This window comes from Triticum urartu, chromosome 4, assembly GCF_003073215.2.
Source record: "Triticum urartu cultivar G1812 chromosome 4, Tu2.1, whole genome shotgun sequence".
NCBI classification, from domain to species: domain Eukaryota; kingdom Viridiplantae; phylum Streptophyta; class Magnoliopsida; order Poales; family Poaceae; genus Triticum; species Triticum urartu.
The window spans coordinates 496,344,332-496,416,420 of record NC_053025.1 but is presented as its reverse complement, the minus strand read 5'-3'; the positions used below and the strand labels follow the sequence as shown (position 1 = coordinate 496,416,420).

General features: G+C 48.6%; 1 protein-coding gene and 1 pseudogene across 1 annotated transcript; one reads left to right on the top strand and one right to left on the bottom strand.

Moving 5' to 3' along the window:
* Nucleotides 1-14,022: 14,022 nt before the first annotated feature.
* On the top strand, nt 14,023-18,366 carry LOC125554826 (annotated as a pseudogene).
* Nucleotides 18,367-19,155: 789 nt separating this feature from the next.
* On the bottom strand, nt 19,156-31,259 carry LOC125552253 (type II inositol polyphosphate 5-phosphatase 15-like). Its single transcript, XM_048715747.1, has 11 exons — nt 30,346-31,259; nt 26,081-26,333; nt 25,169-25,976; nt 24,297-24,418; nt 24,121-24,205; nt 22,049-22,214; nt 21,860-21,894; nt 21,509-21,758; nt 20,716-20,839; nt 19,777-20,107; nt 19,156-19,627 (listed from the first exon to the last, which is right to left on the bottom strand). Exons 1-11 carry the CDS (start codon nt 31,175-31,177, stop codon nt 19,400-19,402), a joined length of 3,234 nt encoding a protein of 1,077 aa, XP_048571704.1. The 5' UTR covers nt 31,178-31,259; the 3' UTR covers nt 19,156-19,399.
* Nucleotides 31,260-72,089: the final 40,830 nt, after the last annotated feature.

The following is a 72,089-nucleotide window of genomic DNA, read 5'->3' as shown; positions in this document are numbered from 1 at the left end:
TCTTTGTTTTTGGCTCTTAACTTGCCTGCCTGCTTGAACACCCAACAATCCCTGTTGGTGTGATTGGCTGGCTTTTCGGGGGTGCCATGTATCTGGCACAAGCGGTCGAGTATTCGGTCCAAACTAGACGGGCCCTGAGTATTTCTTTTGAATGGCTTTTTCCGTTGACCGGATTTGTAGCCTCGGAATCCGGCATTAACTGTCGTATCCTCGTTGCTATCGCTGTTAACGCGGCGCTTTTGTTTGTTCCAACGCGACCTGTCACTTTTGTCCTTGGTATTCGAATTACTAGGGTTCTTGGTTAAATTGTTGTTGCGAGCTAGCCAGCTGTCTTCTCCCGCACAAAAGTGGGTCATGAGTGTCGTGAGGGCTGCCATAGATTTTGGCTTTTCCTGTCCCAGGTGCCGGGCGAGCCACTCGTCATGGATATTATGCTTGAAGGCCGCTAAGGCCTCTGCGTCCGGACAGTCGACTATCTGGTTTTTCTTTGTTAGGAACCGTGTCCAGAATTGCCTGGCCGATTCCTCTGGCTGCTGAATTATGTGGCTTAGGTCATCGGCGTCCGGTGGTCGCACATAAGTGCCCTGGAAGTTGTCAAGGAATGCGGCTTCCAGGTCCTCCCAAGAACCGATTGAGTCTGCTGGCAAGCTGTTAAGCCAATGCCGGGCCGGGCCCTTAAGTTTGAGTGGGAGGTATTTGATGGCGTGTAGATCATCACCGCGGGCCATGTGGGTATGAAGGAGATAATCCTCGATCCATACCGCAGGATCTGTTGTGCCATCGTACGATTTGATGTTTACGGGTTTGAAGCCCTCAGGGATTTTATGATCCATTACTTCATCTGTGAAGCATAGTGGGTGTGCGGCGCCTCTGTATTGGGCTATATCACGACGCAGCTCGAAGGAGCTTTGTCTGTTGAGTTCGGCCCGGCCGGATTTATTGCATCCGGAGTGACGATCACCGTCACGTGCCGTGGGGCGCCTGCGCGATCCGTAGATCGATCTTGTTTGCCTTGCCTTGTCCTCCAGTATGTCGCGCAGGTCGGGCGCATTTTCCCGTGCCTTAGTATGCTTGACGCGGCGTCGGGGCATGGCTTGAGTGGAGGGCCAAGAGGCCTCTCTGTCGTGGCCATGAGGTGGCCGGTCGGCCATGTCATGCGCTGGTGATGCAGGTGCTTCCTCCTCTAGTCGGGGTAGCAGCCTGCGCTTTGGGTAACTCTTGGAGGGGCGTTCGAGTTCATACTCTTCGGCCGCAAGGACTTCAGTCCATCTATCAGCTAGCAGATCTTGATCAGCTTGATGCTGCTGCTGCTTTTTCTTGAGGTTGCTTGCCGTGGCCATAAGCCTGCGTTTAAAACGCTCTTGTTCGGCGAGATCCTCTGGCATGACGAACTCGTCGTCGTCGAGGCTTGCCTCGTCTTCGGAGGGAGGCGTATAATTATCGTCCTCAACCTCTTGGTCCGCCACCCTCTCGTGAGGGCTGGCTTCTCTGTCCTCCTGTGCTGAATCTTGCTGGAGGGGGTGTTCTTCGGCGCTATCCAGAGTGGTATTATCTCCCATGCCGGAATCACCGTTTTTGCTTTGGCGGAATTTAGAGCGGCGCCGCTGACGCCGGCGCTTGGGCTGTTTCTTAGAGGTGTCGTCCCCCGCTGTTCCATCGCCATCTCCATCCTTTGGAGTGTCCACCATATATATGTCATATGACGAGGTGGCCTTCCAGTGCCCTACAGGTGCTGGTTCTTGTTCGTCTCCTGCATCGTCGTCCATGTCGTCGATGTCTTCGGAGTCGAAGTCAAGCATGTCGGTTAAGTCGTCGACAGTGGCTACGAAGTGGGTGGTGGGTGGGTTTTGAATTTCTTCATCGTCCGTATCCCAACCTTGCTGACCGTAGTCCGGCCAGGGCTCTCCTGATAAAGAGAGAGACTTTAGAGAATTCAGGATGTCACCAAAGGGCGAGTGCTGAAAGATGTCCGCGGCGGTGAACTCCATTATCGGCGCCCAATCGGATTCGATCGGCAGGGGCGCGGGGGGCTCGGAGTTCGGAGAGGAATCTGGCTCCTCGGAGTCACGGGCCATGCGGCTGGAGTTCGGCTCGATCGCCTCTGAGATCGTAGCCCCTGAGGCAGCGTCCAACCGCTGATCCTCAATCGGCGCAGCAGGCTCCGAATCAATGGTCGGAACCGATGCGTGTGCGGCCTCCAAGGCACTGTTCGGCGGCAAAGCTATATCATGCCCATCGAGACAGTGCGGCGCGCTTGGCTGTGGCTCGAATCCGTCGAAGATCAAGTCCCCGCGGATGTCAGTCGTGTAGTTTAGGCTTCCAAACCTGACCTGATGGCCAGGGGTGTAGCTTTCGATCTGCTCAAGGTGGCCAAGCGAATTGGCCCACAGTGCGAAGCCGCCGAAGACGAAGATCTGTCTGGGGAGAAAAGTCTCACCCTGGACTGCATCATTGTTGATGATCGAAGGAGCCATCGGGCCTAAAAGCGACGACACAGAGGAACTCTTAATGAAAGCACCAATGTCGGTGTCAAAACCGGCGGATCTCGGGTAGGGGGTCCCGAACTGTGCGTCTAGGCGGATGGTAACAGGAGACAAGGGACACAATGTTTTACCCAGGTTCGAGCCCTCTTGATGGAGGTAAAACCCTACGTCCTGCTTGATTAATATTAATGATATGGGTAGTACAAGAGTAGATCTACCACGAGATCAAGGAGGCTAAACCCTAGAAGCTAGCCTATGGTATGATTGTTGTATGATGAAGTTGTCCTACGGACTAAAACCCTCCGGTTTATATAGACACCAGAGAGGGTTAGGGTTACACAAAGTCGGTTACAATGGTAGGAGATCTTGAATATCCGCATCGCCAAGCTTGCCTTCCACGCCAAGGAAAGTCCCATCCGGACACGGGACGAAGTCTTCAATCTTATATCTTCATAGTCCTGGAGTCCGGCTGAAGGTATAGTCCGGCTACCCGAACACCCCCTAATCCAGGACTGCCTCACCAGACATGTAGGATATCCCAACACTTAGAAACCAGAAAACTCATCTTGGATTGCACCGAGTGTCGGTGTCAAAACCGGCGGATCTCGGGTAGGGGGTCCCGAACTGTGCGTCTAGGATCGATGGTAACAGGAGACGGGGGACACGATGTTTACCCAGGTTCGGGCCCTCTCTATGGAGGTAATACCCTACTTCCTTCTTGATTGATCTTGATGAATATGAATATTACAAGAGTTGATCTACCACGAGATCGTAATGGCTAAACCCTAGAAGCCTAGCATGTATGACTATGGTAATGAGTATATGCTTTCCGAACTAACCCCTCCGGTTTATATAGACACCGGAGGGTCTAGGGTTTACATAGAGTCGGTTACATAAGAAGGGATCTTCATCTTCGGTCGCCAAGCTTGCCTTCCACGCCAAGGAGAGTCCAATATGGACACGGGTACAGTCTTCAGCCTTCATGTCTTCACAACCCATCAGTCCGGCCCATGGATAACAGGCCGGACGCCCGAGGACCCCTTAGTCCAGGACTCCCTCAGTAGCCCCTAACCTGGCTTCAATGACGAGGAGTCCGGCGCGCAGATTGTCTTCGGCATTGCAAGGCGGGTTCCCTTCTATCCGAACTTCAAGATAGTCTTCGGATGCGATGATAGTATCCGGATCTGTCACACACACCATACACAACCGCAGAGAGAATATATTCTTACACGAGTTCTGTCCACTGACAACTTTTTCGCAGCACGATATTACGTCTGACCGGCCATAATTCCAAACCGCTTTCATGTTTCGACGCCCCACATCCCGAGACACGGTTGCAGAGATCGTGTCCCCTTATCGTGGGATTCTCATCAATGCGGGCATGGGTAACCCAACCGTGCCATTTATACAACCCTTGGGAATAGGCAAATCTTAAGGCGAGTGTGGAGGCGTTTAATATTTGTTCCCTTTATAAGGGGATAAGGATTCCCTCTTCCTCTCTCACGCCCTCTCTCTGTCTCCGCCTTTCCAATCTCGAGATCCAGCGCCCAAGTTCTCATCTCCTTTCCACTCAAGCAACCATGTCCAAATCCGGAGGTCAAGGCAAGTGGATGGTCTCCTCCGTCAAGGAGGAGGACATTACTGAGCTTCGAGCGGCCGGATACTTGGCGAAGGAGATCACTCACCGCCTGCCGACCGAGGGACAAGTCGTCCCCACACCGAAGCCCACCGAGAGGGTAGTGTTCATCTCCCATTTCTTTCGCGGGCTAGGGTTTCCACTCCACCCTTTCGTCTGCGGGCTGATGTATTATTACGGGATAGATTTCCATGACCTGTCCCCGAATTCCTTCCTCAACATCTCGGCGTTTATTGTCGTGTGTGAGGCCTTCCTCCGCATCAAACCCCATTTCAGGCTATGGCTCAAAGTCTTTAATGTGAAGCCGAAGGTGGTGGATGGACAGCATGCGGAGTGCGGAGGAGCCATGGTGAGCAAGCTGTCCACTGTCTCCTGGCCCAAAGGTACTTTTGTGGACACGGTAAAGGAGTGGCAGAAGCAGTGGTTCTACATCACAGAACCTCATGGCACCACCTGGGCCGCAGCTGCCGAATTCCGCTCCGGCGCTCCCATGCGACTCACCTCCTGGTTCACCTGACGAGCTGATAGCGCTGCAGACGCGCGTTCAAAGCATGGTAACCAAGAACGTCAAGCTCGTTGATGTGATCCAGGTGATGCTAGTTCGCCGGATCCTTCCGTGCCAGCGCCGAAGCCACCCTCTGTGGGAGTTCAACCCGAAGAAGCACCAGACCCTGGTGAGGCTCTTTGAGACTACTCATGAAGGTGCGTGGAAGTTTCTCTTTAAGGGCAACGAGAAACCGCCGGCCGCAGATTCAGATCGCGGGCACAACGCTAAACACCTCGCTAGTGAGGTATGTCTTTTTTGATGCATTCTCCACTTGTTTTTTTTAAGGATGATGCCTGAGCTTTTATTGTTGCTTTTTCAGGACTGGATGGAGAGGGCGAAGCGGATCCAGTGTCCGGCTCCGCTGCCTGAAGAACTGGTCATCCTGTGTCTAGCGAAGATGCTGGTGCCGGCGCCTTATAAGGCGCCGGAGAAGAAGGCCAAGAAGAAGGCCAAGGGGGCCAAGAGTAGTCCCAATCGCAAGGGCACTTCGGACGTGACGTCCGAAGACGACGAAGCTCATTCCTCTGTCCCTGAGGACAATGGCGAGGAAGAGGAGGGGGAGGAGGAGGAAAACAACCCTCCCCCTGAGGAGAGGAAGAAGAAGAGGGCGGCTTCGGCGCATCCGGAGGCGGAAATGCCCAAGAAGGGGAAGGGCGTCCCAGCGGTCAACACCGTGTGGGACATCGACAGCAGTCCGGAATGACGCCCCGCACTAAGCCCCAGGCCGCATCGTAAGTGACATGGCTCGCTCATGCGTGCATCCAGCCCTTTCTCTTCATTATCTTGACATAGTTAATGGTACTATTGCAGTCCGGCCTGCGACCTTATCCAGCGATCCTCATCTGGAGGTTCGTTGGCTCCGTCGAAGATGGCGAGCATGTCGCCACTGCCTGCTTATTCCCCCGGGGCCAGGGACGACACCGAAGTGTTATCCCGGAGGACCGCTCCGAACCGGGAAGGAACCCACGACGCTGTCCGGGAGGCGCCACAAGGCGAGACCTCCACTGTCGGACACATGAGGGAGCCGATCCCCATGGAGACTGGAGAAGAGGGCCGCATCCAGTTCGGCCCTCGGCCGAATACGATTCCGAAGACTCATATGGCTCCGGAGTCGGGCGAGTAGCCCCTTTTGAAGGAGGGGGGTGCGCCGCTTCCACCGGTGGCCCCTGTTCATCCAGGGGCGCCGGATAACCTGATGGAGGTGCTACGAGGCGCCTCCGTCGTGGACGAGCACTGTGTCCTTATGGGTGCGGTGATCGAGAAGGTTCAGTCCGCCAAGAGTGGACTGAATGAAGCCTGTAGCAGCCTGTTGACGGGTTTCGAGGTAAGAAAGAGAAAAAAAACCATGTAGACAGTAGCCCCTGAGACACTGTCCGATGTTTGGCAAGAAGAACCGAACAGAGGATCAATCTTTTGTTATAGGAGACTAACGTAATATGTATGAATAAGTAGGCGTCGTTGTTGGCCGCAACCTCGCATGCTGCCTAAGTCTCTGAACTGAGGCAGAGGCTGGAGCGGACCGAGAACGAGCTCGGCAAGGTTAAGGTTCGGCTCCAGGAGAAGCAAGGTGAGTGACGACTTGTTGTGTGTTCAGAAAGGATAGGCGCTGCATATTGACCGCGGTGTCGTGATATGTGCAGGAGCCGCGGCCGAGGTTGAGGCCCTAAGGAAGGCCCTGGGCGAGGCCGAGGAGAAGGCTGTCCAGCAGCAAGCCGCCCATAAGAAGCTCAAGGCCCGGGTCAAAGAAGTCCAGCAGGAGCTCCAGGATGCGGTCAAGAAATGCGAAGCCTTGGAGCATGATGCGTCGGTTCAAGGGATCGAACTCGCCAAGGCTCGTCAGAGCATGGAGACCGCACGGAATGAGGCCCAGGCCGCCCTCCAGGAGATCCAGGAGGCCAAGAAGATCACGGTGGGTAAGGCATTTAAGATGCAAAGCAAGTATGCGAAGAAGCAGTACCTTTTACTAACCCGGGTTCGGAGTTCCCCAGGGGCTTTTGTGGATTTACCACGCAGTGTATCATACGTCGTGGAGTTCTATCGAGCCGAAGGAGGGGGTTCTACGGAGAAGCTATTCTGGTCGCAGTATGCAGTGCCAGAGCATCCTGTGTCCTTCACCGATCAGCTGAAACAGTTGGTGGAGCTGCATAGGGTGGTCGAACTAGCCATTAAGGATTTGATAATCCGGCTATGGCCAGCCGAAGCTATGCCAGGCAGCTACTTCGGACTCATGAGGCGGATGGTGAACGCATGTCCTCGGCTGGATGTCGTCAAGTGCTCGGCCTGCATTGAAGGTGCGTGCATGGCCTTCACCCGTTGCAAGATGTGGTGAGCGAAGATGGACGCCGTCGAGGTGAATAGAGGGCCACCGGAGGGCAAGGAGCACCGCACACCTGAACGGTATTTTGCGGATGTCCTGGAGGGGGCTCGCCTTGCGGCAGCACAATGTTCGCAGGACATTGTATTTGAATAAATGTATTCATGTTGCCTTTGCCTTGTATTATGAAAACAAAGCCTGTTTTGTAATGTAAGTTTGTTATGCTTTTAATTGTTTCCTCCTGTGCGGCCATGTTGTATCTTGTATGTAATCTGAGGGTTGGCCAGTCGTCCGCTTCTGCCCTCACGTAGGTAGTACGGAGGTGTTCGGGATGGAATCTAAACAATCTTGATCCAATTATATGGTCCTTGAAAGAGTTGTTTAGCACAACGAACAAGGCAATCAGACTGTATGGATTAAACGCCCTCACTTAGCCATAGGAATTTTATAATAAAGCGTGGGTGCAGCCCCTGGTTCGAACCAGAGTGCTGTCAGCATCTGATCGGGAAGTGCCGATCTTTCACATAATGCGGAAAAAATCTCCAACGATTTGTAACCCTCGAACAGCTAACCGGCTCTCGTCGTATCATGACAGTCAGTTTTCGGCTTTCTCTACTGAGGTGCTCATCTGGTCAAGGCAGGGCACAATCGCAGTAGTTCTCCCTTTACTACCCTAGCCGATTTAGCGGAACGTAGTGTAGCAAGCACAGGAGCCGGGCAACCCAACTATTGACCAAAGACATGATTCGGAGCCAATGCATATAATGCTAAGTTCGGGGTGCCGAACTTATCTTTAAGGATTGTTCGGACTTTGTTGCCATATCGTTGGGCGATGGGGAGCCCCTGGCAAATATGAAACGTACCAGAGTGTACGGTTGCTAGGAAATAAGTAATTTTAAAGGAAAATAGAGGGAGAACAGATATAGGATCTGGGGCCCTTAAACTTGGATCATGAATTGTTTTCATTATAGTTGGGTTAATGCGTCCAAGCACATTGGTACAAAATAATGCAATAAGAAACCGGCTATTTGACATGCCGTGACCAAAGGCGAGCTGCGTGTGGGTCCTGAAAACGGATAGAGTAATCATTTAGTTAGCCTCTAGGGCTTCCCATGTACGCCTGTGCTCTGTGTCAATCCGGTGTGTTTATCCTTTGACAGGACCATTAATCAGGCCGTCGAAGGAGGCCCGCATAAGAGAAACCTGAAAAAAGGGACAAGGAGATAGTAAAGTTATATGTGTGTCCGGGATTGGTCTAACCGAACTGTAGATCCCGGGCTGGCTTGTGCCTCCGTCGATGCCCATGGAATTTTGAGTGCGTAATTATGTACGTGTGATACGAATGCCACTACTTCATCTGGAATGGGATGGAGGCCGAACTGCTAATCAAGCTCTTGACAAGCCACGCTATCCTGTTGCAGTGTTGTCCGGAACCTCTTAATGATGTCCAGGGGCTCGGCAGCCGTACTATGGTGCTGCTTGAGAAGGCCGCTCTGTACCTCTGCTGCTAGGGCGGTGGTGTGCTCCTCTGTTCGGAGGGAGCGTTCAGTATTGCCATTGACTGTTATGACACCGCGTGGACCGGGCATCTTGAGCTTGAGATAAGCATAGCGTGGTACTGCGTTGAATCTAGCAAACGCGGTTCGTCCGAGCAGTGCGTGGTAACCGCTGTGGAAGGGGACGATATCGAAGATTAACTCTCCTCTTTGGAAGTTGTCCGGAGAACCGAAGACCACCTCCAGCGTGATTGAGCCCGTACAGCGGGCCTCTACGCCTGGTATGACTCCTTTAAAGGTAGTCTTTGTTGGTTTGATTCGTGAGGGGTTAATTCCCATCTTCCGCACTGTGTCCTGATAAAGCAGGTTGAGACTGCTACCACCGTCCATCGGGACACGTGTTAGGTGAAACCCGTCGATAATTGGGTCGAGGACTAGTGCGGCTGAACCGCCATGGCGGATACTAGTTGGGTGATCTCGGTGATTGAAGGTGATCGGGAATGACGACCACGGATTGAATTTTTGGGTGACTGGCTCTACCGCGTAGACGTCCCTAAGTGCTCACTTGCGCTCCCTTTTGGGGATGTGTGTAGCGTATATCATGTTCACCATTTTGACTTGAAGGGGAAATTTCTTCTGCCCCCCCAGTGTTCGGCTGCCGGGGCTCTTCGTCCTCGTCCTCACTTTGTGATCCCTTTTCTTTATTTTCAGCATTTAACTTGCCAGCTTGTTTGAAAACCCAGCAGTCTCTGTTGGTGTGATTGGCTTGTTTATCTGGGGTACCATGTATCTGGCACGGACGATCGAGTATGCGATCCAGGCTGGATGGTCCCTCACTGTTCCTTTTGTAGGGCTTCTTTCGCTGGCCGGACTTGGAGTCACTGAATCCGGCGTTAACGGTGGTGTCATCGGTGTTGTCGCCATTGCTTCGGCATTTGTGTCTGTTGCGCCGGAGCTTGCCGGAGCTGTTCTTGGCCTCAAAGGGGCCTGTCTTGCTGGCTGTGTTTTTTCTACGAGCCAGCCAGCTGTCCTCAGCCACGCAAAAGCGGGTCATGAGTGCCGTAAGGGCTGCCATGGACTTTGGCTTTTCTTGGCCAAGGTGGCGTGCTGGCCATTCGTCATGGATGCTGTGTTTAAAGGCCGCTAGGGCTTCGGCATCCGGACAGTCAACGATCTGGTTCTTTCTGGTTAGGAACCTAGTCCAGAATTTTCTAGCTGATTCTCCAGGTTGTTGAACTATGTGGCTTAAGTCATCGGCATCGGGTGGCCGGACATATGTACCTTGGAAGTTGTCAAGGAAGGCCTCTTCCAAGTCCTCCCAGCTACCGATGGAATTCTCGGGCAGGCTATTTAGCCAGTGTCGAGCTGGCCCTTTGAGTTTCAGTGAGAGGTATTTGATGGCGTGGAGGTCGCCTCCACGGGCCATGTGGATGTGGAGAATAAAGTCCTCAATCCATACTGCGGGATCGGTTTTTCCATCGTATGATTCAATATTGATGGGCTTGAACCCCTCGGGGAATTCGTGATCTAGCACCTCATCTGTGAAGCAGAGAGGGTGTGTGGCGCCTCTATATCGGGCCGCGTCACGGTGCACCTCCGATGAAGTCCGTCTGCGGTTATCGGCTCGGGTGTGACTAGGTTTGTCATGTCCGAATAGGTAGCCGTCATCCCGAGTCGGGAAGCGTCCTCACGATCCGTAGATTGATCTGGTGTGTCATGCTCTACTGTCCAGATCCTGCCGAAGGTCATATGTATGGTCCCGAGCTGTTCTGTCCCTGTTTTTGCAAGGCAGTGGGGCAGGCTGTTGTTCAGCCTGAGTTGCCGTTTTATCCCGACCGCGGGGTGGTCCGTCTGCCGCACTATCCCGACCACGTGGTGGTCGGTCCGCATTGCGTGAGGGAGGTATGAGATCTGGTGCTTCCTCATTGGACTGAGGTAGCAGTCTGCGCTTTGGGTAACTCTTGGCTGGGCGCTCGAGGCCGTATTCTTCGGTTGCCAGGACATCAGACCACCTGCCAATGAGCAGGTCTTGATCAGATTGGAGTTGCTGTTGCTTTTTCTTCAGGCTTCTTGCAGTGACTATTAGCTGGCGCTTGAAGAGCTCCTGCTCGAGGGGTGCCTCAGGCACGATGAAGTCCTCATTGCCGAGGCTCTCATCATCCTCGGAGACTGGACGATAACTATCATCATCTGGATCATTGGGCATGGCATGTTTATCAGGGTTATCTTGCCCGTTGTCTTATTCCTCCTGTTCGGATGCAGCCCCGACAGGGTCTTCATTGTTTTCGGCGTCGCCCGGAGTACTATTTTCTCCGGTGCCAGTGTCGTCATCTTTTGAGCGACGAGGCTTATAGCGGTGTTTAGGGCACCGGCGCTTGGACTATGTCTCAGAAGGTTTATTCGCAACTGGATCTCCTTTGTCATCGTCGCTAGCTTTTTTAGGTGTGTCGACCATGTACACATCGTACGAAGAGGTGGCCGTCCAACGTCCAGTAAATGGCGGGTCTTGGCTTTGCTCCTGGTCGGCATCGTCGTCCATACCGTCGATGTCTTCGGAGCCGTAATCAAGCACGTCGGTTAAGTCATCAATGGTGGCTATGAAGTGGGTGGCGGGTGGGAAGCGAAATTTCCCATCATCAGCCTCTGGCTCGAACCGAACATAGTTCGGCTGTGAGTCCTTCTCCAAGGACAAGTTCTTTAAAGAGTTTAGCACATCACCCAAAGGTGGGTGCTAGAAGATGTCTGCGGCACTAAATTCGAAAATCGATAACCGATCCATCTCGGTGTCCGCATGCGTACCCGGTCCGGGACTTATAGCCGGAGACGAGTCCGGAGTTCCATTGACGCAAATATTGTGGGGTGCCGAGTCCGTGTGCGGCTCCAACGCCGCGGACTCGGTGGCCCCGGATGGCACGGTCTGCTCCGGTTCTAAGGCCGTTGCAGCAACAGGGACCATCTCCTGGATGTGGTCCGATGACAGATTTAAGTCATGTTCATCGGGGTGAGGGGGGGCGATCGCTGCGGTCCCAAATCCATTGAAGATCAAGTCTCCACGAATATCCATGATGTAGTTCAAGCTTCCGAATCTGACCTGGTGGCCAGAGGCGTAACTATCGATCTGCTCCAGATGGCCAAGCGAGTTGGCCCACAGTGCGAAGCCGCCGAACACGAAAATCTATCCGGGGAGGACGGTTTCTCCTTGGACAGCGTCACTATAAACGATTGAAGGGGCCATCGAACCTTTCGTTGACAGCACAGTGAAACTCTTAATGAAAGCACCAATGTTGGTGTCAAAACCGACGAATCTCGGGTAGGGAGTCCCGAACTGTGCGTTTAGGATCGATGGTAACAGGAGACGGGGGACACGATGTTTACCCAGGTTCGGGCCATCTCTATGAAGATAATACCCTACTTCCTACTTGATTGATCTTGATGAATATGAGTATTATAAGAGTTGATCTACCATGAGATCGTAATGGCTAAACCCTAGAAGCCTAGCATGTATGACTATAGTAATGAGTATATGCTTTACAGAGTAACCCCTCCGGTTTATATAGACATCGGGGGATCTAGGGTTTACATAGAGTCGGTTACATAAGAAGGGATCTTCATCTTCGGTCGCCAAGTTTGCCTTCCACGCAAGGAGGGTCCAATCCGGACACATGTACAGTCTTCGGCCTTTATGTCTTCACAGCTCATCAGTCCGGCCCATGAATAACAGACCGGACGTCCGAAGACCACTTAATCCAAGACTCCCTCACCGAGTACATGTGTTTCAAGATGAAATCAGGAGTGCTACTTTCTCTAAATAAATTTTCATCTCAGTCGGCAGTTGGATCATCTTCACTTACGGTCGATATCACTGCACTGTGGATGCAGCGAGTACACATTTTGACTCGTCGTTTTCATACTAGACTCTTCGTATTTGGATCTTCACGTTGCTGGTCGACGCCCTAAAATATAAGGCTACATGGTATTAATACAGAACAAGAGAAAATGGGATTGGGAAACGATCGTAGCCTCGTCAATTTCCCAACCAACGAACCATCAGTTTCTCAATCCTTGAATCACCCTCCATTCTTCTTCTTCTTCCCGCACGGTGGCCCTGCTTTCACCGGTGCCCACTCGGAGTTGATACAATCGACGCCAGCGATCGAACGAAGAGAAAAATGTGTGAACGCGATGAGTGGTTATCGCACGCCACTTGTATGCTTCCTGTCCCTAACCCTAACCCAACCCCTAGCCAGGCGACCCCTCCCTACAAGAGACAGCAAAATCAATGGGCGCGCCCCCCGTTTGTCTTCCCTCACTGATGAGAGCAGCTGAGCGGGCAGCGGATATGCGGCCATGGCGCCGTGAATGCCATGTGGAGGGTGCAACGCGGCTGCATGGCCAGCGTGGGCGTGGAGACCTTTTCCGTGACCGAGTCCAACCGGCGAAACGAAGCTGCAGCACAGCTCTTCCAACCGATTTCTCTCACGCCTTCATTGCGCCATTAACTACGCCTCACCACCTCAACTACTCACTCGCTCACTCACTCCCCGCTCCCCCACTTAAACCCCCCTCCGGCCTCCCCTCATCCCCGTCCCTCCCACCGCGCACCGGTGCCGTTGCCAGCCTAGCCAGCAGCCTTCCACGACCTTCTTACCTAGATCCGCAACGTGCCGGAGAAGATCGACCGGACCGCGCTCGCGCTTGGCCTTTGCTGATCGGCGATGGAGATGCAGCTCGCGGCCGTGCTCGCCACGCTCGCTGACAGGGGGTTGGGGGGGGGGGACAGGGGAGGGGGGGGCACACGCTGCGTGGCTCGTTGGATATTGGGCGAGCGCGCTCTATCGTAGGCACATGAGTCGTTAAAGTGCAGCTCTTGCTTACGGACAAGTGGTGGGCGAATGGCAGGCTTGGCCGAAGCCTGAGAACAGGCGACACAAGCGCGTCATTAGGGAGCTTCGGACGGAACGCCGTCGAGGGAGCCTGCTCGGCAAGCTATAGTTTTTTCTGCGGGCGTGAACGCTGCTGTAGGACAGACTGCGAGCAGCGGCAGGTCGGTGTGTGTTGGAGCATCTCGGTCCGTGTGAGGGCCGTGCAGCAGCCGCGCAGCGTTTAGGTCTGGCGGCGTCTGGTGCAGGAAGATACGCGCCAGTGAGACGAAGGTGGCGGTCCGTGGCAAGCGATGCGCGGCATAATGACGAAGTCGCGGTGGTAAGCAGGAGCTGCTGAAGTTATACAGTCGGTCGTCCGCGAGCTAGACCTGCAACCGTAACTTTCGCTAAGGTGTGACACCGGTATCGTGGTGCGAAACCCAGGAAGTCGCCCGGGCTGGTGCCGAGACCGATGTAAAGGACAGTTGTTACCTCAATGATCCTCAGTGGCGCGCCACGTGCTAGCGGCATGGAGCGAAAGGCGCGGCGCGCTGCTGGATACCCACGTCCTCAGCGCAAATGTGGCCGCCGCCGCCAGTTGCGCCCGCCCCGATACTGACCTAGCGTCGCGATATGCCGTGTACTTACGCCTGGTTGGGCTCACCGTATCAACGATAGCCAACAATGCCCACGCTCGGAGAGCTGGTAATTGAATAAATGGTAATAGGCCTGACCAAGCAATTAATCACTAATAGGAGCAGATTTCTATCCCACCCGGGCACGTGATCCAGGGCGGATAGACGGGTGCCTGAAGGCCGCAGAGGCCTTAGAAGGAAGCGGGGTGCGCCACGCTAAGGTGAGGGTCGTGTGGCAGTGCCGCATCAATATCGAGGAGGACGACGGGTGCTCACCGGGGCGAAGCTCTGACTTTGCTTCTCCCCCTCCGGGCGGGATTGTTTGCGTCGACTGCGACGGCGGCGCTCGCGTTCTGGGGGCGCCGGCGGCGTGGGCAAGTACGCAGGGTGCTGAGAGCGGGTGCGCGACGTGTGCGGTCCGCGTCGGCGCCATTCTTCGTACCACGTCCTGCCTGCTGCGGCCATCCAGGGACTGCACGGTGGCGAAACTCCAGAAGGAGGTCGCGGCCGTGCTCTGCCTCCGGCGACGCGCCTAACCGAGCATGGGGCGCAGGCCGCCGGGATGCCTGAGCTTCCTGAGGGACAAGAGTTCCTGCTCCTGCTGGACGGGTGTGGGAGCGGATGGACTGGAGAGGGTCGGCATGCTGCCGCAAGTGAGCGCGCATGGGGTGGTGGCGCCGGCCGGGTGAGGAAGGTGGTCGTGGCGTCCAGGAGCGAGGCGGTGTGCGCGGACATGGGCTGCCGCAAGAAGATCAAGATGGAGAGCTTGAACGAAGACGATGCGTGGAGCCTGTTCGAAGCGAACGCCGGCGAGGAGGCCATCCGCGGCGACGCCCAAATTTCCACACTTGCAAGACAGGTAATCAGTCACTCGATCCATCTTTGCCTACTTTGGAAAACTCGGATTTGCTCTCTTTTTTTTCTGTCTGTTAGCGGCTTTCTCCTGAAACAGCAGTGCAGATTTTGTGGTCATGGACGTGGGGCACGCACACTCGTTTGATTTGAGAAATTCAAAAAGGCAGTTTAAAATGTCCTGAAATTTTCAAACAAAATTTCGATGAAAAATTGTCAGATGAAGAGTTAGTTGTGAATTTTGACCAAAATGTACAGATCCATACTTTATACACCAATTTATCGATGTGCGTCATGCTTTCCCTCCACTTTATCAACCAATAGTGATGCTGGTTCTAAGTTAGAAATTCACCCCAAAAGGAATAACATGAACAGACCTTATCCAACGGATTTCGGTGTTGTTAGCTAGCTTTATTACTTTGAAATATTAGTTATATGAATCCATTTTGATAATACCTTGAGAATTACTTGGTGGCGAACGAGCTTATTCCCGATAGGGATTACTCAAGGATTAGTATACAAATTCCCCAACAATCAACATGAAAATATGTAGAAGCTTGATAAGGGCGCGTGCACACATTTTATTTTCCAACAAAGTAATAATGCTCCAAAACACATTGCCATCTTCATTGCAAAGTCTTGGCTCCAAAAGACCTCCAAAGAAACACATCCAAAAGTCAAGAACTCCCAAGGAAGGAACAAAGGAATTCATCACCCGACCCTTGTGTGTTAGGCAGAGGGGAACTGGCTGAAGTTATGGAGGTTGTTTAGATTGCGTCTGCACCAGCCCTACCAAACATGGCCGCGCATTAGTGACAGAGGAATTTCCTCCGTCACCAAGGGATCAACAGCATGCCAACACAAAATTGGTTGTTGTCCAAATGTATCTCCAACCTATCGGTAGCAGAAAACCAACTTGTGGTTGGATGGTTAGGACGGCACCAAGGATCAAACCCCAGGTTAGCCAATAATTTGGTAGGGCGGCTCCTGGGCTATCATGTTAGCAAATAATTTGGTAGGGCGGCTCCTGGGCTATCGTTGAATGTACCAAGCACTAGTGTACGATGAATATGATTACAAGATAATCAGATAGCACGAACAAAAATATCAGATACAAATGGAATCCATATCTGAGCTGGAGTGACTGTATGACTTAGCTCTTATCATAAGCTCTGAATTTGCATCAAGAATGGCGATTGCACCTCTAGCTGCGAGGTTATGCCAAGGAACGGCATGGGCCGAGGTTTCGGATTTGCCTTTGGTGTTTAAGAAGTTCTCAGAACATATATGATATTTCATGGATATTGCTGGTGCGAGTAGAAAAAGATGATGTGTGGGTGGCTAAGATAAAACTATTCTATGACTCCCGAATGACAATTGTAGTGACACAATCTACAAAATCGTGACCTTGTCAATCGTTCTGCACCTTGCTAAATACTACATGTAATTTCTTGCGTCTGAGATGTTCAGATGAGCATTTGATTTCTTCATAAACATTTTTACTTAAATCTCTAATAGCTTTGCTCTACTGCTAAACAGGTGGCTGCAGAATGCAAGGGCCTGCCTCTCTTCCTCGCCACTGTCGGCCGTGCCATGTCCAACAAACGTACAGCAGAGGAGTGGGGCGATGCACTCGACAAGCTCAAGACGCCGCAGCTCACGAGCACCGCGCCCGGCCAGGACAAGCACGCGCACGCTCTCGTCAAGTTCTGCTTCGACAGCCTCGAGAGCGACACGGTGAGGGAGTGCCTCCTGACCTGCGCGCTCTGGCCGGAGGACCACAACATCTCCAGGGACGAGCTCGTGCAGTGCTGGGTCGGCCTGGGCCTCCTCCCCAAGTACGACGACGTCGACGAGTCGCTCCGGTTCGGGCACACGGTAGTCACCATCCTGGAGGCCGCGCGCCTCCTGGAGCAGGGCGACAACCACCGGCACAACATGTGCCCGTCCGACACGCACGTCCGGCTCCACGACGCCGTCCGCGACGCGGCGCTCCAGCTCGCGCCCGGCAAGTGGCTGGTCCGCGCGGGCGTCGGGCTCCGGGAGCCGCCCCGCGACGAGGCGCTGTGGCGCGACGCGGAGCGCGTCTCGCTGATGCACAACGCCATCGAGGAGGCCCCCGCCAAGGCCGGCGGCGCGCTCTCGGACGCGCAGCCGGCGTCGCTGATGCTGCAGTGCAACCGCGCCCTGCCGCGGAGGATGCTGCAGGCGATCCAGCAGTTCACCAGGCTGACGTACCTGGACCTGGAGGACACCGGCATACTGGACGCGTTCCCGATGGAGATCTGCTGCCTCGTCAACCTGGAGTTCCTCAACCTGTCCAGGAACAGGATCCTGTCGCTGCCCATGGAGCTGGGCAACCTGAGCCGGCTCAAGTACCTCCACCTGCGCGACAACTACTACATCCAGATCACGGTGCCTCCGGGCCTGATCTCGCGGCTCGCGAGGCTGCAGGTGCTGGACCTGTTCACCGCGAGCATCGTCTCCGTCGCGGACGACTACGTGGCGCCGGTCATCGACGACCTCGAGAGCAGCGGCGCGCGCATGCCGTGGCTCGGCATCTGGATGGACAACACCGGCGACGCGCGGAGGCTGGCGCGCCTGGCGCCGGGCGTGCGCGCCCGGTCGATCCACCTGCGGAAGCTGGACGGGGCGCGGACCCTGGAGCTGCTGTCGGCGCAGCACGCGGCGGAGCTGGGGGGCGTGCAGGAGGGCCTGCGGGAGCTGGCGGTGTACTCGTCCGACATCGAGGAGATCGTGGCGGACGCGCACGCGCCGAGGCTGGAGGTGGTCAAGTTCGGGTTCCTCGCGAGGCTCCGCGTCATGGAGTGGTCCCACGGCGCGGCGTCCAACCTCCGGGAGGTGGCCATCGGCGCGTGCCACGCGCTGACGCACATGACCTGGGTGCAGCACCTCCCGTGCCTCGAGTCGCTCAACCTCAGCGGCTGCAACGGGATGACGAGGCTGGTCGGCGGCGCCGCGGAGGGGGGCAGCGAGGCGGAGGAGGTGGTGACGTTCCCGCGGCTGAGGCTGCTGGCGCTGCTGGGGCTGCCGAGGCTGGAGGACATCCGCGGCGGCGGCGGGGAGTGCGCGTTCCCGGAGCTGCGGAGGCTGCAGACCAGGGGGTGCTCGCGGCTGAGGCGCATACCGATGCGGCCGGTGGCCGGCGGGCAGGGCAGGGTGAGGGTGGAGGGCGACAAGCACTGGTGGAACGGGCTGCAGTGGGCGAGCGACGACGTCAAGGCCTGCTTCGTCCCGGTGCTGCTCTGAGCCTCTCGCGCGCGCTCACCGAATTGGAGTTTTGGCGCGTCCTTGGCCTGTTTGATGGTGGGTGATAAATAAGTCTGGGTGGTACCCCGGTAGCCGGTAGGATGGCCAGGAACAACGAACAAAGCATACATGTAATTTTTTGGAGTTTATTTTGAGAAGACAAGGAGATTGGTTGGGGCTTTCTTTTCTTAGTTTTGGTTTTCTTGTATTCCGCTATCAATCAATTGAAGTAAAGAATCAATACTACTGTATGTTGGCAGTAGTAGCCTCACGGCTGATGTGTATGCATTTTCTTTTCTTCTAAAACCTGTCCTGGCATGTCTTTCTTTTCTTTTCAAAAAGCTAGCACAATGGCCTTTGGCAAATGAGAGGGATAATGTCATATTTGAGTGAAACTTGCTCCTAGTTGCACAATAATATATTTAATTTTCCAGAGGTATTAGGACTGGAATATCATAAAAAAAAAACTAGCGATGGACAGGGAGGTGTGGAAGTTAGATGTCCACGTGTTAGAGCAATAAGTTAGTTTTGAGATCTTGTGGTTTTCAAGTATATCCTACCCTAACTTATTTGAAACAGTTGTTATTGTTGTTGTTGTTGTTGTTGAAAATGTGTAGAACTGGTTCCTATCTTACAATGGAAATCAATTCCAACGAACCAAAGGGGTTCAGAGATTTTTTTTTTTCTTACCTTATACAATTCCTATAAATATCCTACAAACCGAAGGAGGCTAGGTGGTGGCCTAACTCCTTGTTTTTTTTCTCCTTGGCTTCGTGACAATGCACGGGACTTGTGCCAATGACCCTAACATCCAGTTTACGAAGAACTTAAGATGCTTTAAGAAAACGAGAGTACCACATTGGAAACTGCCAAAATGCTAACTATATGAAACCTTATGTAAAACATTATTACATCCAATATGTGAGTATATGGGATATACTAACTTCTTATATGAGACGGAGGGAGTATATCACTTCAGATTCCAAACAAAGAATGTCACGCACACACATATTTCCCTACTTAGAATCAAAATCATGCATACAGTAAACACGCAACTTCGTAACCGCATGCCCGCATCACAACCCCGGGGTAAAAAATTAGATCTCCTCTCAGTGGTATTACATGATTTCAATAATTTCCTGTACAAAATGTCCTGGAATATCGAGAGTACAAAAGCCTTGGTTTTGTACTTCGGTACCACAAATAAGAACATTTGCCACAACATTTTCTATGCACACTTTAATCAAACTAAAAGCTAACCTCACAACTCACGACCGCACAACAAAAAAGAACAATCAACAAATTTAGAACCTTTTGAAAGGAAATGTGCTCCGGCCCTTCTGGCATTGCACACGTACTCCGTAACATTTGGCAACGGTAGAACACGCCCCAGTTATTTTCACCGATAACTGTGCTGCCTTTTCTTGGTTAGCCCCAGACAAATTATTCCACGATGTTCCACGCAGGTCTCCATGCTGCAAAGTGACCTCTACCGTCTGTCCAGGGCAGATTATACCAGCTGCTGGAGAAACCTGTGTTGAAGACATGTTTCACTCAGTGCTCAAGCATTAAGCTCGGTGTTGAATAAGCATCAATAAGCAGAACCATCTTACAGTAATTAGACTGTTCTAAAATGAAGTGAACCGATACAAGGAGAGTCAGAACAAGGCATTAACCCAACCTTGAGCCAAGTAGGGAAACCAGCAGAATCTGAGCCAGAGGAACTTGGTGCTTGGCCAGTTATCTCAAAACAAGCCCTGTCTTCTGGACTTCTGTTTTGTAGCTTCAAAACATAGGGAGTTTGGTCTTGCAGAATGATGTCATTGGTGCTCACATTTGCTTCAGGGAATGCTTTTAGCCCCTGAAGCAAGTGCAAACCTTTCTTATTCGAACTCATTATCTCCCCATATTTCTGCCTCATTGTCTGTTTGTCGACACGTGCAACATCCAAATTGAACAGGCATTTTACAGGTTTGTGATCACTGTCCGTTGCTTCCATGCAAGAGTCATACCTTGAAATATAGAACAATACAGTTCCATAAGGTTTCTATCTACTAACAGAAAAATGGATGCTAGGTACACAGGACAAAAAGACTACTACAAATAAAACCTGATTTCGGAAATAAAAAATATTGTATAGTTCAAACCATCTGTCTGATTGGACATCTGTTTTCACCACTGATTTCGTAAAGACAAGTGCTTTAAAATAAGATCTCAGTTGACTATGTTTCGAGAAACCTATTTGGACTCTTTTGTTGCCAGGCAGTAATGCATTAGTTGCCACCCTATTTTGTAACAAGTCACCACATGGCAACTTTAGACTAATCCAGTGGCAACTTTATAAATTGTCAGGTGGTAACATCGAAACATACCAACATGGGGTCTGGTTTTTGAGCTCTCGTCAAAACAAAGCCAACGGTGAAGACAGATCATAAACCGGCTTTATATTTAAAAGTTAGAATGTTTTAACTTTCAAGTTACATGCATGCAAATAGCAAAATGAGAGATGGACTGGTGGAGGAAACATCGTGCTCTAGGACAATCGAGCACATGTTCGCGCGTTATTTGTGCCCTACTAATATCTTTATCCAGTGAGATAATCAAACAACAAATGACTTACAGTGATACTGAACAAACCACAGGACAATCCAAAGAACACTCAGTTCCTGAACTAGCTCGGCTGTCACGGTATAGAACTCGGTCACACCAGGCAGGAATGCGTTTCTTCTCACTACAATCATACCCTACAATAAGAGAAAAGTTTGTTCAAACGAAGTGTTCAGAAATCAGGAGTTCAGGAGTATTATCAACTCATAAGGATCAAATTGGTACCATATGAAACATTATTGCTGTGATAAGCACACACTAATATAACTAGAGGTTTGCCATGGTACACCCCCCAAAGAGTGTACTACTTTTGATGCAGATCAATGATACACCAGTGGCTTGGTTATACATTCACTCCCTAACCAAGTGAGCTAGCCTCACTTCTTATCTTTACATCAACTTCCTCCGGTTGTTACCAGATTACAGTCTCATACCCTTCTAGAAATTTTACTTTAGCATTCTCATTCATCTACATTTAGTTCTAGATACATCTCTTTTTATCCATTTTGATGACAAGTATTTAGTTCTAGATACATCTCTTTTTATCCATTTTGATGACAAGTATTTTCAGACGGAGGGAGTACATGTTATATAAAGTTAGTACATAAAGTTGTCTACAACGTCGCAAAAGGAAATCCTCTCCATGCAAATCAGCACCTCTAACCATGAAGACTGGATGCACAAAAAAATAAGGATACCATGTAATCTTCTATTGAACGAAAATGCATTTTCAAAGTTTTTTAGAGAAGGGCAGGGTGGGGGTTACTGAAGCAGGCCTCACGCAACTATCATCAGAATAACTATACCTGATAAGCCAGCTTTGTGTTTCTCAAATTTGTAAGTAGGTGGGAATTGGAAGTCTCCTTCACGTAATCCCTGGAAGACTCTCCCGGATCTCATTTCTGCTCGCAGCTGGTCATTCTTCCTCAGCCAGTCAAAGCGTCTCCGGGAAACCAGCCCCATCGCCTCTTCATACGAAATATCGTAAAGCCGGTAATTGAAGTCACCAAGAAAGACAATCATGTCCGTATCTGACAACTCAGGCATTCTTGATCCCTATCATAGCAACATTTTGGTAATGTTTACAATCTCAGATAATGGATCTAGAAACAACTCTATCCACTGCAAAATTAAAATGAAGGGAAGCAACAACATACATTTGCTTGAAAAAGCTGACCGGCAGAACCAGAAACTGCAACATGAAAAGAAGTTGAGTAACAGTGTGTAAGATTAAGAAGTTCTGAATTCTTGGCACGATTCTTCATTGTGATTAGCAAGGTTGGCCAGACATTTACAAATTTGAACGCCATCATGCAGAAAAATTAACAAGAAGATTGAACAATTACTTGATGTTGTCAATAATCCACTTGAAGGGGTGGCAAAGGTCATTGTTCTAAAGACATGGTCAAAGTCTTCATTTCGCCGGCTCACAGCTTCCATATGTGCAGCGAAATGACAATTTACAAAGCAAATGCTTCTATCATGTATTCTCATCCTCAATCCGACTGCTCCCTGAGACAGTGAAGTACATTACAAAATGTTAGTAAACTAAGCTGAACTAAAATGAAGCCATAATGCTGCTTCTATACTCCCCCACAACTAAATGACGCGAATATTTAAGCAAAATTGTGCCATGCCTACTCAGCATCCCGTAATAACTGCCCAAAGGCAGCCATGCCCAACCAGGAAGCATGAGCAATGTGCACAGTCCTGTCCAGGAGGGATACATCACAGTAGGAGGATATATGACTCGCTTTGGTTACAGTTAAGTTTACATCAGGTATCGCAAGATTATATCCCTAGTTTTAGTTAATTGCATCTGTTAGAAGTAGAGATGAAATCAGTGTGCTAATAGGGCTGCCTCATCTCTATATAAGGTGCCTATAAGTACTCTCCATACCCCTATCATCTCTTCTACACAGATCTTGTTACACCTGCATGTAGAGGACCTCGGCCTCGGCCTTCTTCCATCACTGAAAAGCTATGCTCATGACAATTTGGTAACAGGCGCAGCCCCTGATACAGCCGTGGCAGCTCCTTGTCAGATCAAGGTATGGATGGCAGCGACAATCTCGCTAGCCAGATGGCTGCTATCGGAGAGGCTGAATCAGACTAACAGATCAATACCAAGATCAGCAGGGTGGATCAGCAGCAGTCCACACAGCTGCTATTAACTGAATAGAAGGCACATGCCGAGATCACCGTAGTGGTGTCCTCTCACTCAAAACTTGTTCCCCTGGGGGCATCCTGGCAGATCCGAAAGCTGTGCATGGCTTCTCTCTGATAACAGCCACTGCTGCCACCTCCATAGAACACACTGCAGACTGGACACCGCATCTACAAGTACTTCTCAACGTTTGATGGCAAGGAAGATTGTTACCCTAGCTGAACTGCTACAAACAACCTTTAGGAGATGATGGACAGGAAGGTATGGCTAGTGTCCTATCACGTGACAGGGGCTGCACAAACATGGTAGCACCACATGGATTGACATGACAGTGTCCAAACTGGAAGCACTTCACCTAGCTTTTCAACACCAGTTTCAGGCCGTCCCTACTAGCAATTCCCTCATGGCATTGGTGTCTCTATGACGAAGTGGCTCGCTGTGTCAGTTCCAGGAGCAATTTCTGACACTGCTACACAGCAGATCCTCTGACAGAAAAGAAGCAGATCCAACTCTTCATCAGATCACAGGAGCCGCTGTGAACAGATATCGAGGTACAAGCACCAGAACTTTAGAAATGGTCATAAGGCTGCCGTACATGTCAACCTGATTGCCAAGCCTGCTGCAGCGGGCTCCCGTCTGGTAAGCAATAGTCATCGAAAAACAACCCGCTGCCAAGCTGGGCAATTCGCCTGTCATGGGAGGTGCAGAAACTACAATCACTGCACCACATGCTATGGTCCACAACTGCACCGTGAATTTCGTGCCAGCACGCGGCGGGGGCCAATCCAGCGCAAAGGCTTAAGCGTCCCAATGGTCAACAGCAAGTAAATGGCTTGCACCAGCCTTTATATTAGCACCCTAATCTCTTCATCATCGTGAAGCAATCGCCACGATCTCTATGTGATCCCATTAGGCGGGTTTGACATGGTATAGGGAACACATAGTTCACAGCAAGATTTTGGGGCTTCACGCCTAATATCTAGATCAAGTTGTATTTACACAACAAAGGAGTTGGGCATATATAACAACCAGCAGAGAACGTTCACTTAAATCAAACACTACTTAAAAATAAATGGCTGATGAAGTATGATGGCAAAATGGTGAGCTGAAATAAAAACTATATTGACATTTGACATCAAGTCACAAACAACATGTCTAAGTTACCTGCTATGAATAAGAAATAATATATTAATAGGACAACAAAAGTACCTTGTTGCCAAAAAGAATACATTAACAAGACAACAAAAGTACCTTGTTGCCAATAGCGCGTCCTAATCCACATGCTACTGCAGCATTGTCGATATCACTGACAAAATGCTTCAGATTTGTTCTTACCCTGAGGAAAGAAAAAACTCAATAACTTCTACAATTACGAAGAAAAAAAAAACAGAAGGATAAATACCGAAAAATAGTCCTAGACAGATTACCATACAGCAGTAAGTAACCCAGCCATCTGCCTTGAACCAACACGCTCAAAAGAGTGGCCTTTCAAGATTTGCCCAATTGCATCCAACCACCACTCCCCGTTTGGGCTTCCCTCTAGCCCTACCTAAAGCCAGTGGAAAATATATCAGGATTACAGCTAGCAAAAAATAGCATATATTTTTTCTATATTTATGTTTATTAATATTCTAAAAAATTAACATGAGAATTAACTCTTAACAGGTACTCCCTCCGTTCCAAAATATACGGCATATAGATTTTCAGAAGTCAAGCTTTGCAAAGTTTATAGAGAAAAATATCTACATCTACAATACCAAACAAATATTATCAGATACATCATGAAATATATTTGTATACTGTATTTATTTGGTATTATTGACGTTGATATTTTTCTCTATAAACTTGGTAAATCTTGATGGAAGTTACTTTTTGGCACACACAAAACACTATATTTTGGAACAGATGGAGTGGTAAACAAGCCACCTTGTCCCAGTGGCTTTGTGGCACAGGGCTTGCATGCCTCCAATTGAAAGCAAGTCATTTGATATAGAATAGCAGCTCATAAAATAGGATTGCGAGTAAATTTTTATTCAAGCTCAAAAGATTGCACAACAAGGCAATATATTCAACTATTCATGCCACAGTTACCCGCAAAGAAAAAAAACTATTCATGCCACAGAAATTGCCAACTAACCAGTTGATCACAAAATGCTCCAACATTCTGGTTTTGTGCACGTTACAACAATCTGACTAGCCCTCAGTAACACAGCACATATCATGATAATAGATAATTATGTGTAACAACAATGATGTAATAAACGACGAAAACCTAAATTTTTTAACTCATCGTTTTTACCGTTTCTTTAGCTGCCGACATTGCAAGAAAACCAGCGCCCATCTCCACCTCTTGCAGTCCAACTACTACTACCCCAACCTCTTGAGTTGGGAATTTCAGCCAAGCTCTTAGTGACTCATAAGATGCTTTTTCTTGCCCAACATTCCAAGAACATACTAACACCTTCATGTATTCAATGTTTTTGTATGATGTCTCTTTCTCCGTCAATTCAGAACGCAAAATGCTGTCAGCAGGCCCTGGAGATGATAAATTCCATCCACGGACTCCCCCATGACCAGCTAATGTAAATATATATGAACTTCCGACAGCCATACTCAGAATTGGACTACTATGTGCAATCCAGCCCCCCAGCAAGTTGCCATCCAGGTCCAAGAGCTGGATGTTGCCATCCATGTACCCCACCCACAATCTTGTGCCAAAGTTGAAAATACTTTGAACAGAAGATGAATGATGCTGAAACTCTTGCAAACGATTACCACTACCATCCCATTGAGCAACTGAGCCATTTGCAGATCCTGTCCAGATCATCCCATCCATTGACATTACTAATGCTTCTGTTCTTCGAGTATCATCTCCAAATCCTGCTTTAGCAGCAACTCGCCGAACTGCATCAGCTGCTCCCATCAAAGCATTCCGTGATCTCTGGAAAAAATTAACAGGACTACGAGCTTTCTCTTTCTTCGGAGAGGAGAAAAGGTTTTGTTTTGTTTCATAGCCATATGGATCCTGAGCAGATAAGACGTCAAAACGAGTATCAACTTGGCCATCCACATTTACCACTTTCAGGAGCTCCTTGGTGCGAGAATCCCTATACGGCAAAATAGGGAACAAGAATAAACACAAATATACGAACAGCTGGACTAGTGTAAGCAAAATGCAACAGTAACAGGTGAATGGACACATGAAGTGTACCAGAGTGCAAATGAGAGGTAACCAGCACTCCATACTTTCGATCTGGAATTGTCAGACAATAGAAGTTTTACATCTACGGAAGGTAAGGGGCAGGCCCCTCCGTCGCTGACCATGGTCCAAAGGTCAATGAATGATCTTTCAACTAAAAGGGAGGCCTTACACTTTTCTTCTCGTTCTAAAGCAAGAGATTTCTCAATTGCTTCTCCATTCCATACTTTAATTATTCCACCTTCAGATCCAGACCATAAATCACCTATGATTGATGCAAACAAGATCAGAATTGAACTAGTCCAACTGCAGTTAGCTTGTTCAACAATATGAATTCTAACTGCTGAAAATAGTATAGCTATGAAGAAGAATCATAAAGTTGCAAGCAGCAAGCCACCATCTTAAACATATAGGGTGTGTTCAGTTGCTGTCATCAGGTGGAACGTCATGGGTCCGTCCGGTTCCTATAGCCCATTTCCATGTTTAGTTACTCGAACGGACCGGAACCCACCAATCCCAAAAAACGGAATATTCGCACTATATGCGGAACCGAGGGATACCTCCGATTCGGGCGGACGACAAGGAACGAGCCCCTCGCACGCACCCAGCCCTATCCTCTCGCGACTCCCTCTCTCAGCGCCGCCAACCCTCCCGCGTCGCCCCCACATCTCGATCTGCCCCCTCTCCGGCGCCGCAATCCCTCTCGTCCCCATCGTCTCTCCTCCGTCATGGCGCGCATCAGGATCTTGGCGGCGACCTTCAGCGGGGCGGCAACTGGCGGCGGGGCGGAGGACTGGCAGGGGCGGCCACCTTCAGCGGGGCGGCAACTGGCGGCGCGGCGGCGAACTAGCAGGAGTGGCGACTTGCAGCGGCGAGGCGACTTGCAGCGGGATGGCCGGAGTGCAAGGAACGACCGGTGCGGCTGCTGCGTCTGGTTCTGCTGCTAGCAGTGAAGGGATGGTACGTCTGGTTTTCCTGCTAGCAGCGAATGAGGAGTGAAGGCAGCAATTGGCTGCTAGCAGTGAACTTGGCATGTACAGATGCACTTGTTGCTGGATGATTTGGTATTGTGAACTCATGTATGGCAGTGAACTTGGCATGTATGCATGTATGGATATATTGTTATGTTGTTTGTCTTCGAAATACAAATGAAATACTGCCAAAATTTCAGATTTTATGGGGTTCCATTTTTCATTCCATCTATCCAACCGAACACAAGAACGGAACCAACCCGTTTCGTATTTTTGTTGGTACCAAACACAGGAATGGAACGGACCCGTTCCCATGGAATGGAACCATTCCATTCCGTTCCACTTGGTTCCTCAACTAAACACACCCATAGGCTACCTGAACAACAAATTTCAGCAGCTCATGCTGCGGATCTAATAGTTGCATGCCTTATCTGCCTTGTAGATTTCACTATCAATATTTGGTTGTGTTAAGATGGATGGCAGAGTTTTATTAGCATAGCACAATAAGTATAGGACTTGTTGTTAATCTTCTAGCAATATAGTTCAGGACTTGTTGTTAATCTTCTAGCAATTCGGAAAAAGAAGAATGGAAGCATGTCAGGACAAGTACTGGTACTTCGTTGACCAAAATTAAAATCTCTCCAGAACAGATTGTCCTGGGGATGTTGATACTAGAGGGTGAACTCTGGGAGTTGGTTTGCATGAGTAGTTGCATGCCCACTGCTGCCAATATGCTGCCAGGCCCCTTTTAACAAAAAAGAAACTTCTCGTAAGCTGTTAGCAAGCTAGTCTGCTGTAACTGTGTGAAAACAATTCTGTGAATCTAGTGCAGAAACTAGTGCACTGAACAATGTGTGAAACTGTCTTTGGCAGGTGTACTGTTTGCATGTCTTCGCGAGAAATGAAATATCCCATTTTACAGCAAGCGTAATACAAGTCCATTTGGATCAGACTGACAGGTAATATTTCAGTTGTTGTGAAAATATAATCCCAAGTAAGTCAAATCATAACAAATTTCGTGAATTAACCTACCCCCTCCCAAAGAAAAGTTCAAGGTCGTGGACTCTTGAGTTGCCCTCCACGACCTTGAACTTCTCTGTTTGCATGTCTTATTGGACTCTCGAGTTGCCCTCAACGACCTTGATCACAACGGTGGAGCCATTGCCGAACTTGAAGGTGCCGGGCACCGTCTGGTTCGGCTCCGCACGTCGCCATGTCGCTGTTCATGTGATCCGCCACCCCAGTGTCGAGGTACAAGGCGACGTCAGCATCCTCAGGTGATTGCATCAGGACCACCCACGCGTGCTCCTCGTTAAGGTAGACGCCCTCCTCCCAGTTGCCATGGCAGCGTATTCTGTTGGCGTGGAAGGGGCTGCCGTGACAGCATTTTCTGTTGCCGTGGCAACGATCTGGCCCAAAACCCCTGCCATGGCAGGGATTTCGGACGGCTCAGTGATAAACGTAAGCGACATCTCCTCGATCATCAGCAGCGCAAGACCTTCGTCGTCCACCTGCACGATGTGAGCCTCTTCACATTTCTTCTCTCGACAGTCGCGGGCCCACTAGCCCGCCTTGCCGCAGTAGCGGCATTTGTCATGGTCCGTGTCAGCAGAGTTGCCACCGGCGTTGCTGCTGCCTAGAGGCGCTCTTCCCCTTCAAGTTCCGGCCGCCGCATCCACAGGCATTCCAAATACTATAGGCCATTTTCAGTGCTGGCGGAAGTGGGCTCTGTTTCCTACAAGTTGGTACTTCCTGAGGGCTGCCAGTTGCATCCAACATTTCATGTTAGCTAGCTGAGGAAACACCTAGGTCCCAAAGCAATTCCAAACCCAACTTTACTTTTACTGAATGTTGATGGCCCGATATTGGTGGAACACTGGAACCAGAAGAACTACTGGAGAGCAAGCTCATCCCGCATGTCCATGGCCCGATATTGGTGGAACCAGAAGAACTACTGGAGAGCAGACTCATCCCGCATGTCCAGGGCAACATCGTTATTCCCGTGATTCAGTGGCGCGTCAAAAGGAGGAACATACTGCTGGAAATGGCAACCTGGGAGCACTCCACATTTATCCGGAAGCATTTCAGACTTAAGGGACAGGTCTGAACTTCAGTAGGGGGAATTAGTCATGCGCAAAGCGTTCCCTTTGAATACCTCATCTAACGCCAGCTACTTTATCTGCAACTCACTTACTGTTTCGCGCCCATCTTGATCAACACTATCTTTGATCCAACGTCTCCCGTCAAAAATACTACTTCTGGGATGAACGTGCTGTCAGACAAGCTGCTTTACCATCCCTTGCATTTACCGACTTTTCACTTTACCTACTTTCCAGACTATATAAACAAGGAAGGAAAACCCTAGAAACCATCTTGTTCACTTTGCGTTAAACCCTAGCCGCCTCTGTTCGACGTCCGGCCCCTATTTGCTCTTGTTAAGCTTATCTTAATTAACAATGGAGCAAAGTAGCTACATCTCTGCATATTCTTGTCTCGACCTTGCTTCCATGTTGAATCTCGTAATCAGACCATGATACCTCATGGGAATACAAGTTGCATATTCCTAACAGAAGTGATGTGTTGGAGGCTGCTTGCAGTGGCGTGCAGCACACAGATCCATGGGGCTGGTGATAAAAGTATGTTGTGAAGTCAGAGCTCGAGGCAGATCATGTTGAAGTGGTGGTTGGTCGTGATGTGGGTCAGAGGATAACGGCATCAACACAGGGAGGGCATGGGTTTGGACTTGGATCCATGGGTCTTAGTAGTCTGCTCTCACAGATTAGTAACACTGGGTACTTCTTGATTCATGCAAATTTTAAGTGGGAGAGCATAGAAACAATTCTCTAAACCAATTAGGTGGATAACTTTATTACAGTATACCACATGGAGAGGTCTGCAGTCCTTGTGGCTAGATAGCTGGATGTAGATAACTGATTTCACAGGATACATTGCATTGCTCGGACAGGGCTTTAAGTCGGATAGCTATTTGCTTCAACATTTCTAGATTTAACTGCAATATTTCAGGTAAAAGATAAACTACAGCAGTGTTGGGCATCATAGACCCTACTATATTCTACAATAAACTAAGCTATTCAGAGTCCCTTCTATGTTGATAAATTAATAAACTGTGTGTTCCTGCTCATATTTTCGACTACCTTGAATAGATATGTTTCAGCCACTGGTTTACAGATGGTGATAGTGTAAGCACGAATGTCATTAACCACGGTGATCAATTGCAATGTACAATGTCAGAAAGTTGCATGAAAATCATACTGATTGACATGAAACTGAGCCAAGGGGAATTACCATAGGGAGAGATGGCCATCGCAAATACTGGTCCACGGTGTGCATCCCACCCAATGCGCTCCCCGGCCTCCGGACCTGGGTCAGCACCCCAACCCATGATCCGCCCGTTGGTGTGCCCGCTCCACACCAAACCGCGGCCGGGATCAGCCACGAGGCAGATTGCAGGCGGTGTCTTGCGCGACTCCCGAAAGGGCGCGCTCGCCTCGTCTCCCCACCGCCGCGGAGGCGTGGGTGATCGGAAGGCATCCGCGAGGTCCCAAACCCTGACGCCAGCCTCGCCCGCCGCCCAGAGGTGAGTGGAGGTCCCGGCACCAGGAGCAGCACAGCAGGCGAGAGCACAGAGGGCGATGCCAGACTGTGACTCCCTCGATGGCCTCGGGCGCAGCTCCAGCGGGGGCGGGCGGTCCGCGCGCACCGCGGCGCGAGGGGGAGGGCGGTGGACGCGGGATTGGGATGCGGAAGCGGCGAACTCCGAGAGCGAGTTGGAATGGTGGGGGCCCGTGGGCGGAGGGCAGACGTCGGCTGCCGCGGGGAGAGAAGCGGCCGAGAAGGCCGGGAGGGAGTGGCTGGGGTGGATGGGCTGAGGGGCAATAGCGCGGTGGAGGGAACCGGAGAAGGAAGCGGAGGCGGATGCAGGAGGGATGGAGGTGACCGGGAGGGATGCTGAGCGGAGAGCCGATGCAGCGGGAGGGGAGGTGGAAGGGATGGGAGCAGGGGCTGGTGGAGGGGTAGGGGGCGAGATGGAGGCGGAGAGGAAGAAGTCGTCGGGGACGTCGTCCCACGGGGATGAGACGGCGGCGGCGGGTGTCGCGGTATCGCCGGGATCCGCCATTGCGGAGATCGGGGGCGACAGCCTGACAAGTAGGTGAGGGAGAAAGGACTTGCGCGGACGCGGCTTGACTCCCCTGGACGTGCTCCCATGTCCCATCCGTGCTCCCGCCCGCTCATTCTTCATCCCACGGTTCTCCTCCCACGTCTTTTTTTTCCAGCCAAAAGAAACACACACACACACACAAATCCTTGCTAGCATAGCACGCTTTGAGTTTATTATGACCGCATAGCCCACAATTTTCAACGTTGACATCAAAAGTCAGGTCACACGATCATCGTTGTCATTCAATCTGATGTGCAACTTTGTCGACGTGGTTCATTGGAAACCCTAGTCTTCTGCGTGTACTCGTCTGCTCTGAGCTCTCCTTCTGTCGTCGGCTGCCTCCGAGTCCGTTGCGAACTATGCCATATCATGGCCTTATCTGGTTGAATCACTGCCGCCGCGTGAGATTATTATTATGTTTTCGCTGGAATCTCGCGTACACCGAATCGATCTGTGCAGGCAAGATTCTGCTGCAACTCATGTACCCACGTCAGCCCACTATCTGCAAAATTTACTTTGATTATCAGTAAGTTTAGCCAATGCAGAATATAAATATGAGACGAATCATCGTGAGATACACAAGCTATATGGTGCCTGCTAGGTTAACGATCAAAATAGACCACAGATAAAGAAGCAGGGTTCGGGATAAATGAATACACAAGTGACGAGAATGTATTTCGATGTTCACTTCCTTGGAGAGAACCAAGTTACTGTTGGAGAGATGAATGTTACCACAAAGTCACACCAACACCACAAAAGATCAACATGTTCTCTTTAAGGTATCATCACCAAGGCGATTCCCAGAAACCTGGAGGCGGCCTTCAAACCTTCACAGACGATGAGGAAATCACAACTCAATTTCTCACTGAGGACTCCTACTGCCTAAGAGTCTCCAACCTCAAAAAATAACAAGATTCGCCAAGGAAACAACATGGGGAATCAATGTTTTCTTAGGTTGAAGTGTGGATCGGGAACTTCCCTCTCACTTCCCAAAATATTAAGAAGTTTGAGTGGAAGCGGAGGGAGATCTTCAAGAAAGTCAAGCTAGAACAATGGAGAAGATAGAATGGAGTCGTCACCTTTCTTCGCGCGGAAGGAGGCTATTTATAGCCAACCCCCAAATCCAATCGTCATCATACATTTTCTGCGTGGCCCTGAAGTTCCACCCCCCCCCTAAAGTTTCGGCAAAGTTCCTAGTAGGTTTCGAGTTCTACATAAGGTTAGCAATTCCCCGAAGCTGCCCGGACTCTACACTGCAAGTTTTGGAACAGTTTTGAGGAAGGTTTTGGGGTTTGCCAGAAGGTTTGCAACAAATTGCAAACCTTTTGAGTTTCATGGAACCACGCGCGGACCCTACCCCTGGAGTATCGGGGGCCAGAAGTTTTGGGTATGTTTGTCAGGGCATTTTTTATGTTTACGTGCAGTTGATTCCCGCGGTATCTCAAGGTGCATCCCCGCGGTATCTTAACGATTAACCGTTTGTGATGAGCTGCCCATCATACACGTTCTATAATAGTGAAATGTTTGTGATGGGTCGCGCATCGTTAACGTAGCACCACAGAATACCGACTACGATGGCAATGCGAGCAGAAACGAGTAGGAGTACTGTAGGGGCCCTGTCCCCGACGGTTTCTGGGTCATGTGGGAAGGACCCCCTATCACCCACACTCACTTGGCGACGGTTCCAAATGTCGTCGCAAAAAGGGGTTAAAAACATTTGTTTGGGACCGACGCGCACCAGTGATAATATCATCTGGTATATGTGAACTGATCCTTTGCAATCGTGGTTCCGACCATATTTTCTCCCTGATTCCATTTTTCAGGCAAGTGAAAACACTTGTCTTCTGCAGATTAATACATCTCCGCAACCCCTATGTCGATCTTCCTTCGTGTAATACCCTCCAGTATCTCGAGAATATCAAAGAACTGTGTTGCTTCCTATGAGTCTTCATCTAGTATTGCTTCTCACCGATTCCAGATTTCCCCCGGGTTCTGAGTTATTTCACTCGAGAACACCGATAAGTGAATCGATTCCGCACTCCGATTAAATAACTCTAAGTATTTTTTGTTGCTTGTGAGTTTAATAATCCTTCAAGTCATTCCTAGCCTGATCAGTTATATCAATATCGTGCAACTTTTTAGCTGTGTGCTACCTGTTCCTTCTTCCCGGAGCACAAATTTCGACGGTGTTCGTGTTTTGTGTTATACCTGGAGATCCTTGCTATCCAGCAATTGTTCTTCTTTACCTTGGAGTATTACCATCTTTTATGTCAAGAATGTCGTGAGAATTTCACCACCTCTTATGAATTCTTGGTACAAGTGATACTTCTTGCCATTTCCGTTCATTCCTTGGTCCTCGTGTTGTTTCTAACCAGAAAACCGACGATTGAACTATGATGTGCGAATTCAAAAGTTCTAGCAACCCTATTGCTTTGAAGTTAATGGTCAACATTACATTCTTAGGCCATTGGTTATCGAATCACCATTCTAACATTGATCGTACTACCTAAGCCCATATTTCGGGTGCCCTTTTTAACCAATGTTTAATTGTGTATGTTTTCCTCGAGCATACCTCATTATATCATTTGATCCGACAAATGTTATCTCCTTGTTCACATAATTGTGGAAATCCATCTTTTGGAAATCCCAATGAATTGTCGCTGAGATCATCAGCCACCTCCTCATCCTCTCATTTGTTTAATGATGAACTCTTGTTTAGAAACTCACTTCCACAGTTCATCTTCCGAGAATCTTACAATGTCATCTCGTCAATTTGTGTCGCACCTTTTTCTTCTCAGGCATCCTGAGTCCGAGGTATCTTGACACCAATTAGAACCGAATCTCGGTCAAATATGATGGTTGGAACATTTTCCAAAAGCCATAACATTGGTCTTTGTATAGCCTAGTAAGGTGATGTCATGCCTAGCACCCCTGGCCGGAGAACCTATTGATATAGTTCTCCCCTTTTAGCAAAGTTAACCATTCTTCCATGAGGAAATTGTAAGAATTATTCTGTAAGTTGTTCCTGATGAATCCTTTGAGTATCCAAAGTCTGACCTTGCTTGAAGACCATGTCAATGCTGTCTCGAAGCATGTCTGTGGTTCTCCGATTTTCAACAAGAACATTTTAAGCCCAATGCTAAATGTTTCTTGGTCAATTATCCAAACACCGTTGTATGGGTAATGTCATGAAATTTCTATCCCCTTACCTAAAGGGTTTTCTACATTATATCATAGAGGTTTGTACACTTTACCCGCAAGATTCGATCCCTCTCTTTACATTCTCGCACTTCAGGGTGTTTGAGAACAAGATGACCGAAACATGGTCTTCCAAAGAGTTCCTTTGACCACTGTCCGATGCTCATCCAGTCCTACCGTAGTTCTACATCTGCTAGCACCGTCCCAGCCAGAGTCACCACTAAGGTCAACCAAGCCAGAGCCCATAGTGACTTGCGGTTGCATAGGTAAGCTTCCGGGCATGAAGTATTCTTCCGTCTCTTTGAGCCTGGGTGAAGCTTTTTCCGCAAGATGTCATGGCGCTTCTCCATGCATCCCGGCCATTGATAACCCACAAGTATAGGGGATCGCACAGTTTTCGAGGGTAGAGTATTCAACCCAAATTTATTGATTCGACACAAGGGGAGCCAAAGAATATTCTCAAGTATTAGCAGCTGAGTTGTCAATTCAACCACACCTAGAAACTTAATATCTGCAGCAAAGTGTTTAGTAGCAAAGTAATATGATAGTAGTGGTAACGGTAACAAAAGGTAACAGTGGCAAAAGTAGTGTTTTTGGTATTTTGTAGTGATGATAGCAATAGCAACGGAAAAGTAAATAAGCGAAGAACAATATATGGAAAGCTCGTAGGCAATGGATCGATGATAGAGAATTATGCCGGATGCGGTTCATCATGTAACAATCATAACCTAGGGTGACACAGAACTAGCTCCAATTCATCAATGTAATGTAGGCATGTATTCCGAATATAGTCATACGTGCTTATGGAAAAGAACTTGCATGACATCTTTTGTCCTACCCTCCCGTGGCAGCGGGGTCCTAGCGGAAACTAAGAGATATTAAGGCCTCCTTTTAATAGAGTACCGGACCAAAGCATTAACACATAGGGAATACATGAACTCCTCAAACTACGGTCATCACCGGTAAGTATCCCGATTATTGTCACTTCGGGGTTAACGGATCATAACACATAATAGGTGACTATAGACTTGCAAGATATGATCAAGAACTCTCATATATTGATGAAAACATAATAGGTTCAGATCTGAAATCATGGCACTCGGGCCCTAGTGACAAGCATTAAGCATAGCAAAGTCATAGCAAAATCAATCTCAGAACATAGTGGGTACTAGGGATCAAACCCTAACAAAACTAATTCGATTACATGATAAATCTCATCCAACCCATCACCGTCCAGCAAGCCTACGATGGAATTACTCACGCACGGCGGTGAGCATCATGAAATTGGTGATGGAGGATGGTTGATGATGACGATGGCAACGGATTCCCCTCTCCGGAGCCCCGAACGGACTCCAGATCAGCCCTCCCGAGAGGTTTTAGGTCTTGGCGGTGGCTCTATATCATAAAACACGATGAATCCTTCTCCTTTATTTTTTCTCCCTGAAAGAAAATATATAGAGTTGGAGTCGAGGTCGGAGAAGCTCTAGGGGGCCCACGAGGTAGGGGGCGCGCCCCCACCCTCATGGCTAGGGTGTGCCCCCCTGGTCTTCATCTTTTGCAAGGATTTTTTATTATTTCCGAAAAGACGTTCCGTGAAGTTTCAGGTCATTCCGAGAACTTTTGTTTCTGCACATAAATAACACCATGGTAATTCTGCTAAAAACAACGTCAGTCCGAGTTAGTTCCATTCAAATCATGCAAGTTAGAGTCCAAAACAAGGGCAAAAGTGTTTGGAAAAGTAGATACGACGGAGACGTATCAACTCCCCCAAGCTTATACATTTGCTTGTCCTCAAGCAATTCAGTTGATAAACTGAAAGTGATAAAGAAAACTTTTACAAACTATGTTTGCTCTTGTTGTTGTAAATATGTAAAGCCAGCATTCAAGTTTTCAGCAAAGATTATGAACTAACCATATTCACAATAACGCATAGGTCTCATGTTTACTCATATCAATGGCATAATCAACTAGCGAGCAATAATAATAAATCTCGGATGACAACACTTTCTCAAAACAATCATAATATGATATAACAAGATGGTATCTCGCTAGCCCTTTCTGAGACCGCAAAACATAAATGCAAAGCACCTTTAATGATCAAGGACTGACTAGACATTGTAATTCATGGTAAAAGAGATCCAGTCAAGTCATACTCAATGTAAACTAACAGTAATGAATGCAAATGACAGCGGTGCTCTCCAACTGGTGCTTTTTAATAAGAGGATGATGACTCAACATAAAAGTAAATAGATAGGCCCTTCGTAGAGGGAAGCAGGGATTTGTAGAGGTGCCAGAGCTCGGTTTTGAAATAGAGGTGAATAATATTTTGAGCGGTATACTTTCATTGTCAACATAACAACCAAGAGATGGCGATATCTTCCATGCTACATATATTATAGGCGGTTCCCAAACAGAGTGGTAAAGTTTATACTCCCCCTCCACCAACAAGCATCAATCCATGGCTTGCTCGAAACAATGAGAGTCCCAGGGGGAGTTTTGTTTGCAATTATTTTGTTTTAGTTTGCATAAAGCATGGGACTGGGCATCCCGGTGACCAGCCACTTTCTCATGAGTGAGGAGCGGAGTCCACTCCTCTTGAGAATAACCCACCTAACATGGAAGATATAGACAACCCTAGTTGATACATGAGCTATTCGAGCATACAAAACAGGATATTTATTTGAAGGTTTGGAGTTTGGCACATACAAATTTACTTGGAACGGCAGGTAGATACCGTATATAGGTAGGTATGGTGGACTCATATGGAATAACTTTGGGGTTTATGGAGTTGGATGCACAAGCAGTATTCCCGCTTAGTACAAGTGAAGGATAGCAAAAGACTGGGAAGCGACCAACTAGAGAGCGACAACAGTCATGAACATGCATTGAAGTTAATCAACGCCGAATGCAAGCATGAGTAGGATATAATCAACCGTGAACATAAATATCGTGAAGGCTATGTTGATTTTGTTTCAACTACATGCGTGAACATGCACCAAGTCAAGTCACTTAAACCATTCAGAGGAGGATACCACCCTATCACACCACATCACAACCATTTTAATAGCATGTTGGCATGCAAGGTAAACCATTATAAGCTCCTAGCTAATTAAGCATGGCACAATAAACTATGATCTCTAGTTGTCATTGCAAACATGTTTATTCATAATAGGCTGAATCAGGAACGATGAACTAATCATATTTACAAAACACAAGAGAGGTCGAGTTCATACCAGCTTTCTCATCTCAATCAGTCCATCATATAATCATCATTATTGCCTTTCACTTGCACGACCGAATGATGTGGATAATAATAAGAGCGCACGTGCATTGGACTAAGCTGGAATCTGCAAGCATTCAATAAACAGGAGAAGACAAGGCAATATGGGCTCTTTTGTTAGATCAACAATAATGCATATAAGAGCCGCTTCAACAATTTAATTATGGTCTTCTCCTATCGACCCCCAAAGAAAAGAAAAGAAATAAAATTATTTACACGGGAAAGCTCCCAACAAGCAAAATAAGAATAGGAAATCTTTTTGGGTTTTCTTTTTAATTACTACTACAAGCATGGAAGGTAAACTAATTAAAAGCTACAACTATTTTTTGTTTTTTCTTAAGGTTTATTAAACACACAAGAAGAAAGCATAAAAAGGAAATAAACTAGCATGGATGATATAATGAAAAAGTATGAGCACCGACATATAGCAATGAGTGTGTGAACATGAATGTAATGTCAGTGAGAAATACGTACTCCCCCAAGTTTAGGCTTTTGGCCTAAGGCCACGGTTGGCCTGGCGGATATCCATAATAATAGTTGGGGTCGTACTGCGATGAAGAAGACTCTGATTGCCACTGGTTGGCAATCATCTCCGGATCCCAATGGTAATTAGACTGTCGTGGAGGATCAACTTGTGGTTCCGACTCTGGCTCTGTGGCTGATGTAGGGTTCCGGTAGGCGTGAATAGCCTCTAACGGAACAAGGTACTGGCCTAAAGATAAATCAAACAAGGAAGGAGCAGGCATGGTAATAGTCTCAGGATGATGTTTATGAAAGAACAATTTGTATTTAAGCTCCCCTTCCCTATTCTTAACAATAAAATCGTGTGCCACCATACTCTTATAATCTAAATAAACAGTGGGTAGCAATTTTTCTTCCTTCTCATAATGCCTAATAGGTATGTTAAAATGTGCAGCTAGGCGTGAAGCATAGATGCCTCCAAAGATGGGGCCCTTTGTACGGTTCAGACTTAACCGTTTAGCAATAATACCGCCCATACTAACAGAGTTATCACTGAATAAATCGTGGAACAAAATAATAATATCAGGAACGCTAAGGTTTCCATAGTTTCCACGACCAATTAAGCAACGACTAGCAAATATTGCAAAGTAGCGTAAAATAGGAAAATGTATGCTAGTGATTCGTGCGTCGGAAACCTTCCTCGTTTCCCCTACAGTAATGGTATCAATAAACCCATCCACATCGCCGTGATGTGGTTCCTCTATTGTGCCCTCGAAAGGGATCAAACAAACCCGACAAAAATCATAGAGTGACATCTCCTTATGCTTATCATATAAATAAAACTCCACCGTAGGTGGTGAGCTCCTAGCATGGAAATAAAAGTTTTGCGCAAAGATATTGGTGAGTAAGAGATACTGTTCGCGTCGGTCGTGGAGGAAGGCGGTGAGGCCTGCATTCTCAGCCAATTCATAAAAATCATCATAAATCTCGGCTGCTCTCAAGAAATCATCGGAAGGCCATTCACACGGCCGAACCTCCGCGGTGCGAGGCATATTATATTTGGGCCTCTCTGCCTTTTCATTTTGCTTTTCCTTCGAGCTTCGGCTCGAAGAGCCCCTCAAAAATCTCTTCATTATTTTCTGAAAAATTCTGAAATTTTTAGTAACTTCAAACAAAAGTGAACCAAGCTCAACAAAATTGATAGCAACAACTCCTACAAGTGCCTAGAGCCTATATCATGCATTAGAACTACTTTTGACCATATAAATTTGACATGCAAGCTCAAGAACATGGTCACCTAGGTAGCACAAATTTGCAATGAATAAAACACTAGAACAAAAACTAATTGGACCAATGGAGGAGTCACATACCAAGGAACAATCTCCCCAAGCAGTTTTGTGAGAGGTGCTTTGAGCAAGGAGATCGAAAATGGCAGCAAAATGAGTTTGAACTCGTGCTTGAGCTGGATATTCGTGTTTGTGGGAGGAAGAAGAAGTGTGTGGGTGCAGGAATAAGTGGAGGAGGGCCACCGTGGGCCCACGAGGTAGGGGGCACGCCTAGGGGGTAGGGCGCGCCCTCCACCCTCGTGGCCAGGTGGATGCCCCCCGTGCTGTGTTCTTGGTGCCAAATATTCTCAAATATTCCAGAAAAAATCATATTTAAATTTCAGGGCATTTGGAGAACTTTTATTTTCGAGGTATTTTTATATTGCACGGATAATTCAGATAACAAACGGAAAATACTTATTTTTATTTTATTTAATATAAATAACAGAAAGTAAAAGGAGGGTACAGAGAGTTGTGGCTTCTAGTTTCATCCATCTCATGATCATCAAAAGGAATCCTCTAACAAGGTTGATCAAGTCTTGTTAACGAACTCATTCCGAATAACATGAAACCGGAGAAATTTTGAATAACACTATGTTACCTCAACGGGGATATGCACATCCCCAACAATAAGAATATCATATTTCTTCTTGATAGTAGGAAGAGGAAATTCAAAACCTCCAAATATAATCGATGGAATTTTTCCAATAGAGTTGTTACTATGAACTTGAGGTTGTTTCCTCGGAAAGTGTACCGTATGCTCATTAGCATTAACATGAAAAGTGACATTGCCTTTAGTGCAATCAATAACAGCCCCTGCAGTATTCAAAAAGGGTCTTCCAAGAATAATAGACATACTATCGTCCTCGGGAATATCAAGAATAACAAAGTCGGTTAAAATAGTAACATTTGCAACTACAACAGGCACATCCTCACAAATACCGACAGGTATAGCAGTTAATTTATCAGCCATTTGCAAAGATATTTCAGTGGGTGTCAACTTATTCAAATCGAGTCTACGATATAAAGAGAGAGGCATAACACTAACACCGGCTCCAAGATCACATAAAGCAGTTTTAACATAGTTTCTTTTAATGGAGCATGGTATAGTTGGTACTCCGGGATCTCATAGTTTCTTTTGTATTCCACCTTTAAAAGTATAATTAGCAAGCATGGTGGAAATTTCAGCTTCCGGTATCTTTCTCTTATTTGTAATAATTTCTTTCATATACTTAGCATAAGGATTCATTTTAAGCATATCAGTTAATCGCATACGCAAAAAGATAGGTCTAATCATTTCAGTGAAGCGCTCAAAATCCTCATCATGCTTTTTCTTGGATGGTTTGGGAGGAAAAGGCATGGGTTTCTGAACCCATGGTTCTCTTTCTTTACCGTGTTTCCTAGCAACAAAGTCTTTCTTATCATAACGTTGATTCTTTGATTGTGGGTTATCAAGATCAACAACAGGTTCAATTTCTATATCATCATAATTACTAGGTTGAGCATCATCATGAACATTATTATTATCACTAGTTTCAGGTTCATTACTAGGTTGTGTTTCAGCATCAGAAATAGAAATATCATTTGGATTCTCAGGTGTGTCAATAATAGTTTCACTAGAAGCATGCAAAGTTCTATCATATTTCTTTTTCTTCCTTTTAGAAGAACTAGGTGCATCTATATTATTTCTCTGAGAATCTTGCTCAATCCTTTTAGGAGGGCCTTTAGGATACAAAGGTTCTTGAGTCATTTTACCACCTCTAGTCATAACTCTAACAACATTATCATCATTCTTACTATTCAATTCATTGAGTAAATCATTTTGAGCCTTAAGTACTTGTTCTACTTGAGTGGTAACCATAGAAGCATGTTTACTAATAAGTTTAAGTTCACCTTTGACATTAGCCATATAATCACCCAAGTGTTCAAGCATATTTGAATTGTATTTCAATTGTCTACCAAAATAAGCATTGAAGTCTTCTTGCTTAACCATAAATTTATCAAACTCATCTAAGCATGGGCTAGCAAACTTAGTAAATGGGATTTTAGCTTTATCATATCTATAGAGAGAATTTACCTTTACTACCTGTGTCGGGTTATCAAGACCATGTACTTCTTCAATAGGTAATGGATTAAGATCATATGTTTCTTCAACAGGCGGTAAATTAAGACCATGTATTTCTTCAATAGGAGGTAAATTCTTAACATCTTCGGCTTTAATACCTTTTTCTTTCATAGATTTCTTTGCCTCTTGCATATCTTCAGGACTGAGAAATAGAACACCTCTCTTCTTCGGAGTTGGTTTAGGAATAGGCCCAGGAAGTGTCCAATTATTTTCATTTTTTAACATATTATTTAATAGAATTCAAGCTTCATCTGGTGTTCTTTCCCTGAAAACAAAACCAGCACAACTATCCAGGTAATCTCTGGAAGCATCGGTTAGTCCATTTTAAAAGATATCAAGTAGTTCATTTTTCTTAAGAGGATGATCAGGCAAAGCATTAAGTAATTGGAGAAGCCTCCCCCAAGCTTGTGGGAGACTCTTTTCTTCGATTTGCACAAAATTATATATATCCCTCAAAGCAGCTTGTTTCTTATGAGCAGGGAAATATTTAGTAGAGAAGTAATAAATCATATCCTGGGGACTATGCACACAACCAGGATCTAGAGAATTAAACCATATCTTAGCATCACCCTTTAATGAGAACGGAAATATTTTAAGGATATAAAAGTAACAAGTTTTCTCATCATTAGTGAACAGGATGGCTATATCATTTAATTTAGTAAGATGTGCCACAACAGTTTCAGATTCATAGCCATGAAAAGGATCAGATTCAACCAAAGTAATTATATCAGGATCAAAAGAGAATTCATAATCCTTACTAGTAACACAGATAGGTGAAGTAGCAAAAGCAGGGCCAGGTTTCATTCTAGCATTAAGAGATTGCTGCTTCCATTTAGCTAATAACCTCTTGAGCTCGCATCTATCTTTGCAAGCTAAAATAGCTAAAGCAACTTCTTTTTCAAAAACATAACCCTCAGGAATAACATGTGAATCATATTTATTAGGGGAAGATTCTTCATCCTCACTTTCATCAATATTATCAGATTCAATATTTTCACTCTCTCTAACCCTGGCAAGTTGTTCATCGAGAAATTCACCAAGTGGCACAATAGTATCAAGCATAGAAGTAGTTTCATCATAAGTATCATGCATAGCAGAAGTGGCATCATCAATAACATGCGACATATCAGAACGAATAGCAGAAGCAGGTTTAGGTGTCGCAGGCTTACTCAAAACAGAAGGTGAATCAAGTGTAGAGTTAGATGGCAGTTCCTTACCTCCCCTCGTAGTTGAGGGATAAATCTTAGTTTTTGGATCTCTCAAGTTCTTCATAATGATAAGCAGATATAAATCCCAAGTGACTCAAAGAATAAAGCTATGCTCCCCGGCAACGACACCAGAAAATAGTATTGATAACCCACAAGTATAGGTGATCGCAACAGTTTTTGAGGGTAGAGTATTCAACCCAAATTTATTGATTCGACACAAGGGGAGCCAAAGAATATTCTCAAGTATTAGCAGCTGAGTTGTCAATTCAACCACACCTGGAAACTTAATATCTGTAGCAAAGTGTTTAGTAGCAAAGTAATATGATAGTAGTGGTAACGGTAACAAAAGGTAACAGTGGCAAAAGTAGTGTTTTTGGTATTTTGTAGTGATGATAGCAATAGCAACGGAAAAGTAAATAAGCGAAGAACAATATATGGAAAGCTCGTAGGCAATGGATCGGTGATAGAGAATTATGCCAGATGCGGTTCATCATGTAACAGTTATAACCTAGGGTGACACAGAACTGGCTCCAATTCATTAATGTAATGTAGGCATGTATTCCGAATATAGTCATACATGCTTATGGAAAAGAACTTGCATGACATCTTTTGTCCTACCCTCCCATGGCAGCGGGGTCCTAGCGGAAACTAAGGGATATTAAGGCCTCATTTTAATAGAGTACCGGACCAAAGCATTAACACATAGTGAATACATGAACTCCTCAAACTACGGTCATCACCGGTAAGTATCCCGATTATTGTCACTTCGGGGTTAACAGATCATAACACATAATAGGTGACTATAGACTTGTAAGATAGGATCAAGAACTCTCATGTATTGATGAAAACATAATAGGTTCAGATCTGAAATCATGGCACTCAGGCCCTAGTGACAAGCATTAGGCATAGCAAAGTCATAGCAACATCAATCTCAGAACATAGTGGATACTAGGGATCAAACCCTAACAAAACTAACTCGATTACATGATAAATCTCATCCAACCCATCACTATCTAGCAAGCCTACGATGGAATTACTCACGCACGGCGGTGAGCATCATGAAATTGGTGATGGAGGATGGTTGATGATGACGATGGCGACAGATTCCCCTCTCCGGAGCCCCGAACGGACTCCAGATCAGCCCTCCCAAGAGGTTTTAGGGCTTGGCGGCGGCTCCGTATCGTAGAACGCGATGAATCCTTCTCCTTTATTTTTTTCTCCCCGAAAGCAAATATATAGAGTTGGAGTCGAGGTCGGAGGAGCTCCAGGGGGCCCGCGAGGTAGGGGGCGCGCCCTAGGGGGGCAGGCGCGCCCCCACCCTCGTGGCTAGGGTGTGGGGCCCCTGGTCTTCATCTTTTGCAAGGATTTTTTATTATTTCCAAAAAGATGTTCCATGAAGTTTTAGGTCATTCCGAGAACTTTTGTTTCTGCACATAAATAACACCATGGTAATTCTGCTGAAAACAGCGTCAGTCCGGGTTAGTTCCATTCAAATCATACAAGTTAGAGTCCAAAACAAGGGCAAAAGTGTTTGGAAAAGTAGATGCGACGGAGACGTATCAGCCATCCACTGGTTGCTCCAGGGTGCCCGTCAACCGTCCTTCACCCAGTAGTGTGTATTGAATTCTTGTCTCGAGTCTTGAAGTCTTGAGGCCTTGAAGACGCAGTCCTTGCAAATTCCATCATGGAGTTGTTGTTATTGACATAGAGTCCTCCTTCTTCACACCACTCTCGTGCACTCATACCAAACCCCGTCTACTATAGAGTAGCATCAAAACTATATAACGTCCCGGGCTTGGTAACAGGTAGATGGGTTCCTACCTCATGCATTCTACTCAACTACAAGATTCAATAACACTACTGGAGGGATTGTTGAAAGGGTGCTACTACACTACAAAAAAAAGACACATCCGTGACATTTTGGGCCAAACGAAATTTTTTTCTGTCATACATATGACACTTCTATGACGATAATTGTGACAAAACCGGTATCATCATAGATGTGGTGGGCTCCTACTTCTATGACAAAAAATCATGACAGAAAATGGGCTTTTCGTCCTGGGCGGGCCGGAGATGCAGCTGCATGACATTCTTTGGGCCGTCCATGACGAAAAAAACCGTGGTAGAAGCGAGGGGGAGGAAAATTTCGGGGAGTTCCCGGTTACGGTGGGAGGTCGGGGGCCGAGCGATGTGCGCTTCTCTCGTACACGTACGCGCGTGTGTGCGAGGCGTTGTCTCTAACTGAACCCGAGCGAGGCATTGGTCTCTAACTGAACCCGAGCGATTGCACTGCAGGCTACGCGTTACTGAACCCGAGCGATCGATCGATTGCTGTTAACTGAACCCGATCGAGCGATTCCTTCGCTACTGCTGCTAACTGAAGCCGATTGATGCTGCCTCTGGATGAACAGTGAGCGTTGTGGGGGGGTGGATGAACAGTTCCCGGTGAGGGTGGATGGACAGGACCCCGTGGTGTTGCCTCTGGATGAACAGGACCCCGATCGATCGAGCCGGTTGGGGCTGGATGAATAGGACCCCGTGGAGGGCTGGATGAACAGGACCACCCCGTGGAGGGCAGGATGAACAGTAGACAGTGGAGGGCAGGATGAACAGTAGCCCGTGGAGGGGTGGTTGAACAGGAGCCCGTGGAGAGGGCTGTTTGAACAGTAGCCGGTGGAGTAGCGCGCGGTGGAGGCTGGATGAACAGGAGCCCGTGGATGAACAGTCGCAGGTGGAGGCTGGAGGAGGTCGACGGTGGATGAACAGTAGCTCATGGAGGCTGGAGGGGGTCGACAGTGGAGATGAACAGTATCCCGTGGAGTCCCGTTTTGTGGTACGCCAGACCCCTCCCGATGAACAGGATCCCGTTTCGAAGTGGCCGGTCGAACGCAAGGCCATTTCCTCCGTTTTGCGGTACGCCAGGCCTCGTTTCCATTGCCTGTTCCATCCAAGCCCTCCCGATGAACACGACCACGCATTCCGTTCCGACCCAGCCGGTTGGCTCCCACGCGTTCCGTTGCCTCCCCATGAACACGACGCATTCCGTTGCCTCCCCATGAACACAACGCATTCCGTTGCCTCCCCATGAACACGACGACGACGCTGTTTCTCCGTTCTGACCCAGCCATGTACACGAGCCCTGGCCGTACGTATGCGCGAGTAGGCGTTCGAGACCCCGCCCGTATGTACACATACGTGGCCGTATTCTCTTTCTTGCACCCTGGCCGCTGTACGTATGTGTACATGCTACGTGCGCGCCTCTACTACGACACGTGCGCGCCTCTACTACGACACGTGCACGCCTCTACATCGACCAGTATGTACGTACACGTTCACGACCAGAATGACAACGCTACGTACGCTTCAACCAGGTGGGTCCCGACTGTCAGGCACTTCCTTGCATGGGAAGATGTAGCTGGTGGATCCCAGCAGTCAGGGGCAAACTTTTTTTCGGTAAATACGGTGGCCCGTCCGGTGGGTCCCCGCTGTCAGGTGGAGGAATAATTATTTTGCACGTAATAAGGAGGCACTTCCTTGCTGTGGCCGTGGACCCAGCTGTCAGCCTCTCCACGCATAGTCCACGTTCGATGGAAGCCATTCCTTGACCACGTTGACCACGCCACGCCGAGAACACCAGGGCGGTGGACGACGGTGAGGCCTAGGAAGGGGACGACACGGAGCCAGGGAAGACGCGGCAGTGGATACCCACACGTAGAGGAGTACGAGGGTTCACTGGTTCGCTGCGGTGTGAGGCTGCCGTCGCCGCAGAATACAGGGGGTGTGGGTGAGTAGAGGGATGGCCTGGCCAGCGGTGGGAGTAGTAGGGGGCGGTGAGGCCTCCGCCGCATCGCAGCCGGCTACGGGAGGCAGGAGCACGAGGCACGACCGTCGCTGGTTTGGGCGGCTGGAGCAAGAAGACCAGAGGTTGAAGAAGCACTACGGCTGTTGGATGGACATCATACGGTCACTGGAGCTAGAATCGTGCATATTGACTAAGTTGACAAAGCCCTCCATCCCCGTCAACTTAGTAGGCCCACAAGTCAGCCTCCCACCAAGGTGGGTCCCAGCTAGCAGGGGGTATTCATTTTTTTGTGCGTAATAAGGAGGCACTTCCGGTGGGTCTGAGCTGACAGCAGGGAGAACGTTTTTTTCGCGAAATACGGTGGCCTGTCGGGTGGGTCCCAGCTGTCAGGGGCAAACGTTTTTTTCATGATATACTGGTGGGCGTCCGGTGGGTCCCTGCTGTCAGGTGGAGAAATAATTATTTTCCGCGTAATAAGGAGGCACTTCCTTGCGGCTGTCGTGGACCCAGCTGTCAGCCTCTCCACGTACAGTATTCTTCCAATGGAATTCGGTCATTGACCACATTGACCATGCCGCGCTGACAGCACCACGGCGGTGGACGACGGCGAGGCCTAGGAAGGGGACGACGTGGAGCCGGGGAAGACGCGGCAGTGGATGCCCACGCGGAGAGGAGTATGAGGGTTCACTGGTTCGGCTGCGCTGTCGTCGCCGCAGAATAACAGGGGGTGTGGGTGAGTGGAGTGGAGGGATGGCCTGGCCAGCGGTGGGAGTAGTATGGGGGCGGTGAGGCCTCCGCGACAGCATAGCCGGCCACGGGAGGCAGGAGCAGGCGGCACGACCGGCGCTGCTTTGGGCGGCTGGAGCAAGAAGATCAGAGGTTGAAGAAGCACTACGGCCGTTGGATGGACATTGTATGGTCAGTCGAGCTAGAATCGTGCATATTGACTAAGTTGACAAAGCCCTTCGCCCCAATCAGGGGGAGTATTCATTTTTTTGTGCGTAATAAGGAGGCACTTCCTTGCGTGTGAAGATATAGCTGGTGGGTCCGAGCTGTCAGCGGCGGTAACGCTTTTTCGCGAAATACAGAGGCCATTTCGGTGGGTCCCAGATGCCAGGTGGATGAAATCATTATTTTGCGCGTAATAAGGAGGCATTTCCTTGCGTGCGGCCGTGGACCCAGCTGTCAGCCTCTCCACGTACAGTCCACTTTAGATGCATGTCGGTCATTGATCACGCTGACCACGCCACGCCGAGAGCACCAGGGCGGTGGACGACGGCGAGGCCTAGGAAGGGAACGACACGGAGGCAGGGAAGACTCGGCCATTGTTTTTGTTTCCCACGCGGAGGGGAGTACAACTGTACGAGGGTTTACTGGTTTCTGCCGTCGCCGGAGAATAACAGCAGGTGTGTGTGAGTAGAGGGATGGCTAGGCCAGCAATGGGAGTACGGTAGGGCGGTGAGGCCTGCGCGGTAGCACAGCCGGCCGCGGGCAGGAGGGAGCAGGCAGTCCCGCCGGCGCTTGTTTGAGCGGCTGGAGCAGGAAGAACAGAGATTGAAGAAGCATGGCAGCCGTTGGATGGACATCCAACAGTATACAGGCCATCTGTGGAAAGCCTCAAATCTATGGAAAACAACATACAACCCATCTGCCATTATTTCAAATAATTTACAGCCCATTTGCTAATTCTTACGGGTTTTTTGGAGCCCATATTCTTTATGTTAGCATTACAGCCCATATTGTGGCCACGGTTAAAAAAAAATATGAAATTTTGCATATGTCGGTGCAGTCTGAACTGTTTTTAATCCCGAAATTTCGAGTCACATTCAGACTGATTTTAAAAATAAATCTATATCAATATAAAATCCAATAAATTGTCCACGCATAAAAATCAATGCAATTTAAAATCTCGAAATGAAAAAAAGATATTTGAAAATAATTGCCGGTTTGATGTGTTTTAAAAATGTACAGCCCATTTCTCATTACTGATAGGCCATTTTCTCGGCCAGCTGAATGAAGCTCTCCTCGTCTTGAAAGATTTGCAGCCCAACATGCCTGATAAAGCGACTTACTTGACAAATCACAAAAGAACTGGGCTAGCCATTTTCAGAAAGAAAAAGAAACTACTGGGCTGGTCTGTGGTAAACATAAAAGAAAAGGCTATCTAGACAGGCCAGAGTGTCCCGCACAGCCCAGTTGACACCCTGCTTCCGTCTCAAAAACAAATTAGATAAATGCCACTCCAATTATGGTGATTTATAAAAATGCCAATGCAATTTCCAAACTTTGAAAAATGCCACTGCAATTTTTGCAAACTTTGAAAAACGCCACTGCAGTTTGCAAACTTTGAAAAACGCCACTCCAGACTTCGAAAAATGCCACTAGAAATGGCATGAAATGGCATTTTTCAAAGTTTGGAAATTGAAGTGGCATTTCTCGGATACACCAGATTTGGAGTGGCATTTATCAAATTAACCCAAAACAAAAATAACTGGGCGATCTGCTGGGTCCCTGGTGTCAGCCGCTCGTTGTGCAATTCTCTCGTTTATTGACTGCGTTGACAATGGCATGGGACCTAGATGTCAGAAATCCACTAGGAGGAGCCATTTTTATTGGCTTGAAATAAGGAGGCACTTGCTTGCATACTGCCATGACCTTGGCGGGTCCCTGCTGTCATCCTCTCCACGTACAATCATCTCCTGATTGTGTACGCGTCAACTTGCTAGGCCCACAAGTCAGCCTCTAAACCATGGAGGACAAATACAACCCATTTTCTCTGCGTATAGTACCAATTAGTCGTGCTTCAAAACCGATCGGCACACCATTAAAAAAATAAAGGTCGATAACTAATGCGGCACCTCAGGCCAACGCGGCCAGATCGCATTTTGCACGAGAAATTACACACCATGTTTCGTTGACATGTGGTCCCGTTCCAACATATCAGTGAGACGACGACGAGTAGCAGGAGTATTTCCGAACGGACGTGTAGGCCGGGGCGCCTCTTCGTGAACCGTGGCAAACTCGCAACCATCCACTGACTCTTTGCCTTTCCCTCTCGATTTGGAACTGCTGTCGCACGCTCTTCCTCTCCCTCCTCCATTTTCCTTCAGCCCTTCACCCTTTCTTCTGCCATTGTTGGATTGTCTTCTCCATGGAGGGAACAGGCCGGAAACGACCCCGTTATTCTTGCCCCGATCTGAAAGATGACGTGGTGGAGGAACTCATTGATCGGTGCGACGTCATCACCTCGACTAGCATGGCAGGTTCGTTCAAGCCCATTCTCGACTCAACTAATAACATCATTACAAAGAACCCAAGAGTCAAGGAGCGGTTTGATCTCCCCTATCTTCTTCGCCGTGACCCTGATGACTAGCGCCGACACGACGGAGGCCTCACCCTGTGCCAGTTGGTGCCGCTTGATAATGATACGTATGATGTTAAGATGCCATCGCTTGAGGGCAAGGCTTGGGCGGGCGCAAATGGAGATTGGGTTGTTTACATTGGGTCCAACTGCGAGTGGGAACTTGTGAATGTGTACACTCGTCACCGGGTTCCACTTCCAAAAATCTCAGCACACTGCCCAGAGGTTGAGCACACCGGTAATGTACGCACGTTCAAATACAATCATGGTGACTGTCTTCTATGGAAGATAGCAATTTGTCGAGTTCCCAACCGCTCTTGGAATTACAACAACTATCAAGTTGTTGCTATCTTCGACAAGCTTGTTGCCATCCTTCATGGTTCGACTCGATGGATATTGCTCAAAAATCAGTTTCTGTACATGGATGAGTACTGTGATGCAATTCAATACGAGGGCATTGTGTTTGCCGCCACCACTCGTGGCACTATTTTTGCATGGCATCCTAGTAGTTTTGGTACGTTTGTCTTCCACCATAATTATAATTGTTTCATCCACATGCATGCGGGTTAGCAAGTTTCCCTTTACTAATTAACCTTCTTCTTGTGTTTCCAAGGTCCTGTGAACATCCCACCACCTATACTTGAAAATTTTTATAACCAAGGGGGAGATGCCGATGGTGATGATCACGAGCAGCGCCCATATACTCTGTGGCGCCTGGCAACTAATCCCGATGGATCACCTCTTCTTGTGTGTATATAGCCCACTGATGATGTTACTGCTAAGGAAGCAGGTGTCTCCCATGGTCGCACTCTCCGGACCTATTCCAACACCCGTTGCATGGTATTCAGGATGGATACTAGTGTGCTAGCGCCAACTCCTTCTCCCTGGCATAGAATTGATAGTCTTGGAGAAAACTCGCTCTTCCTTGGAAAAAACTATCCGATGATGGTGAAAGGCGATCCAACTGCTGTTGACACATTTATGAGAAGCAACTGTCTCTATACCTCAGAAATTTGGGTGGTTCCCTACCCTGGTACTGATATAGTAGGCCGCTTCAGCCTGGATGATCAGTCCTGCGTTGGTCTCCCGATCGACAACGGATGGCCCGTCCTAGAGAATCACTTGTGGTTCAAAGCAAGCGTTTCCAACGCCGAGGAATGGTTGAGTTGAAGTTCATTTCATGGCTTGTTATTTGTTGTGTGGTGAAAACTTTAGTATTTATAATGTATCCTCATTGTCGATGTGGGTTGATGACCTGTTGTATGTAATAAAATGATATGCCTGTGATAAACTTACTAAATTTATGAATGGCTTTCGAGTCGCTTCTCTGAGTGAGTGGTGCAACGAGGCAAAAGAAATTTCCGAATACATAATTGTACGTGCATTGCAACAGGTTATCGGATGAGGCTAATCAACAATAGTAGTACACTATTTGTACTAGCTTCACATGTGAAAGGATTGATATGGTTGACTAGGGGGGGGGGTGAATAGGCAACTAACAATTTTTAGCTTTTCTTTAACAATTTAAACTTTGCATCAAAGTAGGTTGTCTAGATATGCAACTAGGTGAGCAACCTATATGATGCAACAAGGATAGGAACACAGGCAAGCAAGTGATATGATACAAATAAGCTTGCACAAGTAAAGGCACGAGATAACCAAGAGTGGAGACGGTGGAGACGAGGATGTGTTGCCGAAGTTCCTTCCCTTTCAGAGAAAGTACGTCTCCATTGGAGCGGTGTGGAGGCACAATGCTCCCCAAGAAGCCACTAGGGCCACCGTATTTTCCTCACGCCCTCACACAATGCGAGATGCCGTGATTCCACTATTGGTGCCCTTGGAGGCGGCGACCGAACCTTTACAAACAAGGTTGGGGCAATCTCCACAACTCAATTGGAGGCTCCCAACGACACCACGAAGCTTCACCACAATGGACTATGGCTCCGCGGTGACCTCAACCCTCTAGGATGCTCAAACACCCAAGAGTAACAAGATCCGTAAGGGATTAGTGGGGGGAATCAAATTTCTCTTGGTGGAAGTGTGGATCGAGGCCTTCTCAACCACTCCCGAGCAAATCAACAAGTTTGATTGGCTAGGGAGTGAGATCGGGCGAAAATGGAGCTTAGAGCAACAATGGAGCTTAGGGTTGGAAGAGATGAGTCAACGGGGAAGAAGGGGACCCCTTATATAGTGAGGGACAAAGATCCAACCGTTATCCACCTACCAGCTCCCGCGGCCAGCGGTACTACCGCTCCAGGCCAGCGGTACTACCGCAGGGCCGCGCGGTACTACCGCTTGCTGCCAAGCGGTACTACCGCACGGTCATGCGGTACTACCGTACAGGCCCGCGGTACTGCCGCAACCCCAGCAACTACAAGGTCAGAACTGAAACACAGGAGCTGAGGGTGGTACTTCCGCGAGCGCGGTACTACCGTGCCCCCATGCGGTACGACCGCAAGGCAGGAATCCCCTGGCCAGGGGAAGGAAACATCCGTGGCTACTTCCGCAAAGAAACGGAAGAAGCAAAAACCCGACACAGTACTACTACAGAGGTGCGGTACTACTTCCTGACAACATAGCACGGTACTACCGCGGAGCGAAAGCGGTACTACCGTGGTAGGCGTGGATGTAAAAAATTACATCCGCCCCTACTACCACGAGGGAGCGGTACTAGCCCGGTGGCCAACGGTAGTGCAGCTCCAGGGGAGCGGTACTACCGTGGGCACCTGCGGTACTACCGCGCCGCAGCACGGTACTACCGCTGGTGCCAACGGAACTACCGCTCACTTGGGAGCAGTACTACCGCGAGCCAACGTAGCAGCCAGAAACAAAGTGGCGAGAAAGCGGAGGATGCTCCAAGGGAAAGGAGGGGACAAGAAGGAGACGTGTACGTGATGATTCCACCCAAACCTTTCCGACGTGGACCCCCTCTTAATAGTACAGCTTTCCTACGACTCAAATCCACTAAAAAGAAACATAGAAAAGACGCCCTCTTCAACAGTCTTCGAGGGGCACCCAACCATCTTGTGCCTGGCGATGAAATGTCTGGGATACTCAAGGCACACGATTAGTCCGCAAACGCGTTGTCATCAATCACCAAAACACCTTAGGGATAAATATGCCCTTACAATCTCTCCCTTTTTGGTGGACTGATGACAATACGGGATTTGCACAAGGGAAATAATATTAAGCAACCGCAAACCCCTCCTCTCTAGAATATAGACGGGCTGCCCCTAGATGTGTGCCAACTAGATGGGTGCTTTGGACTGCACGACACACATACTAGGATCAAAGCTCCCCCTATATTATAGAGACAAGGCATATCTAGTAATAGGAAGGCTAACACTAGACAGGATAGCAAACATAAGTTAACTAAGGTAGATAGAGTGCATATGTCTTACACCATATGAGGATAGGTCTCGAAGGCACAAACCAAACAAAAGCAAACGAGGCAAACGAGGTCCAAACGACAAAGACAAAGCAAACACACAAACACACCAAGCACGACACAACGCAAATCCCTACACTCTCTCCCCCCTTGGCGTCAAGACACCAAAAAGGCAGAGAGGACACCTACACACACGGGGTGGCTCAGGCAGAGAAGTCGTCTATCGGTGTCAAAATCGGCGGATCTCGGGTAGGGGGTCCCGAACTGTGCGTCTAGGCCGGATGGTAACAGGAGGCAAGGGACATGAAGTTTTACCCAGGTTCGGGCCCTCTTGATGGAGGTAAAACCCTACGTCCTGCTTGATTAATATTGAAGATATGGGTGTTACAAGAGTAGATCTACCACGAGATCAGAGAGGCTAAACCCTAGAAGCTAGCCTACGGTATGATTGTATGTTGTGATTGTTGTCATACGGACTAAAGCCCTCCGGTTTATATAGACACCGGAGAGGGTTAGGGTTACACAAGGTCGGTTACAAAGGAGGAGATATCCATATACGTATTGCGTAGCTTGCCTTCCACGCCAAGTAGAGTTCCATCCGGACACGAGACGAAGTCTTCAATCTTGTATCTTCATAGTCTAACAGTCCGGCCAATGGAGATAGTCCGGCTGTCCGGAGACCCCCTAATCCAGGACTCCCTCAGTAGCCCCTGAACCAGGCTTCAATGACGACGAGTCCGGTGCGCAGTTGTCTTTGGCATTGCAAGGCGGGTTCCTTCTCCAAATTCTGTGTACCTGTCGAAATAATGTCCGGTTCCTTGTGATGGTTTGTATTTCTTGGCTTCCACGCCCAATAATGGCCACTTTCCACGTGTCGAGCGAATGTGAAGAGCCAGGGTGTTTTCACATTTACCCCCCTAGCTATGCAAATGAGCCGCCTATTTAAAAAGACGAGGATTCAGATCCAAATCACATCATCCTCCCTTGCCGAGTCTTCATCAGAGCGTACCCGACAGAGATCCATTCCACCATGGCCGGTCGACGCAGCTCCTCCTCTCGCACCCCTAGCTCCAAGCCTGGATATTGGGAGAGATGTTCCATCCCGCATAGCAAATTGGTGATGCTTCAGTCCAAGGGATTTCTTCCCCCAGCGTACCTGGTCCCAGTTCGAGCCGGGCTTGCCACCTATAATGGCGGAGAGCAAGCGGAGAGCCGTCCCAATCCCTCCAAGGGAGAGCGTGTGTGCCTTGTCCCTTATCTGGTAAGAGGGCTCGGATTCCCAATCCATCCGTTTCTCCGAGGGCTTCTAGAGTTCTATGGCCTCCAACTGCACAACCTTACGCCTGCCTCCCAGCTGCACATTGCAGGATTCGTAGCCCTTTGCGAGTTATTTTTGGGCTGCGAGGCTCATTTCGCTCTGTGGAAGAAGTTGTTCTGCCTTGTGCCCCATTCTAGGAAGGTATCAATATATCAAGTGGGCGGAGCCGAAGTGTGGCGTATCGCTGGGACCGGATACCTATCCGGGACCCCGAAGAAGACATCCGAAGACTGGCCTTCAGAATGGTTTTATATAGAAGATGTCCCCCTTCCGGACCCTGTTCGGATCGGTCTTCCTGAGTTTGACAATGCCCCTTTGAAGAAGCGCCAGAGCTGGCGTCCACGGAGCCCCCTGGAGGAAGACGACCGGGACATTCTTTATCTGATGAGCCGGATAAGCTCTTTAGCTCGATCCGGATTGACCATGATCGAGGTCATGGCTATATGCATTATGCGGGGGGTGCAGCCGCTCCAGTACAGAGGCCACCCCATGTGGGACTTCAACGGGGAGGATGACGCCACCCGCCACGGCCGCAAAGGGTCGGGATCAGCTGCTGATCTAATAAAGATGTTGTCCACTCTATACAAGGGAGAAGAGGAGGAATTCCTTCGTGCCAACCCGCAGGGCGGATTCTCCATGTACAATCCTCCGAGCTGGGTAAGCGGAGATTTTTCTCGCCCATCCATTTCGTATTCCCGTAGTTTAAGTATTCATTCTAGCGATTTCATCGCAGGAGCTGCACCAGGCAGTAAAGGAGATAAACAGCCCTCCCCCACAGCCCGAGGACCCTGGACGGTCCCTTGACCCGGCCTCCCAGGAGGATCCGGACATATCCGTGGAGCTGATCGACGGGGTATTTTACCAAGGGAGCAATGACAATACCTTGGTGGCCATTACGGCTGATTACCCTGGGCTAGTTCCAGCCTCACAGGTGACTGAGACCGAAATCCCAACACTTAAAAAGGGATCCGTCCTCGTGCTCTTTTTATTGCCATATAACAGCCGTGTTTTGCAGGGGAGGTCCTCGGGGCAGAAGGCCAATCCCGTGGCAACTAGCCAACAAGGGGCCGCTAGGCCAGGCAGGCTGAAAAGATCCGCAGTCCGGATTGAGGCACCGTCGCAGCGGTATGGCGTGCCGTCTTTATTATAAGACATTATTTACCGAGGCATACTAACGCCCATGCCTTCTTTTCAGGAAAAAGAGCACTCGCCGTACTATACCCGGAGAGGCTACCAATCGCGCCTCCACAAGCCAGGCTCCAGGGCCGGACTCAGAGGTGGGAACGAGTACAAGGCGTGCGCCGGGTGCTCCTCCGACAGAGGATACGGATAGACTGTCCGCCACCCATTCCGAGGTGGAAAGTGCCATGAACCACAGGCGTCGCCGGACTGTTCTTCGTGACGCTTGTTTCTCCCCAGAGGCATTGGATGCCTTCAACTCGGGAGACGCGCACCTCCGTGCCGCTCAAGATGGTTTAGCCAGAGCCACGGAGCAGTATGTAAAAGACATACGGGTGAGAAAATTTGATGATTATATATATCAGTAGCCCCTGAGACTTGAAACAGTTAGGATAACTGATTTAAGGATCATTTGTTATGTAGGTTCTTACAGAAAAGAATACTCAACTGTCCCAGGAGCTGGAGGAGTGCAAAGCCCAACTTCAGGCCACACTAGCCGCAGCAGGGGAGCCCAAAGAGACCCCCTCTGGTAACATATCCGTCAAATGATAAGTATCATATTAGAATGCGGCTTTACATGCCGATCTGACGATAAAATTGCAGATGACGTTGGAGTGAATCCGGATAAGCAACAGCTCAAACGCCAGCTGAAGGCTGGCGAGAGCGTGCTTACAAGGGTGAGGCAGGAGAAGAATGATCTCCAAGATGCCAACACCAAGCTGGGCGTGGAACTGAAAGATGTTTGTGCCCAACTGTCAGACTCTGTTAAGGAGAATCGACGGCTTCGACGCGGCATATTTAGTAAGTGCGTGAACGAACTTAAAAAGAGTTCGGCGAGGAAGCTGGCTGACAGAGTTATGTCTATAGGTATGTTAACAGGTCGTCCTGCCAAGGAGATGCCTAGTTTGATGGGTGATCTTCTTCCCGAGCTCGCACAGTTGCATGAACGAGTTCGACAGGTGATGCAAGGCGTTGCCCAGGCCTTGTGGCCGTCCGTCTCCATACCCGAAGGCCTTGGAGAGCTTGCAGAAAAGATGAAGGGAGCACGGCAGCGCTTCCAATTATGGAAGATATCGGCCTGCCGTCAGGGCACCAGGGAAGCTTGGGCGATGGTGAAGACACGGTACACGAAGGCTGACCCGAACCACATGGCCGAAGTCGGACTTGTGGGGCCTGATGGCAAGGAGATCCCTGTGAATTTAGTTTACGGCCAAGTAGAATTGGCCGCAAAGTATTCCCAATAGGACTGTAGACTATACAGCCTATTGGATGGCATTGAAGAGGAATTCAACAAGTCAAATTGACTATGTAATTGTAAAGTGACATATATGATGCCTTCTAGCCAGATTATAGATCGTTTGTCGTGGCGGACCTTTTCGCTTCAACCTCGGGACCCGACAGTCTGGAGTGTATCCGAATACCCTCTCGGTTATATAAGAACTGGGGCATGCGTGGAGACCAGGCGTAGGGGTCATTAGTGCTTTATCAGACAAGTGTCAACTAGTTATGTTATATTACATGGGTAGTAAGAAACATCTTCCAAAGAGAATAGTTCCGTTAAGGGTTCCTTTCCCTGGGTAGGCATGCCCTAAAGTGCATGTCCGGACTGCGACAAGAAGTGCAATAAAAATGTCTGGGGGCGGATATGGTTAATAAATAAAAGTCATCTTTTGTTCACCGACCGAATATTCTCTTAAGAACGCTAGCTTTTGGCTTCACCCAGTTTGAGGTACACGTCCGGCTGACCCGGCGGTAACAATCGCATAGGTGCTCCGCTTAAGCCCTAGCCGAATTAACAGGAACGTAGGGCATAAATACAAGAGCCAGGCAACCCAGCTTGGCCAAAACTTAAGTCATATCGATGCATATAATGGTGAAAAAAAAGGTACATGCGGAAGTATAATGCATGTGTTGGGCGTGATGCCCAGGTAAATAATTTAAGCTTCTGTGAAAGAAGCCCCCAGGTGTAGATAGTGCGGCTAGCGCCTCTGTAATGTACAAGTGAGGCACAAGGTGACCCGTGAAGGTCTAGAGGAATAAAAGAAAGAAAGGGAAACAAGACGGACAACGCATATGCAGAAAATGGACAAAGGGAGGGGACTAACATAAAGTCCGGTGCTAGGCGTAGAATCTTCGGAGCCTGGCTGCGTTCCATGGGTTCGGCTCGAGTCGACTAGTCGATGCATCCCGCAGTCGGTACGCTCCGCCAGTCAGAACTTGGTCAATGATGAAGGGACCTTCCCATTTGGGCTCTAGCTTGTTCTTTTTCTTATCCAGCAGCCGGAGAACTAGTTCGCCAACGTTATAAGTTTTGGCTCGTACTTCTCTGCTTTGGTATCTGCGAGCCTGTTGCTGGTAAAATGCGGAACGAGCTTTGGTTACGTCGCGCTCTTCCTCCAAGGTGTCCAGACTGTCCTGCCGATCGAGGTCGGCTTCTCTTTCTTCGTACATGCGCACTCGAGGTGAGTCATGAATTATGTCACAGGGCAGGACTGCCTCTGCGCCGTACACCATAAAAAATGGTGTGTATCCGGTACTACGATTCGGCGTGGTCCGCAGCCCCCAGAGTACGGAGTCGAGCTCCTCTACCCAGTGCGTGTTAGACTCTGTTAAGGAGCGCACTACTCTGGGTTTAATGCCGCTCATTATAAGACCATTTGCTCGTTCGACTTGACCGTTGGTTTGTGGGTGGTAGACTGAAGCATAATCGATCTTGATGCCCATTTTGCTGCACCAGAGTTTTACCTCGTCAGCCATGAAGTTCGTGCCGTTATCAATGATGATGCTGTTGGGGACACCGTAGCAATGTACAACCCCGGATATGAAGTCTATCACCGGTCCGGATTCGGCTGTTTTAACCGGTTTAGCCTCTATCCATTTGGTGAATTTATCCACCATGACCAATAAGTATTTTTTCTTGTGGGTTCCACCTTTAAGGGGTCCAACCATGTCAAGCCCCCAGACCGCAAAGGGACATGCAATGGGGATTGATCGGAGGGCGGTGGGTGGCATGTGGCTTTGATTTGCAAAGAGCTGGCAACCGGCGCAACGCTGGACTAAGTCCTGTGCGTCTGCCCGGGCCGTTGGCCAATAGAACTCACAAGAGCCCGGGCTGCGGCGTGATGACCGCCGAGTCCGGCATGAATTTCTGCCAAAAGGTTCTGTCCCTCCTCTTCGGAGATGCACCATTGAAGGACTCCGGTAGCGCTTTTTTGTACAATTCTCCCTCGTGGACCCTGTAGGCCTTTGATCGCCGCACTATGCAGCGTGCCTCATTTTGGTCCTCCAGGAGTTCCTGTCTAGTTAAGTAGGCCAGGAATGGTTCTGTCCACGGGGCAATAATGGCCATTATTTCGTGGGCTGATTGTGTTATTTCGATGGCAGAGCCTCCGATTGTGTCAGGGAGTTCGGTATCGGGTATTTTGGCCGGGTCCGGACTGTTGTTACCGGTGTCCCCTTCCCATGCTACGGATGGCTTGAAAAGCCTTTCCAGAAAAATGTTGGGAGGGACCGCGTCCCGTTTTGTGCCAATGCGGGCGAGGATATCCGCCGCCTGCTTGTTTTCCCGAGCCACATGGTGAAATTCGAGCCCCTCGAACCGGGCTAACATTTTTAGGACGGCATTGCGATAAGCGGCCATTTTTGGATCCTTGGCATCAAAGTCTCCATTTATTTGGGATATTGCAAGGTTTGAATCCCCGCGCACCTCTAGGCGTTGAATGCCCATGGATACTGCCATCCGGAGAGCATGTAGGAGGGCCTCGTATTCGGCTGCATTGTTGGAGTCCGTATACATTATCTGCAGTACGTATTGAACGGTGTCTCCTATTGGGGACGTCAAAACGACACCGGCCCCCAGACCAACCAGCATTTTCGAGCCGTCGAAGTGCATGATCCAGTTTGAATATGTGCCGTACTCTTTAGGGAGTTCGGCTTCCGTCCATTCAGCGACGAAGTCAGCCAAAACTTGTGATTTAATAGCTCGCCGTGGCTTGTAAGTTATGTCGAACGGGAGGAGCTCAATGGCCCATTTGGCGATCCGACTCGTCGCATCGCGGTTGTTGATAATATCGTTAAGTGGTACTTCCGAGGCTACCGTTATCGAACACTCTTGAAAGTAGTGTCGCAGCTTCCGGGATGCCATAAATACCGCGTACGCTATCTTTTGATAGTGCGGGTACCGCGATTTGCATGGAGTAAGAACAGTGGACATGTAGTAAACCGGCTTTTGAATGGGAAATTTGTGTCCGTCCACTTCTCGCTCGACGACAAACACTGCGCTTACTACTTGATGAGTTGCCGCAATGTATAATAGCATTGGTTCGCAAGTGTTTGGCGCGGCCAGGACTGGGTTTGTTGCCAATATGGCTTTTATTTTGTTCAGTCCGGCCGTGGCGGTGTCCGTCCACTCGAAGTGTTCGGTGCGCCGTAGGAGGCAATAAAGGGGTAATGCCTTTTCTCCCAAGTGGGAGATAAAGCGGCTTAGAGCCGCCACGCATCCAGTTAATTTTTGTATTTGTTTGGGGTCAGTTGGGGTAGCCAACTGTGACAACGCTCAGATTTTGGCCGGGTTAGCTTCAATACCTCTACTGGAGACGATGAATCCCAGGAGCTTTCCTGCTGGTATGCCGAAAATGCATTTTTCCGGATTGAGCTTGATGTCATATGTTCGGAGGTTGTCGAATGTGACCCTCAAGTCGTCTACTAGGGTGTTGACATGCTTGGTTTTAACGACCATGTCATCCACGTATGCCTCCACTGTTTTGCCGATCTGGTTTGCCAGGCATGTCTGAATCATGCACTGATATGTTGCACCAGCGTTTTTTAGCCCGAAGGGCATTGTGTTGAAGTAGAATGGGCCGTATGGTGTGATGAATGCCATTGCGGCTTGGTCTGGTTCTGCCATTTTGATTTGATGGTAGCCGGAGTTTGCGTCGAGGAAACACAATGAATCGTGTCCTGCGGTAGCATCAATGATTTGATCGATGTGGGGGAGGGGGAAGGGATCCTTTGGGAAGGCCTTATTAAGGTCCTTAAAGTCGACGCACAAGCGCCAGGATTTGTCCTTCTTTGGCACCATCACTAGGTTTGCTAGCCAATCCGGATGTTTTATGTCTCTGATGAATCCAGCCTCCAATAGCTTGGCTAGTTCCTCTCCCACGGCTTATCTTTTAGGCTCGGAGAAACGTCGAAGAGCCTGCTTGACTGGCTTGAATCCCTTTAGGATATTTAGGCTGTGTTCAGCCAGCCTGCGTGGGATTCCTGGCATGTCTGAAGGGTGCCAGGCAAAAATGTCCCAGTTCTTGCGTAGGAACTCTCGCAGTGCGGCGTCAACATGAGGGTTTAATTGTGCCCCGATGGAAGCTGTTTTTGTAGGGTCCGTTGGATGGACTTGGAATTTGACTATTTCGTCCGCCGGTTTGAAGGAGGTGGACTTGGATCTTTTATCAAGTATCACGTCGTCCCTGTTCACCGTGGAGCGCAGCGCGGTTAGTTCTTCGGCCGCTAGGGCTTCGGATAGTGCCTCAAGGGCCAGTGCAGCTGTCTTGTTTTCGGCTCGGAGTGCTATGTACGGATCACTAACAAGAGTGATGATTCCGTTGGGCCCGGGCATTTTGAGCTTCATGTACCCGTAATGGGGTATGGCTTGGAAGATTGTAAACGCCTCCCGCCCTAATAGAGCGTGGTATCCGCTGCTGAACGGGGCCACTTGGAATGTAATTTCTTCGGACCTGTAATTATCCGGCGTGCCGAATACCACGTCTAGTGTGATTTTTCCGGCGCAGTGTGCTTCCCGAATGGGGATGATTCCTCTAAAGGTTGTGCTGCTTTGCTTAATGCGGCTCCAGTCTATTTCCATCTTTTGAAGAGTTTCCTCGTAGATGAGGTTTAATCCGCTGCCGCCGTCCATGAGTACCTTGGTGAGTCGAAAGCCGTCCATGATTGGACTGAGGACCAGTGCGGCTAGTACTCGGGCTGTTCGGGATTTAGGTTCGTCACTGGCATTGAAGGTAATAGCCGTGTCGCTCCAAGGATTTGTTTCTACTATGTGGCAGATTTCGGACGTGATGCGGAGTGTTCGCTTCCGTCTTTTATTTGACGCGAAGGTCTCGAAGACCGTCAAGACCGTACTGTTGTCCTCGGGGTGGTACTCTGTGGTTTTTGGGAGGAGTAGATCCTCGCCACTTTTGGCCACCTGCCGGAGTATCCAGCATGCTCTAAGGCTGTGCGTTGGTATCGCATCCGCTGTACTATGAATTTTGCAGGGTCCGTTGAGCCATCCCTCCAGTACGGTTCCTTGCCCCGTAGAGGGCTTTTGCTTTTTGGTAGTTAACCCAGGTGTATTGTTATAATGCACCCTTTTATTTCGGACTGGGTTTGTATTCAGGGCCGGATTATCCCAAAATTTTATTTCGGTTTTCCAGGTGCTTTCCATAGCATAGTACTTTCATACTATGGACACCAAGTCGGCAAAGCGTGTAATTTCGCGACGACTTATGGCGTTGAGGATTCCCTTGTCCGTGCAATTATTGCAGAAGAGTGAAATTGCGTCTTCCTCGCGGCAGTCCTTTATCCTGTTCTTGACCAGGAGGAATCTGGCCCAATAATGGTGTACTGTCTCTGCTGGCTCTTGCCTAATTTGGGATAGATCGCATATGTTTGGGTGGGTGGGTGGAATTAGATCCGAATCCTCACCCAATCTGAGGCTCAGTGGCCAAGGAGTTTCTGAACTCGAAAGTTTGGATTCCTGGATGTTTTCCGGTAAATCTGGCCCGCTGCCTGATTCTAGGTTCAGGCTTTGAGTGACATCCTCCCCTCCGCGGGTATCCGGCTTGGAGGGATCGGGAATCCGGACATAGCTAGTCCTTAGGATACATGAAGTTTTGCCGCATTGTTCTTCCACCACTGCAACGTGATGGGTGACCTGGGGGAGTTAATTTCTCTTAGATCAGGTTTAGGCCCAATCTGATTGTAGTCTGTAGCGACTCCCAGGGCGGCGATACGATCCAAGAGCTTGTTCAGGGAAGAGAGCTCCATTGGATCTAACTGCTCGGCGAGTTCCGAGTTGATGTGAAGATTGCTTTCGATGACCCGAGAAGTCATCGTCGGCGCAGCGGCCGAATAGGCGGTCATAAGAAAACCACCTAGCCGGAGAGTTTGGCCGATAGCCAGAGCTCCCTCAGCGATAGTGTTGTCTTTAAAGATGGGACGAGACATCCTTCCTCGTGGCGACGGCACAACGGAACTCTCAATGAAAGCACCAATGTCGGTGTCAAAACCGGCGGATCTCGGGTAGGGGGTCCCGAACTGTGCGTCTAGGCCCAATGGTAACAGGAGGCAAGGGACACAAAGTTTTACCCAGGTTCGGGCCCTCTTGGTGGAGGTAAAACCCTACGTCCTGCTTGATTAATATTGAAGATATGGGTGTTACAAGAGTAGATCTACCACGAGATCAGAGAGGCTAAACCCTAGAAGCTAGCCTACGGTATGATTGTATGTTGTGATTGTTGTCCTACGGACTAAAGCCCTCCGGTTTATATAGACACCGGAGAGGGTTAGGGTTACAGAAGGTCGGTTACAAAGGAGGAGATATCCATATACGTATTGCCTAGCTTGCCTTCCACGCCAAGTAGAGTTCCATCCGGACATGAGACGAAGTCTTCAATCTTGTATCTTCATAGTCTAACAGTCCGGTCAATGGAGATAGTCCGGCTGTCCGGAGACCCCCTAATCTAGGACTCCCTCATCGTCCCACTGCTCCTCATGCTCCTCGTCAGACTCAGCGGCGAGGACGGTCTCCTCGATGTCTTCCTCTGAACTGGTCCACTTGTACCCCCGCTTCGTCATCCAGGCAGCCTCTGGCATGATGACGTCCTCAGAACCGCCAGACACATCCTCTCCAAAGAGCCTCATGACCTTCTTGTCACGTCGGCAACTCCCCTTGTCAGCCACATGAGTCCTGTACCGTCCCTTTGCCTGCATGCAGAAGAGAGTCTTCATCTTGTCCTTTAATTTCTTGGCCCACGACAGCTCAGAGGAAGGAGAGGTAGACCTAGTAGCATGATTCTCAGCAACATGCTCTGCACCAGCCTCCTCCTCACCAATAGCCCTCCTAGCAGAAGAAGCCTCAGCACGGGTGGTAGTGTTGGCCCAGTTGGGCTTGACACGGAGGCTGATGGACTCATGCCGAATCCACTCTGGAGCAAGGAACTCATCACCAGGGTACATCTTCTCCCAAGTGGTGGAGAGCAACAGAAACATGTACGGTCCATAGATAGGTACCTTGCGAGTGAACACCGCAAACCTAAGCTCACACCACATGATGTGTGAGACATCAAGTGGCTGAGTCTGAGATGAACGTGCCTCTGCACACATGAGCAACATGTCCACTAGATAGGCACGAACCTTGTCCTTGCCGCCAATGCGTGGGAACAAAGTGTTGCGGAAGATGCGATGCATGATATCCAGAAAGGAGTTCAGCACCCAAGTCGACTTGCCATTGGGGAGCACCTTCTCAACAAGGAATGGCTGAAGTAGGTTCTTGTTGGCCTACTCAGAGTTGGCGTGGGGGCGAACACCAACGGGGGTGTGAAGCCCGTCATCAGGAATGTGAAGTAGATCCATGAACTCCTTCCATGTAGCAGACAATTGACGGCCGTTGGTCATCCAGGTCATCCTCCGCTCATCCCCAGGATGAAAGTAAACAGAGGCAAAGAACTGACAGATAAGCTCAGGGTCATAGTCAAGGTGAAAGGAGATCACCGGCTCAATAGCAAACTGCTCCACCAAGTCCATAGCCTCTCTAAAATAGTCACGAAACTTGTCCTTCCGCATGTGATTCATGTCTATCCACTTGACATCCACGAAGGTATTCTGCTTGTTCTTGATCACATCCAGGTAGATCAAAGCCTGTTGCTTGGTCTAGAACAACTCGGTGCCTCTGAGGACAGCCCGAGGATTCACATAGGGATTGATCTTCCGGCGTTCGACATACTCAGTGACTGAAATCTCGTCCATGCCCTTAGTAGGTTCCTTTTGCTTGCTGGCAGTGGTCTTGACACTGTGCTTGGGGGCATTGGAGCCCTCTTGGGCTTCATCTTGGGGGTTGCACAGACGCTTGGAGCCAGTGTCATGACTGGGATTGGAACAGCGAGAGCCACCACCTGAGACACAAAACGCAAAACATCCACGACAAGCAAGAAGGATCAATGCAAAGACCACAACAAAGCAACAGAAACATGCAGAGAGCACACAAGATAATTGCCTAGAGAGAGATTTGACCCCTACGGTAGTACTGCCAAGTGCTGCGGAACTAAGATCGTAGTACCGCTCTTAGTCGCGGTAGTACCGTGTAAGGTCACGGTAGTACCGGGTCTAGGAGCGGTAGTACGAGCTTAGTGCTTCAGCTAGCGCGGTAGTACCACGTCTGATGGGCAGTAGTACCGCATGAGCTAGTGCGGTAGTACCGCACCTGATGGGCGGTAGTACCGCACGAGCGGTAGTACCGCACATGAGACACGGTAGTACCGCACCGCGTCAGATCCGAACTAGTTCAAATCTGAGAAAGCCCGTGAAACCGTGGCGGTACTACGGTTGGACAAATCTACCACAAGACAACATATCAAGTATGATTCCTATGCAACACGACTCTCCTACATCCTACTCTTGCACAGATTTGGCCTAAAATCTCAAGAACAACAAGCATCTCCCCAAAAACCTAGAAGCGAGAGAACAACGAAGAAAAAGAGGGATTTGGGGAAAACCTTGGTCCATGGCAAGAGGAAGTGGTGGGGAACGATCCCACTGGTCGGAATCCGAGGAGAGTGGCCGGAGACGAAGATCCGGCGAGGACCTCCGGCGCCGTTCTTGAGCAAGAGAGAGAGAGAGACGTGGGGAGAGAGACGAGTGAACGGGTATGGGGAGTTGGAAATCCCCTGCCCGAGTCATAACCCCCACGCTCCCTCGACGGCGCGGTAGTACCGTGCCTCTCAAAGCGGTAGTACCGTGGCAAGCCGCGGTAGTACTGTGGGCTCAATAAGATGCATGTTTCAAGCACACGAAAAACGAGGTCTTTGCACGAACACTCCGAGGCAACACGACACCACAAGACCACGCTACACACAAAGGCAGAAAGGCAAATGACAAAACGAAACAACCACGAGACACCACCTCTCCAAAGAGAGGGCGGTGGCCGTAGCCACCTATGTTTGAGTCAATTGGTATGGAACCGCGAAGAATTATCCTTGGGTCCATGACCAAAACTCGTCTTTGAAGCACAAGTACCATCAAACATGGCTAATGTGAAAGACTTGATCAATTTATGCATAATGGGGGGAGGGAGAGTTCATTGAGAGAACAACACTCCCCCTATGTCCATGCCTACATCTAAACAAGATAACACATTGAGTATGGTGGGGTGTGCAAGGGTTCAAGCAACATTGCTCGAATCAATGATATTTAGCTCATGCCTTAACTCGTGAAATCTTGCTTCATCCAAGGGCTTCGTGAAAATATCTGCAAGGTTATCATGAGTGTTGACATAGTTGAGCTCGATCTCTCCTCGCCTAATGTGATCCCGAATGAAGTGATACCGGATCTCAATATGCTTTGTCTTGAAGTGTTGCACCGGGTTGAGAGAGGTCTTGATGGCACTTTCATTGTCACACCAAAGAGGCACTTTGTCACAAATGACACTGTAATCCTTTAAAGTTTGCCTCATCCATAAGAGTTGTGCACAACAAGTACCGGCCGCCACATACTCCGCTTCAGTGGACGAGAGAGACACACAACTTTGCTTTTTGGAAGACCAACTTACCAAAGAGAAACCAAGGAATTGGCACCCTCCGGAAGTGGACTTCCTATCCACTTTGTCTCCTGCCCAATCGGAATCCGAATACCCTACAAGCTTGAAGTTTGCTCCTCTTGGGTACCATAAGCCAAAGTTTGGGGTATGAGCCAAATATCAAAAGATTCGTTTGACTGCCACATAGTGACTTTCCTTAGGTGCGGCTTGAAACCGTGCACAAATTCCCACACTCAACATGATATCCGGTCTAGATGCACAAAGGTAGAGAAAGGAGCCTATCATGGAGCGATATACCTTTTGATCCACCGCTTTACCATTGGATCTATGTCAAGTTGGCACTTGGTGGGCATTGGAGTGGAAGCCGGCTTGACATCACTTAGCTTGAATCTCTTGAGCATGTCTTGAGTATATTTGGCTTGGTTGATGAAGGTTCCTTCTCTTCTTTGCTTCACTTTGAACCCTAGAAAGAACTTCAACTCTCCCATGGAAGACATCTCAAACTTTGAGGTCATGAGAGCGGCAAATTCCTCATTGAAAGCTTTGTCAGGGGAACCAAAGATAATATCATCAACATATAATTGGTACACAAACAACTCCCCTTTGACCTTCTTAGTAAAAAGAGTGGGGTCGATTAGCCCAACTTCAAAACCACGGTCTTGTAACAACTCGGTAAGGTGGTCATACCATGCACGTGGGGCTTGTTTAAGGCCATAGAGTGCCTTATCGAGTTGATACACATGATCGGGAAAGTAGGGATCCTCGAACCCGGGGGGTTGTTTGACATAGACCAATTCATTAATGGGACCATTAAGAAAAGCACTCTTCACATCCATTTGTTGTGACTTAAAGTTATGATGAGAGGCATATGCAATCAACATGCGAATGGATTCAAGACGAGCAACGGGAGCAAAGGTTTCATCGTAGTCGATACCCTCGACTTGGGAGTAGCCTTGTGCTACCAAACGGGCCTTGTTGTGAATGATAATCCCATGGGCATCTTGCTTGTTCTTAAATATCCACTTGGTTCCAATGACATTGTGGTTCCCCGTCGGTCTTGGCACCAATCTCCACACTTTGTTGCGCTCGAAGTTGTTGAGTTCTTCATGCATGGCATTGAGCCAATCCGGATCTTCGAGCGCCTCATAGACCTTGTGGGGTTCGACACAAGAGACAAACGCGTGATGTTCACAATAGTTTTCTAATTGTCTACGAGTGCTTACCCCCTTTCTTAAGCTTCCAAGCACATTCGTCATGAGATGATCCTTGGTGGAGAGCTTGGAAGCAACCTTGGCGGCACGACGCTCCAATTCCTCCTCGGGGGTGAGACGAGGAGTGGTCACTTGATCATCTTGAGCGTCGTCTTGACCTTGTTATTGTTCTTGAACTTGCTCGGAGGAGAGAACTTGACCTTGGGCATCACTTGATGTGTCAACACCGTCTTGAGCATGATCTTGCCCTTGGTCATGTTCTTGAGGATGAGGGCCTTCATGTTGTTCTTCGGAAGCGTGTGGGCCTTGGGTTGGTGATGGCTCCACTTGAGTGGAGCATTGTCCTTCTCCTTCGGCCACAAAGGGGTTCCTCAATGGGTAGGATAAAGCTAACACCCATTCTTCTTATGGCTTGAGGAGGAATTTCATCACCTACATCACAAGTGCCACTTTGCTCCACTTGGGAGCCGTTATTCTCATCAAACTCCACGTTACACATCTCCTCAATAAGTCCCGTGGATTTATTGAGGACGCGGTAAGCATGAGAGTTTGTAGCATAACCAACAAATATGCCCTCATAAGATCTAGCCTCAAATTTAGACAACCGAACACCTTTCTTGAGAATGAAACACTTAGACCCGAATACCCGAAAGTACTTGAGGTTGGGCTTGTTACCGGTGAGTATCTCATATGGAGTCTTGTTCGAGCCCTTGCGGAGGTAGAGCCGATTGGATGCATGACACGCGATGTTGATGGCTTCGGCCCAAAAGTTGTACGGAGACTTGAACTCCGCCATCATGGTCCTTGCCGCATCCATCAACATCCGGTTCTTCCTCTCCGCAACACTGTTTTGTTGAGGGGTGTAAGGTGCGGAATATTGATGCTTGATCCCCTCATCACTAAGAAACTCATCCAAGGTGTAGTTCTTGAACTCGGTGCCGTTGTCACTTCTTATTGTCAAGATATTTGCATTGTGTTGACGTTGTGCTTCATTTGCAAAGTCAATGACGGTTTGTTGGGTCTCGCTCTTCCTCTTGAAGAAATACACCCAAGTGTATCTTGAGTAGTCATCCACAATCACCAAGCAATACTTCCTACCCCCAAGACTATCGAAGGATGGAGGCCCAAAGAGATCCAAGTGAAGGAGCTCCAAAGGCCTCTTTGAGTAAATGATAGTCGTGGGGGGGGGTGAGCCTTCTCATGTAGCTTTCCTTCGATACAAGCACTGCAAGCACGATCTTTAGCAAAACAAACATTCGTTAGTCCATGGACATGGTCCCCCTTGAGAATACTTTTCAAAGATCTCATATTGACATGGGCTAGACGGCGATGCCAAAGCCATCCCACATCAACTTTAGCCATTAGGCATGTCGCGGTCTTAGTGGGTCGCTCTGAAAAGTTAATCACATATAGACCGTTCTCGACATGCCCAACGAAGGCTACTTTAAGAGTCTTGCTCCACAAGAGGGCCACAGTATCAATATCAAAGAAAGTGGCAAAGCCCATGATTGCAAGTTGACGAACGGAAAGTAAATTGTATGCAAGGGACTCAACAAGCATGACCTTCTCGATCGTGAGATCATGAGAGATGACCACCTTGCCAAGTCCCAATACCTTAGAAGATGAGGCGTCACCCCACTCGACATTGGTGGGCATAGATGGAACCTTGTGCATGTCCACCACCAAGTCCTTGCTTCTGGTCATATGATTTGTAGCTCCGCTATCGAGCAACCATGATCCCCCACCAGAAGCAAACACCTACAAGAGATCAATGCTTGGTTTTAGGTACCCATTTTGTAATGGGTCCTTTGATGTTAGTAACAAGGGTCTTTGGAACCCAAATAGACCATTCAATGTATTCATGAGGAGAACCAATGAATTTGGCAAAGACATGCCCATCACTTGCATGACATAACATATAAGAAGGATTAAAGTTGCCGGCTTTGATGAGAGGAGTGGCATTGCCCTTTTTGACAGCGCCACTCTTCGCATTGTTCTTCTTCTCCTTGGAAGCACTCTCTCCCTCCTTCACAAAGGTTTGCATGAGAGGAGGAGGTCGTTTGGTCTTGTCATTCTTCTTCTTCTTCTTGGACTCGGGCACGTACCCAACCCCTTCCTTGGCCACAACTCCCTTTTGGTTGATCAAGAGGTCATTGAGGTTCTTCTTGCCTTGTATGCAAGTCGCAAGACCTCTCTCAAGTTACCCCTTTAGCTTAGCGTTCTCCTCAACAAGATGCACATGCTCACAACACGGGTTAGTAGCATTTGCATTATCGATTAACATCATACGAGGAAAAGTGGCTTTTTCCTTAGTTAGCTTTACTTGAAGTTGATCATGAGACTCTTTGAGGCTAGCATGAGCACCCTTCAAGGCCTTGTGAGCCTTGTCGAGTAGATCAAATTCCTCCTTGAGTCTAGCAAGATCAACCTCAAGTTCGGCTTTCTCGGAGTTTAGCACATGAGAAACAAGGAGAACATGATCATAGTCTTTCTTTAACTTAGCATGATCAACGTTGTGTGACTCCTCAAGAGCCAAACGAAGACCACACTCTTCCTCAAGAGCATTGGAAAGATCCGAAATCTCATCGGCATAGTCATGACTATGCCCTTCCATCTTAGTGAGCCTCGATCATGTCATTGGCTTCACCGAGTTGTTCCAAGAGAGCAACAAAGTGCTTCTTGGATTTACCCTTAAGTTTGCCCATAAAGGCCTCAAACTCATTCGCCTCCACATCAGTTCCCCCATGTTCATCAATGCTATCCGTTGAAGATGGATGATTAATGATGGTAGTTTTGATGTTGGGGGTTACCTTGTTGGTGGCTTTAGCCATGAGGCACTTGGCGGTGATGCTCTCATTGGGTGAGTCAAAGAGAGACACTCGTGGAGCCGTCGCAATGGCAACTGAGGCCATGGCAGCCAACTCACCATCTTCATCATCGTCATCATCCTCATTGTACTCTTCTTGTACCACCAATGCCTTGGGAGGAGTCTTCTTGGTGAAGTTGCTCTTGTTGGGGAACGACTTGGCCTTGTCCTTTCGGACGAGCTTGCCACCATTGTCTTCCCTCTTCTCATACGGGCACTCCGCAACAAAATGACTCACATTGCCACAATTGTAGCAAGTCCTTACATGTTGCTTGCTCTTCGTGCCACTTGAGTTGTTTTTGCTAAAGTTTGGCCTCGACTTGTTCTTGCTCCAAAATTGCCTTTAAGCGAGTGCCATGTGTTCATGATACGCATACTTTGTATCTTCGGGGTTGCTCTCCTCTTCTTCCTCTTCTTCTTCTTCAAAGGTGAGCTTGGCCTTCAATGCAAGGTTGGGCTTCTTTGCCCTTTGATAATGAAGCACCGCATTGTCAGCGGTCTTGTCCTAAATGTTCATGGCCACAAACTCATCCAACACTTCGCTTGAGGTCAAAGTGTGGAAGTCCGGTCTTTGACAAATGACGAAGGACATGGCCTTGTGGTAGGGATCATTGCCTTGAGGAATTTGCGCTTGATCCAATTGTCATCCGTGTCCTTGCTCCCGTGATTTCGTAGTGAGACTGCGAGTTTGGTTACTCTCCGATAAAGCTCACGAGGTTCTTCATCTTCTTTCATTGCAAACTCATCAGCCTCATCTTGCACCACTTCATAGTTGGAGCATTGAATGCTTGCGCTTCCCCGGTAGATAGAGACAACACAATGCCATGCGTCTTTGGCCAAGGCGAAGGGCCGAAGATGAGGTAGGTCTTCGGGTGGGATTGCATCTTGAATGATGAAGAGAGCATTCTCATTGAATTGATTATCCGCGGCTTCTCGAGGAGTGAAGTTGCTTGGATCATGTGGACAGAAACCTTCTTCAATGATTCTCCAAAGATTAGTGTTCACATGATTTAAATGACGTTTAAAGCGGTAAACCCAAGAATCAAAGTCCTCATTTTTCACAATCTTAGGGGGAGGACCGGCATGATTCAAATGAGTGGAAGGAACCGGTCCACCATAAACAAGTGGTGGTTCCACATGAGCAAAGATGCCGGTGCCATTTTTACCACTAGAAGAAGGAGCCTTTTCACTACTAGCTTCCCCTTTGTCGGAGATAGCATCCGTCACCTTGTCGGTGGGATCACCCACTTTCAACGGTGCGGTGGATAGTTTAAGACCCTCAAGGAATTTAGTAAACATGCTTTCAACCTCGGTCGTCATGGAGGTTTTCAATGTCTCCAAGG

Bases quoted from the DNA above. Each gene is read 5' to 3' on its own strand.
- LOC125552253 (XM_048715747.1), bottom strand. From the start codon at position 31,177: ATGGCGGATCCCGGCGATACCGCGACACCCGCCGCCGCCGTCTCATCC. The intron at 20,840-21,508 runs GTATAGTTATTC...CTCTTATTGTAG, and splicing joins ACACAAAGCTGGCTTATCAG to GGTATGATTGTAGTGAGAAG. The intron at 19,628-19,776 runs GTTGGGTTAATG...TCTTCAACACAG, and splicing joins GTTTCCCTACTTGGCTCAAG to GTTTCTCCAGCAGCTGGTAT.